A 72089-nucleotide genomic window follows, 5' to 3' on the forward strand; every position below is an offset into this window, starting at 1 on the left:
CTACCTTCATCACCACCAACTACCATAGCAACCGCCTTCATCCACCACCGTTCAAACACCACTCATCACTCTTTCCTCTCTATCATCTCCATATTCATCATCATTGAACCATCATTATCATTGAACCATCATTATGGTTTCAATCATCAATCATCATCATCATTAGTTCCATACAAAGAGGTCCAAGGTTCTAACTGGTTTGAGCTTCTTAGTCGCGCATGGAAATTCTTGGAACTGCCACATCCGAGCTATCAAGATCACACAAGAGCCGAGTTTGGTTCACAGCGGAGCGAGGGAGTCGTGAATCTAATCCTCATCGCCTTCAAACAAAGAAATCTGTAGTGTAGAGCCTTGCGAAGTTTTGCTCAAGATTCTAAAGGTAAGTTCTCTAAGATTCATTCATGAAGTCTCATGTGCTCAACTGTTTGCGTGCATTGGTGGGAAAATCATTGTGTTCTCGTATCGGATCCGCTTCACGCGAAGTGTTTGCAGTTTTGACGGCTAAGTATGGTTTATGAGTTCTGTGCATATTTGTGAATGTATCAGTATGTTTAGATTTCGTTTTCCATGGCGTTCTAGTCACGTTAGGGTTCGCAAAACGCTTTCAGTTAGGGCTTTAGAGGACGTATTAGAGAAAACGAAGCTCATTTTCGCACTCAGCATTGAAAATCGAGTGGGAAGGCACCGGTGTCATGAGTTTTTGGGCAGTTTTGGCGAAGCTCCGGCGGAGGTGAGTCGGAGAAGACGACCGGAACAATGTTCCGGCGTCTGGTTCAGGTTCATGGTTGTTATCATTCAGATGCCTGCGTGGCACGTCCCTATTCGATGATTTCCCAAGCTCTTGGTAATTTTGTTTTATTATAATCATTTGATGGTGAAGTGGCGTCGTGTGACTGGCCTATGCTAAGTTTTTGTCTTTTGCAACTTAAAAATATCCTTGACCAATTGATTGTATTTCTTACCACATTGCATGTCACGTTAAATATTCAACTATAGTCTAACTAATAATCACATGCTGAGATAAAAACAAATGCAATAATAAAGTGAAATAAAATGAGTAGAAGAGTGAGCGTTGGGCCTCACACATGGGTCTGGAATATTTTCTAAATTTGCGCCCTCCTCTTTACTGATACACCTATGGCCTTATGAACCTGGGCCTGAGCGCCCTCGCTCTTCACACCCCTGAACCAAGCCCAGTTTGCTGCTTTAACAGATTTTAGTTCATTAGAATTGCTATCACACCCCCCCTCAGTTTAGGTTTTATTCTCATTTTAATTTTGTTTTCTTTTAATTTTTGCTTCATAATTCCTTTTTAGCTCAAATATAAAATGTATAAAAAATGGTTTTAGGTACTTTAGAGTGTGTAAATAATAGTCACGTTTTTTTGTTAATTTTTCTTAATTGTTTTAGTCCTCTTAATGAAACTTTTTCTTTTCACTTCCTTGTAAATAATTCTCTAATAGACTTAGGAATTGATTTTTAGTCTCGATTTTTTGTATAGAATTAATGGATGTATGTGCGCTCGTGAATATCGTTTGTTTGCTATAGTTCTCAATTTTATTTGTCGCATATTGATTTCCCTTTGCTTATTCCATGTATAGTTTCTTTTAATAAATTGTATAGTTTATCATTTTAATTTCCTTGTATAGACAACTTAGACTAGAATTTAGGAATAGTTCTCTCATCATCTTCTTTTTCTTTTCAACTTTTAAAATACTTAATAAATATCGATGAAGATCATACCATTACTATATTCCATAGTAGGAAAGAAATGATTGGGGCGTAGGCCCCGATGTATGTTCTTTCCTACTTAGCGGAGAAGAAATGATTGAGGTGTGAAGCCTCGATGTATTTCTTAACCGTTATTCAGAGAAACGATTGTGGCGTAGGCCTCGATGTGCATTCTCTAAATATTCACAAAAGAACTCCTTTTGTATTTCCTTTACTTAGCGGAGAAGAAATGATTGAGGTGTGAAGCCTCGATGTATTTCTTAACCGTTATTTAGAGAAACGATTGTGGCGTAGGCCTCGATGTGCGTTCTCTAAATATTCAAAAAAAAAAACCCTTTTTGGTATGATCTAAGTCACAAACAAATCCCCTTTAAAAAACACCAACCAAAAACACTTAAAACACTAATAAATGGTCAGATTTAAAACAAAGTAAGGAAGTGGTGCGAAGCCTTGTAGTAGGTTCTTGTCACCATGGAATTACCCTAAAAGACACAAACCAATCTCTCTTTTTCTTCTTTCTAAGGGCATGTTATCTCCGCTCTATTGCATCCTAGGCGATCCCTTATGCAAGAGCGCGAGCGTTAACTCCGCCCAACTAAAAAACACAAAAACAAACTGAAAATCTTTAGCCGAGCTACGGTAACTCTGATTCCTGAAAAGGATACGTAGGCAGCGGGGTAGGGCCCGTGCGAGTACAATTCTTTATTTTCCCTACATTTTGCATTCATTTCGCATTTAGACATAGACATAGTACACACCCTTTAGATAGAAACAAACATAGGTGGATACCATCGAGTACGATGGGCGCGAGGGGTGCTAATACCTTCCCCTTGCGTAACCGACTCCCGTACCTTGATTCTCTGGTCGCAAGACCCTGTTCCTTCCTTTGTTAGGTTTCCTGATATTCCTTTCCCTTATGGGATAAATATATTGGTGGCGACTCTGTTCTTTTTTTCGCGAGCGTGCGACAGCTGGCGACTCTGCTGGGGATGACCTAAGCAAGTCGATCCTAGCCTTTGTTTGTTTTATTGGGTGTTTATTTGCTTTATGTCTATATCTTGTATATATGTTTGCATGTTTATTTTCTGCTTGCATATCATGTTTATTTCTGCTTGCACATCATGCATATGGATTATATTCTGTGTTCCTTGGGGTCTTCTGTTCTGTTTTGCAGGTGGGGGGTTTTGTGAGGTAAAAGGCCCACTACCCAGGCCAGTGACACATAGGATTAGCGTGGATGCTCATGTTGACTCCCGTGGCCCTTGCTACGATCGAGTTCAACATGGGGTACCACAACTGGGCGGGGTTCTTTCATGGAACACTGTGTCTGGCACCCTTGCTGCCTCAAACACTTTGTACCCCATGGGAACTGTAGACCCTAGTGACCATTAGGGACCACTTGTCCGTGTCTAGACTTCATACCCGTGAGATTGGGGTGGGACAGGAAACCTTGACTCCTACATACCATTGCTTCTTCATAGTTGAGGTCGGACCTTTATTTGGTCTATTCTCCTGGTGCTTGATATTCTGGTATTCAAAAAGGGCGTCGAACCTTTGATCCTGTGACATTTGACCTGTACAGAGGTTCCACATCAGTTATTCAGAGGATTGCACAGTGGTTACTCAGATTATGTGGACCCTTGATCCCATGCTTTGCATTGCATAACATCATTCCTTCATCCACTTCATTTGTGGGGGATCCTAAAGTCAATTTCCAAAAAAAAAGAGAAAAAGAAAAAGGAAATAGAAAATCAGAAAAAAGAAAAGAAAAGATATTCTATACAAAAAAAAAAGCTTTGATTCCAAAAGAGAACAAAAAAGTGTGAAAGGACTTTAGGATCCCTTGGAAATGAAACATTGCATTCATACAATCATGCATTTCATGGTTCTCTCAGATACTTATGGGACCCTTTCTCTTCAGATTTCAAGATCAACAACAAATTTGACTTCTCACCGCCACGACTCCAAAATCAACTATGGAACAACTCCGTGAGGAAATGGATGAGATGAGGGAACAAATGGGTCATCTTATGTTGGAGATGCAAGACTTGGTCCATAATCAGGATGCACTAAAAGAAGAGAATAGTCAGTTGAAGACTCAGTTAAGCTTGGTTATGGAAATTCTAAAAACAGTACTAAGAAAGGAAGGGGATGGTGTTCCTACTGCTGCAACAGAAGTTGTTGATCCTTTCTCTTCAGTAGGATCCCTTCCCACTCATGGAATACCTCAGGAAGTGCCTCCTCAACTCCATGTGCCATTACCTCCATGCCAATCTGTTCTTCAAGGAGGCCAAATGTGTGGGAAAAAGCCTAAGATACCTCAGAGAATTCTCAATCCTATCCCGATGCCTTACGCTCAGTTACTTCCCCGTTTGCTGGAGCTTCAGTTGGTTGAGCTACGAGAATTAGCTACGCCTGAAAAGCTTCCCCCCAACTTTGATGCCAATGCTCGATGTGAGTTCCATTCTGGGGCACCTGGTCATGATATTGAGAATTGTAGGGCGCTGAAGCAGCAAATTCAAGATCTCATTGATTCAAAAGTGATTTTGTTCACCCCCGAGGGTATGTTTGTTCGAGGAAATGGGGTTCCAACTGCGGTGGAAGAAAAGGTTGATTCATACTTCTATGTCAGATCTACTTCAAATCAGAAGCATAATGCCCCATCTTGGGTTCCAGGTTTCCCACCTCATCAGTCTCCATTTGTTTCACAGCCAGATCAAAAGAGGAAGACACCTGAACAGAATGGGTACTGGAATCATTGCCATCAGCAGGGTCCACAAATGCCAAGGAGACCACCAAGAAGGATTGACCCAATTCCTATGACCTATAGTCAGCTGCTTTCTCATTTGCTCGAGGATTCTTTGGTCCAACTAAGGGAGTTTAAGCCCCCTCCAATACCAATTCCTCAAGGATATGACTTAAATGCAAGGTGTGAGTACCATTCTGGGACATCTGGACATTCAACTGAGGATTGTAATATTTTGAAACACAAAGTCCAAGATCTCATTGACTCCAAAGTAATATCATTCACTCCAAATGGCCTGCGCATAAAACGTAGAGTTCATGCATAAGTGGATGCCCAAAAAAAAAAAAAAGAAGAATAAGCCCAAATGGAGTCAAGGCCCCTCAACATTGGCAATCATCATTTCATTTCCGTATTTTGTTGAAGACTACTTCCCTGTCTGAATTGGTTGGTATGATAATAATAAAAGCACCACAAATTCTCGAGCAACTTCGTCATAATCTTTTCCAAAAAAAAAAAGATCAAGATGTTATGAAGAAGCATCTCTCATTCTCAAGGTTCTTGTGCTCAGTTATATCTGCGGAGGTTGGTGTTTCAGTTGGTGTTTGAGCCCTCCTTGCAACAAGTAGCTTCTCTAAGTTTGGTGACCATGCAAGGTTCCTCCATGTTTGATGGCAAATAATTCTTCAATGACTATGCTTGGGGCTCCCGCACGAGGGATAAGCAAGACGTACTCTTATCTTGAGCATTGCGCCATTTGCATTGCTCGAATCCCTAAAAGCATTACAAATTCCTATGCGACTTCGTCAGAATCTTCTTCCGTGTGGTAATCAAGAGTGTTCTTCATAATGCTTCTCATCCTCAAGGTTCTACTTCATATCTCAGTTGCCTTTTCTCATGATTTCCTTCTCAGTGGCCCTTGCTTGTTAACAGAGAGAAAAATATAAGGAACAAACTGATGTGACTGCCTTGTGCCCATTTGCTTCCCCATTTGTCGGAATTTCAATTGGTTAAGATTCGTGTATTGGGTCTTCTTCACCACAAATAGATCTCCTCAATTTGATGACCATACAAGGTTCTTCCATTTACGATGGTGATTACTACTCCAACATCTATGCTTGGGGCTCCCGCACGAGGGATAAGCAAGACGTACTCTTATCTTGAGCATTGCATCACTCGCATTGCTCGAATCCCTAAAGCAAGGCAAAAGTTTACAACTCATGGGTGACTTTGTTGGAGTTCTCTTTTGAAGTAATCTGAAGTGTTTGGAAGGAACTGCAGAAAGTATTCAAGCTCAACAAGTCCAGACGGAGTCAAGTCTCCTCAACAACGACACCCATTTAGTTTCTTACTGCATTCTCATTGTAATTTTTCATTTGTGTGTTTAAGCATCAATAGCATGTAAAAACTTGTTAATTTCTGAATGAAAATCATAATACGTTGTCTATGTTTGTCTTGAAGTAATCCATTCGTTATCACTCATAAAATGTTTTTGGCATTACGATACCAACTTTACTAATTGCTTGCTTATGCAAAAAGCTGAGGGAGAATGATGAAAAATAAAAATGCAAAATCTCCAATTGTGTGCTTTTGAATAAAACCCTACTGAGGATGTACAGGCATTGTTTCAAATCCCCAAACACCGGAGATATAAGGGAGATAGACCCTCGTCAACCCCTTTGAGCCTTGAAGTAGGAGTTTCTTTTTCTAATCATAAAAAACCCTTATTTTAACCCTGGGGCAGGGTAGTGTTCATTTAACTTGATCGAGTGTTCAGAACTCACCAAAAAGGTATGAATCTAAGGATACAACAATGGTTATCCCTCCAAAGGTTGAGGAATGTCAAAACCGCAATGATTATCCTTATTCCATCAAGAGATCAAAAGATGACGATGCCACAATGGTTATCCCTCATCAATCAGAGAATGAGGCAGTCACAATATTTCAAACAAATCGAGAGCAACGCAAGGTCACACGACTTGTTCAAAAAGTGAATAAAAAAAGAAAGCCCGCTAAGTCAAAAACTTTAAACAATGACTTAGGCAAAAGTTAGGGCATCCCGCTGGACTCCAAAATAAAATTCAAGAGAATTTGTCCAGGCAAAAGTTAGGGAAAGCAGAAGCGAAAAAAAAGAATTACAAAATAAAAATCCTCATCAAAGGAACAAAGTCGTGTGATGATCAATCAAAAGAATAGGAAAGTGAGTGATTGCCATGTCCGAAAAACCTCATTGATTCCTCAACCATCCCAAATTCCTTGTGGGGAATGAACACTCATGTCGAGTTAATTGAACCTAGGAATGGAGAACATCACGAAGGGGGTGGGTACCAAATAATTTTGAGCCTAAAAACCCTTTGTTTCCAAAACCGTGAACCTGGCCAAGTTACAACCCTTAAAAGTCCTAATTGAAGTAGGGTTTATTTTGAAAGCGCACTCCGATGAGATAGTGTTTAACTGACTCCCATTGAAGCGTAACACATATCCATGTTGGTATCGTATGCTTGCTTTATCTTCCATATGCAAAAATCGAGGTTGTGTCAACTAGTGATCCATTCACAAGAGGTCGCAACCTCATTTCATAAATAGTTCTACAACTTCAAGACTAACATAGGCTTTGCATTAGAATCATCATTCTTAGAATTAACATTCTTTTGCATGCAAAATATATGCTTAACATCAAGGAAATTTTCAAGGATGAGAATCAATGAGCAACTTGATCATGTCAAAATACAAGAGACTTGAGAACTCCGAGGAGTAAAAGCCAATCATTTCAAATGCTGACCATCAAGGGGAAGATCCTCTAAGAACTCCGTTGGGCATGAACAGTTAATGCTTTTATTTGATTACCTTGAGGGGAAGAGTTTGAAGACTCCGTTGAGCGTGGTAAAGTTGTTTCCATGTTTGTTTGACTTCAAAACAAAGAAAGCTCGTGGACTCTAGTAAGATGTACCTAATCAGGGGCAGTTGAGTCGAGGTTTGACCTCTCAAATTCAACACATCTGGGGCAATCATGTCGATAAATCTCTTCAAGCTTTGATCAATCTGGGGCAATCATGTCGATAAATCTCTTCAAGCTTTGATCAATCTGGGGCAGTCATGTCGAGGAATATCTCTTGAGTTCGACCAATCTGGGGCAGTTACGTCGAGATTCGACAAATCTCTCCAAGGATTCTTTAGTGCAAATCCCTTCATGGGTCGTGAAGCTTGGGGCACAATCTCTTGAGTGATTTCGTTCTCTCCCCAATCATAGGAGTTCATTTCTCCTGGAAACTAGGTCTCTCCCCAAGCATAGGAATTTATTTCTCCTGAGAGTTTGATCCATTCCCTGACCATAGGAGTTTATTTCTCCTAGAATCTTGGTCTCTCCCCAAGCATAGGAATTTATTTCTCCTGAGAGTTTGATCCATTCCCTGACCATAGGAGTTTATTTCTCCTAGAATCTTGGTCTCTCCCCAAGCATGGAGTTTATTTCTCCCGAGAGTTTGTTCCATTCCTCAAGCATAGGAGTTTATTTCTCCTAGGAGTTGTCCTACTTCCCTAATCAAGGCTCCTTATCTGGATTTCTCATCCCCTACATGGTGAATCAAGGGAATCTCCTTAAGCTGAAAATCCTCCAAGCAGTGGCACATGGTGAGAAGTCAGAAATTATTCTTCAAGTCAAAGAAGGTGCATCTTACAAATCAAAGTCCAATATCTATTGGCACCTCCACATGGTCCTTAACACTAAGGGGATTCTTCCTGGTGTTTACCTCATTAATGCCTTTATTTGGCATTCTGCATATAGTGTTCACTGCATATAACATTGCATCCTCAAAAGCGTAGCATATCCGTCAAAGCGGATCATTACGCCATAGAAAAATTCAAACATGCATAACAAAGCATAAGCCAGATAATACAAATCCGCACCCAGTCAAGACAACAATACATCCCCACACAAAAAGTTGTCCTTACAAATTCCGATTGATATCTGCTACTACATTTCAAATCTCTTCCAACCACGGTGCCGATGCGAGGTATCTTCAATCTCTGATGAGTGTCTGACACAATGTCTTCTTTTGTCCCTCGATGTCGAGTCGATGTTGAGTCATAGATCGCCACGAGATCTTATTCCTTTCCAAAGTGTGGAAAATCGCACGAGATTTTCTTTCGATGTTGAGTCATAAGATCGCCACGAGATCTTATTCCCTTGTCTTCTGTTGACGAGTTGATCGCCACGAGATCTTCTTTCGATGTTGAGTCATAAGATCGCCACGAGATCTTATTCCCTTTTCTTCTGTTGACGAGTTGATCGCCACGAGATCTTCTTTCGATGTTGAGTCATAAGATCGCCACGAGATCTTATTCCCTTGTCTTCTATTGACGAGTTGATCGCCACGAGATCTTCTTTCGATGTTGAGTCATAAGATCGCCACGAGATCTTATTCCCTTTTCTTCTGTTGACGAGTTGATCGCCACGAGATCTTCTTTCGATGTTGAGTCATAGATCGCCACGAGATCTTATTCCTTTCAGTCTTGACGTTGAGTCGTAAATCGCACGAGGTCTTTTTCTTTCGATCATTGTTTCATACAACCATTCTCTTTGAAAACCCCGTGTCGGCACCGCTACCACGTTATAAGCTATCTCCATTCAAACCCATTACCCACTGTAAATTCTTCCACCAGGAAAAACAAAAATCTCTTTCCCCAGCAGATATCAAAACCAAAATAAAAATAAGGATAGCATTCATACCATCTTTTCAGGACAAATTTCTGGTACTGTGATATTTAATCTTCTTCCACCTTGAAGGTTCGAAAGACTAGCATCAATCTCACCTTCGGGTTTAAGACGATTAAATAGGGGCAGCTGTCATACCCCAAATTTGTCCTACCCCTAACTTCTAACTGGCTTAGGCTTTGCATTCATATACATACATCACTTAGGTCATAATCCATACACATGCATTCATATCATAGGTGTTATTCAAGGGCTAGCAAGAAAAAGCTCCGTTGCAAAGAATTTCTGATCAGGGAATAAGGAGACTGAGGCATAATCATGTGGTTCTATGTTCAAGGAAGTACTCCTAGATTGGGGTCTCTCTCTATCTCAAGTCGAGGCGTTGGTTGAAGGGTACTGGCTTGCAAATCATCCGGTTCTTTAAATCAGGGTCTCTTTGACGAAAGTCAACCAGTTGACTTTCTGGTCGACATTTAATCAGAAATGGTTTCTATGTGTGAAAAGCTTCTCAGGCTGGCCTTGTGGAGGGGTTTGTTTGACTGGATTTGACTGGAAGAGATTTAATCGGGAATTTCATCAATAGTCGGAAAAATCAGAACGGTTGACTTTTGGGGTCAAAATTAGAAGAATTATTCAAATATTGACTGTTGGTGGAAAATTAATCAAGGAAAGTCGAAGGATGGATAAAATCGGGAGTTCGGCAAAAGGTTGGGGAAAAATAGAAAAAATAACAAAAAGACAAAATTCCAACACTTAGAAATTTTTTTTGATGCTTTGAAGCTTGATGATCAGTCAACTTCACAGCATAATTACACGTGGCAAATGACATTTTTTGGAGGAATTCCCAACATCAAAGTTGTTCCTCTCATGGAGGAGAACAACTTTGTAGTTGGATATTTTTTCGTTTGAAGCTTGGTTAGAGAAGTATTGAAGCATGAAGTTGCTGAAAATTCATTTGATCTAGGCACAATTCAGGTCATAAGCCAAGTCATGCCCAAGCATTTTACCAAACACTTGGTATGCCAAATGTCAAGCTAGTTATTGAGCTATACAAAAAGGCTATGAGTTTAGACCTGGTACTCTTCCATTCTTTGCCATATCCTCTACACAATGAAACAAGAATCAGACCATTTGGACAAAGAATGAATCATTTGCAAAGCTCCAAAGTCACACGTTCACACTGGTCCAAGTTAGGCATCTGGCTGGGCTTGAATCCTAGTCACGCGTGAACCTTTCATCAAACACGTGGCGCGCTGAATTCGAAGCCAGTTTTAGGACTCTACAAATATCCATTTGGATCCATCTTGATATCAAATTGTTCCTTGCCATATGCTCTTCCCAACAAGTCATGGATGGAAATCATTGAATGTGTGTGGATCAAGATATGAAAGCCTAAAGTCATGACCTGACCAAGTCGTATCCTTGCAGTGAATCTAGGCCAAAGCTTGAGTCTGCGTGCGAGATAGGATCAGCCATGCCAAGTGATGTTTGGGTGCATTTTTTGAGCAAGTTCCAGACCTCATCTTTACAACTCTCAAACATCAAAACTCATCAATCATATGCCCTCTTCATGTTGCTTTCGAGTTTGAAATGAATGGGGTCTTATGGAGGAAGATATGAGCATACAAAGTGAGGCATACGCATAGTTTTATGGCTGCAACATACAAAGACTTTCCACACCATCATGTTACTACAAGGCCCATGCACAATACTATACTGCATTCACCCTCACCTTAATACCATACACACTCACGCATGCACTATATAAAGCCGTACCCTTCACAAACCCAGGGGAACTCACTTTCCTCAACCTTCACACTCACTCTCGTTCTCTTCACTCTCTCCTTCTCTCTCTCATCTCTCCCTCTCCATAACCGATTCCTAACTACCACCTCCAACCTCCACAACAACCTCTAACAAACCACCATACCTACCTTCATCACCACCAACTACCATAGCAACCGCCTTCATCCACCACCGTTCAAACACCACTCATCACTCTTTCCTCTCTATCATCTCCATATTCATCATCATTGAACCATCATTATCATTGAACCATCATTATGGTTTCAATCATCAATCATCATCATCATTAGTTCCATACAAAGAGGTCCAAGGTTCTAACTGGTCTGAGCTTCTTAGTCGCGCATGGAAATTCTTGGAACTGCCACATCCGAGCTATCAAGATCACACAAGAGCCGAGTTTGGTTCACAGCGGAGCGAGGGAGTCGTGAATCTAATCCTCATCGCCTTCAAACAAAGAAATCTGTAGTGTAGAGCCTTGCGAAGTTTTGCTCAAGATTCTAAAGGTAAGTTCTCTAAGATTCATTCATGAAGTCTCATGTGCTCAACTGTTTGCGTGCATTGGTGGGAAAATCATTGTGTTCTCGTATCGGATCCGCTTCACGCGAAGTGTTTGCAGTTTTGACGGCTAAGTATGGTTTATGAGTTCTGTGCATATTTGTGAATGTATCAGTATGTTTAGATTTCGTTTTCCATGGCGTTCTAGTCACGTTAGGGTTCGCAAAACGCTTTCAGTTAGGGCTTTAGAGGACGTATTAGAGAAAACGAAGCTCATTTTCGCACTCAGCATTGAAAACCGAGTAGGAAGGCACCGGTGTCATGAGTTTTTGGGCAGTTTTGGCGAAGCTCCGGCGGAGGTGAGTCGGAGAAGACGACCGGAACAATGTTCCGGCGTCTGGTTCAGGTTCATGGTTGTTATCATTCAGATGCCTGCGTGGCACGTCCCTATTCGATGATTTCCCAAGCTCTTGGTAATTTTGTTTTATTATAATCATTTGATGGTGAAGTGGTGTCGTGTGACTGGCCTATGCTAAGTTTTTGTCTTTTGCAACTTAAAAATATCCTTGACCAATTGATTGTATTTCTTACCACATTGCATGTCACGTTAAATATTCAACTATAGTCTAACTAATAATCACATGCTGAGATAAAAACAAATGCAATAATAAAGTGAAATAAAATGGGTAGAAGAGTGAGCGTTGGGCCTCACACATGGGTCTGGAATATTTTCTAAATTTGCGCCCTCCTCTTTACTGATACACCTATGGCCTTATGAACCTGGGCCTGAGCGCCCTCGCTCTTCACACCCCTGAACCAAGCCCAGTTTGCTGCTTTAACAGATTTTAGTTCATTAGAATTGCTATCACACCCCCCTCAGTTTAGGTTTTATTCTCATTTTAATTTTGTTTTCTTTTAATTTTTGCTTCATAATTCCTTTTTAGCTCAAATATAAAATGTATAAAAAATGGTTTTAGGTACTTTAGAGTGTGTAAATAATAGTCACGTTTTTTTGTTAATTTTTCTTAATTGTTTTAGTCCTCTTAATGAAACTTTTTCTTTTCACTTCCTTGTAAATAATTCTCTAATAGACTTAGGAATTGATTTTTAGTCTCGATTTTTTGTATAGAATTAATGGATGTATGTGCGCTCGTGAATATCGTTTGTTTGCTATAGTTCTCAATTTTATTTGTCGCATATTGATTTCCCTTTGCTTATTCCATGTATAGTTTCTTTTAATAAATTGTATAGTTTATCATTTTAATTCCCTTGTATAGACAACTTAGACTAGAATTTAGGAATAGTTCTCTCATCATCTTCTTTTTCTTTTCAACTTTTAAAATACTTAATAAATATCGATGAAGATCATACCATTACTATATTCCATAGTAGGAAAGAAATGATTGGGGCGTAGGCCCCGATGTATGTTCTTTCCTACTTAGCGGAGAAGAAATGATTGAGGTGTGAAGCCTCGATGTATTTCTTAACCGTTATTCAGAGAAACGATTGTGGCGTAGGCCTCGATGTGCATTCTCTAAATATTCACAAAAGAACTCCTTTTGTATTTCCTTTACTTAGCGGAGAAGAAATGATTGAGGTGTGAAGCCTCGATGTATTTCTTAACCGTTATTTAGAGAAACGATTGTGGCGTAGGCCTCGATGTGCGTTCTCTAAATATTCAAAAAAAAACCCTTTTTGGTATGATCTAAGTCACAAACAAATCCCCTTTAAAAAACACCAACCAAAAACACTTAAAACACTAATAAATGGTCAGATTTAAAACAAAGTAAGGAAGTGGTGCGAAGCCTTGTAGTAGGTTCTTGTCACCATGGAATTACCCTAAAAGACACAAACCAATCTCTCTTTTTCTTCTTTCTAAGGGCATGTTATCTCCGCTCTATTGCATCCTAGGCGATCCCTTATGCAAGAGCGCGAGCGTTAACTCCGCCCAACTAAAAAACACAAAAACAAACTGAAAATCTTTAGCCGAGCTACGGTAACTCTGATTCCTGAAAAGGATACGTAGGCAGCGGGGTAGGGCCCGTGCGAGTACAATTCTTTATTTTCCCTACATTTTGCATTCATTTCGCATTTAGACATAGACATAGTACACACCCTTTAGATAGAAACAAACATAGGTGGATACCATCGAGTACGATGGGCGCGAGGGGTGCTAATACCTTCCCCTTGCGTAACCGACTCCCGTACCTTGATTCTCTGGTCGCAAGACCCTGTTCCTTCCTTTGTTAGGTTTCCTGATATTCCTTTCCCTTATGGGATAAATATATTGGTGGTGACTCTGTTCTTTTTTTCGCGAGCGTGCGACACATATGCTTTCAACCTTAGCAATCACTTTCTTTGGGATCGGGAACACTTGCATCCAATAGTTTGATATAGCCATGAACACGCTATTTATCAGTTGTAGCCGCCCCGCATAACTGAGCAATCTAACTGACCAATGTTGTATCCTCAGCGTCATTTTATCAATTAACGGCTGACACTGTGCAATAGAAATCTTACGGCTTGAGAGGGGAACCCCCAAATATCTTACCGGAAGTTTCCCTTCCACAAATTGTGTTGACCTCAGAATTGCTTGTTGCTCTTGCATATTAATCCCACCGAAAAACACTTTACACTTCACCGAATTAGCTTTAAGCCCAGTAGCTTCAGAGAACAAGTTGAACGCTTGCATCATCACCTGTACTGAGAGTACCTCCCCTTTAGAAAACAACATTAAATCATCAGCGAAACATATATTTGTGATATTCAATTTAGCACATCTCGGATGATGTTTAAAGCCAGGTGTTTCTTTCAATCCAGCCAAGCATCTGTGTAAGTACTCCATTACAAGAACAAAAAGTAAAGGTGAGACAGGATCACCTTATCTCAACCCCCGTTTTGCCTTGACAATCTCACTAACTTGACCATTGATGATGTACCTGTAGGATACAGTTCAAACAGCAGTCATGATCCATTTAATAAACCTCAATGGAAAGCTCATCTCAATTATAATCATCTCCAAAGCATCCCAATTGACAGTGTCGTATGCTTTCTGCAAATCCATTTGAATAGTGCAGCTAGGGGTGATGTGCTTCCTGTTATAACCTCTTAGCAATTCATGAGTCATAATGATGTTGTCATGGATCGTTTTCCCCGGAATGAACGATGTCTGGCTGTCATGAACAACCTCTGTGATCACTCTACTAAGCCTGCTCGTCAAAATCCGTGAGATGATTTTGTATATTGTGGAACAACAAGCAATTGGCCTCATATCCTTCATACTGCTTGCATCTTTAATTTTTGGAATGAGGGTGACTAAGGCACAATTTACAGCTGCATACATTCTATCCTTTTGGAAAAAATCTTGAACAGCTTCAAGCACATCATGTTTTATAATGCTCCAGGCTGTTTTAAAAAATTTCGCATTAAAGCCATCATAACCTGGAGCTTTATCATCTCCCATCCCTTTCACAGCCTCTCAAACCTCTTGCTCAGTCACAGGTTGAATCAGCATATTTTGGTGAGTCCACCCCAATTGAGCCCCCTTTCTCAGAATTGAAATGTCAACATGTCTTCTGCTAGGTGCTTCTGTCCCAATAAGCTGTTCATAGAAAGTTAAAACCTTTTTTTTCCAATTCCTCAAAACTAGAGATCCTCTTTCCCTGCTGATCCTTCAGGTTTATGATGTTGGTTTGCTTATTTTTTGCTTTAAGGTTAGCATAAAAGTATGCATTATTCCCGTCACCCAGCTTGATCCAATCAATTTTGGATTTCTGTCTTAGGACCTTCTCTTCAATCTCTGCTTGTTTGAATACCTCTTCTGTCTAGTATGTCACCCCTTTAATATATTCCTCATTCATGAGATCATTGCTTAGTAGATCCTGAGCTTTAGCAAGGTTCTCTCTGCATTCCTGGATTTTCTTAATACCATCAGTAATCGGCCTAGTAAGTGTCTGCATCACAGGTTAGAGCCTAATCAACTTTCTCCAGAGTTTATACATTGGATTACCACCCATGGGTTGCTGCCAGCTATCACTCAACTTGTTCATGTAATCCTCTCTCACAGTTACACAATTCAAGAATTGAAATCTTCTCTTCTTCTTTACATACCCATGCTGATTAACCATATTAACTTTCAGAGGGGCATGGTCTGAGATATGAGACCTCATAACTTCAATTACACAATCAGGGAAAGTAGCAAACCAAAAACTATTGCATAGAGCTCTGTCAATTCTTGAGTAGATTGGTCCCTGACTTTGCTTATTAAACCAAGTAAAGTGATCTCCTTTAGTTTCATGTTCATATAGTCCAAGGTTCTCCATCATCTGCTCCAAGTCTCTGTATTCAGCTTCTTGGACCTCATTCCCACCAATCCTGTCAGTGATTTTCAGCACATTATTGTAATCGCCAATGATGATCCAAGGTCTATTAATTATGCTCCCCACATTCTGAATGTCCTCCCACAGTTTCTTTCTATGGATCAACTGGTTCTGGGCATATATGGATGTTAAGTAGTGAGAGAAGTCTCCATTCTCCTTGTAAGCCTCACAGTGCACAAACTGGTCAGTATTCTCTAGCATTTTAATGTCCCAAACTTGTTGGTTCCATCCTAACCATATCCTACCATTGATATGATGGTCATAATTATCAATAAACTTCCAATCTAACCCCAAGACTTTCCTAATGTGATCCCTATTGTTTATTTTGACTCTGGTCTCAAGTAGAGCTATACAGCTGACCTGGTTATTTTTGAGGTGGACTCCAACCTCTCTGCATCGAGCATGTTTATTGAGTCCTCTAACGTTCCAGCTCATCATGGGACAGGGAAGGATGTGGAACACTCACCTTGTACCAAGATGTCAAATCTATTTGTGCAATCTATTCTTGTTGGACTAGATCTAGTGCCCCTGTTTTTTCCTGCAGGTCTAGCTATAGTCCAAGTTTCCTCAACTGCTATTGCCTTTCCTTTCTCCACTTGTTGAATGTCTGGATCAGGTACAGGGTTCTCTACAACTGTAGGTACCTCTTTCTCCGCTGCAATTGTAGGTTCTTTCTGCACATAGACCTTCTTAGTTATCTCTTTCTTTGGATTGCATCGATGCCCCACTTTGTTGCATTGGTTGCAGTATGGAGGTTCCCATTCATACTCAACCTGTTGTGAAACTTTTTCTCCAGTAGGATCTCTAATTGTGATGTGCTGCTTCAACTCTTTGGTAACATCCACTTCTATTAGCACCCTAGCATACGATACTCGAAGTTTCTTGGCTGTGCATTCATCAGTCAACAACGACTTTCCAATTGCACTCGCAATCTTTCCTATACTCCTGTCTCCCCAATAGACCAAAGGCAATTGTGGGAACATTACCCAAATTGGGAGTATTCTCAGTATGTCATCTTGCAGTGTAAACCTGGGGTTCCATTCATGTAATAGAATAGGTTTCTTGTAGATCGTATAAGGCCCTCGCATTAGCACTGCTGTCTTATCTTCCTCATTCCTGAACCTAACCAAGAAATAACCTTCCTCGTTGTAATACAAGTCCGGGAGCGTCACAACGTTCCAGGTATTAAGCATGAACCTCTTGACTGCATTCATTGACAATTCCTCCCCTATTGCATACATGATAAGGGCATTTTTCCAGAATTCTTTCTCTGAACTCACATCTTGTTCCTCAATGTGAACTTCAATTTCTCCATTTATTATCATGGGAGTAGTGTATTCAATAGCATTTCCATTCACTGCAAGTCTATTTCCTTTTATCACATCCACCTAGAGTTTTGGTGCTTCGCCATCTCCAATTTTCTCTGTGTCATTCTCTTCTTCCACAATCGTAGTTAAAACCGGAACCGCTGCATCTCCCTTTTCACTCATGTTGCTTGTCCCCCTATTTGAGTTTGGTGTTGACGAGAAGACCCTGACACTCGCCGGAGGAGTTGTTGCCGCCTTCTTCTTTGGCCGACCACGCCCCATCCCATATCTCCAGCTAGCACTGTAACTCTAAAACCTCCCCGTATTGGTCCCTAACCCTAAGGCTAGGAGTTTAAACCTTCCATGAAGAGGCCTCAGAATCCAATACAAGCCGTAGTAATCCTGAAAAATGTTCGCCGGAAGTTGCTGCGCCGTCACCAGTCGTGAATCGCAAACCCTAGCAGAGCTCCAATATAATCATTTAATTTTATTATTTTATTATAATCAATGTTGTTGTTTAATTTTTTTATTTGAAGTTATATCAATGAAATAAATATTTTTAATATTATTTATTTATTAACCAAATAACTAATTTTTTAATAAAATATCAATCATCTTTTTTAATTAGAATACATTTATCTCTACCTTCCATACAATATCAACAAATATACCGTACCTTGACATAATTCGGAGAAATAATTGAAAATAAACGAAAAAGATTTTGTATAGAATTAAAAATTAAAAATTAAATGATATTCAAAATTGATTCAAAATTTATTATATGTTAATTGAGTATAGGACTAATAATAAATATTTATCAGTAACTAGATCGCCGACCCGTGCTTCGCACGGATATATTAAAAATAGGGTTAAATATGTTTTTAGTCCCTATTAATATGACAACTTTTAATTTTAGTCCCTGCAAAAATTTTCTTCAAACAATGGTCCTCGCAATATTTTCCGTCCTTATTTTTAGTCCCTCCCGTTAAATTTCACTAACGGAGGCTTACGTGGCACCCCACGTGTAACGCCACGTCAATTAAAGTCAATACTAATTAAAAATAGATAGATTGCGGGGGTTTTAAACCCCCTTTAAATAACTTAAAAAATGAACTGAGCAGGTGAAGCAAGGATCTGTTTAAAGAGTTGTTGTTGTTGGTGCTGGATAAGGTAGTGTGGTTGCTTCACTTCTTCGTATCTTTAATTATTGTTAAGTTAATCAGATTGATGCTTGGGATTATGTTTCGTTTGGATAGATTTAGAATTCATATCATTGTTATATGCACTTAACTTGAAATTTTTGTTCCTCACAAACTGATTAAATTATCTCGGTCTAAATTTGTTTTTCGGGTATAAAGCGGGCTTGCTGCGGCTTACAAATTGAAATCACATGGTTTGAATGTAACTGTAGAAGAGCGGGAGGGAGGCTAAGAACGGTTTCTCGAGATGGGGTAGTTTAGGATGAGGTTGCTAATACAATGGTCAGGTTACTAGTATAAGCATGCATAGTTATTTAAATTTACAGTGCATGTAAGTAAATGTTGATGAGAGATTCAGTTCTGAGTGTAGATTTGCCACCAATCCATAGATTTTTGGATCATATTACCTAATGGCCCATACTCAGTGAAGTTTCATTTCCAAACGAAACATAATCCAAGTTGTACCAAATGGAAATCTTAGTTCCTTTCTCACAATTCGATTACTACCATCTACCATCCAAGTTGTACTCTACTATATTATTATTATATTTCCCAACAACATAATATGGATTTTCCATAGTTTTCTGTAGATGAATGAGTTTCTTATAATTTTTTTCTATTTTCTATTTCACTTCAACATAGTTGTTGTATTTGATAATGGTTGAGTTTTATAGCATATTTTCCCATTAAATAGTAACCAAACAAGTTATTTTATCCTGACTGTTACATTACATCACGAAAAATGGAAAAAAATGGTGTTAAGGGAAATTCTGGGGTGTTATTGAATGTTAAGAAATATCTAAATATTTGAATTAATGATATTCCAAAAAAACTAATTAAAAAATTGAAATCTTTTACACCCAATTTTCTCATTAAATAAAACAGTATGTATTAAACATCATAATATTCCATCATCAATTCTAATATTATTTTTTTTACTAGCGAAATTTCTACCATGTAAACTTATCAAAATTTTGTATTACATTGACTTATTTCTCCCTCTGTTTCTCTCCTTTTTCTATCATATTATTATCCATTATTTTTTTCTGTTATCTTCCTCTCTTGCATACATATCACACACACCCACATTAAAAGTGTGATACAATGGAAAATTCAAATTCTAATGTTTTTTAAGTTATTTAAAGGGGGTTTAAAACCCCCGCAATCTTTCTCTTTTTTTTTCTATTATTTACCTTAACTGACGTGGCGTGACACGTGGCGGGCCACGTAAGCCTCCGTTAGTGGAATCTAACGGGAGGGACCAAAAATAGGGACGGAAAATATTACGAGGACCATTGTTTGAAGAAAAATTTTGTAGGGACTAAAATTGAAAGTTGACATATTTGTAGGGACCCCTAACATATTTAACCCTTAAAAATAAAATTATATTTTTTTAGTAGTTGATATTTTATATTTTATTTGCATATAAAATAAGGTCATTTAAATTATATTTGTAAGTATACTATTAATTTTTTAATGTGAAAAATAAGGTCATTTAAATTATGTTTGTAAGTATACTATTAATTTTTTTAATGTGAAAGCATATAAAATTATCTTATATGTCATTAAGATTATGTATGCAATTATACTATTAATTTGTTAATATGAAAGACAATAAATTAGAAAAAATTTACTATGATAATTTAAAATGTATAAATGTAAAGAAATAAATATTAATTAACTAAAAAATAATATTTAATACTTCTTTGTAAACTACATTTAATATTGTATTAGTATCTATCTTCACAATCATCATTAGCCACCAATATATTCAACCCTTCCATAGAAATAACCCTTGATATGACAACATATAGTTGTACATGAAATAATTCTTGATATGACAATATATATAGTTGATATACCCAGCATGTTTTAGTGATTGTCCTTGACTTTATTAATAATCGTACAAATGAAACAACCAAAAGAAATTTGTGTCTTTGAAATTTGAAAGGAATTCTTTTATCAGAAGGATAATATAAAATAATTAATTAAAAATATAAATTTTAAAGTTGTTACTCAAGTTTGTTTGTCTCTTGGAAGTCGTCATATTATCATATATGTAGATTCTTTTACATTTATGTAGACACAATGGATCCTCTCATTCTATCCATCCTCTCCTTCAACCGAACCACATGCAATTGTTTAGAGAATTAAAAAAAATGATAAATAGAATAAGAGAAATAAAATGTTAGAAAGAGATAAAGACATAAATGTGAAGGAGAGGGTTGGAGAGAAAATATTAAAGGAGAGGATCCAAACCCATATGTAGATGTATATTTGTATTTTTATTATTAAAACGATTGATTACACTTCAAGACATGTGATATGTATAAGATCATGAACCAAGACATACTAAAAAATTTATACACAAATATTAATTACACCGTTTATGTAAAACATCATAAAAGAATAAATTATACATCTTTTATATCTAACATAATAGTGTACATAATCTTCTGTCCAAATATACACTTATGTCCATAATCTTATGTCCAAATATAATACATGTTTCTTCAATATACACTTTATATGATTTGATCTATAAGATGAAAGAGGAAATAGACATAATGATATCACAAAAATTTGAGAAATCGTTATACTTATTCTATAATACTTAAATGTCTGCATAACTAAAACATTTCACCCATAAAATAATAAACTAACTAAATTATATTAATAAAATAGAACTTTTATTGATGCATATATTAGAGTTAAAGACCTTTACTTATGTGGCTACATGAACGATCATTTCATAGAACTCCCAAGCAAGCAACAATGATGCAACACAAATTTAAGATCTTCTCCCGATTCAGATCATCCAATAAAAGACAATTAGATAGAAAGTTCAATAGTAGACAAAATGAAGTTGTATCAATATAAAAGAGAATTGAAATATTTATAATATAATAATTTAAGTCTCTATTCTGCCACAAAAACTAATGGTAAGGAATATAAGTTAAGAGAAACTAAAATTTTTACAATACAAAATTGAAGAGCACAACCAACAATTTATATGTAGAACACTTTGATAATGCAATATCAAAAATATATATACACAATGATAATTGCCAGAATAATAACGAATAATGACTAATTAAATCATAAATTAAAATGTATATTAATAGAATAAGTAAGTAATTATAATCATATAATGAAAGAATATGCGTTATAAAATATTAAAAAATGTAATTCATAGGTTAAGAATATGAGTTACACAATATATTTATTTATTGTGTCAAAAGCTTGTAGTAATAATCTAATAAACTACAACAAAATAATAATAATAATAATAATAATAATAATAATAATAATAATAATAATAATAATAATAATATAATAGTTTGAGCTATGTATTCTTCCTCTATAAATTATAAAATTAACAATGTTTTAATAAATACATTTGTACTATGATAAATTATGAATATAATTTTTTATTTTAATAATAAACTATAAAATTAAATTTATTAAATTAAAAAAATATTCAAGTTGATAATTGAAATTAATAAAATTTTAAATTAATAGTTTAATAATATTTAAAAGTACAATGGTAGATTTTAATAAAATCTTGTACTAATAATCTAATAAATTTTAATAAAATTTAATTTAATATATTAGCATATGTAATTTTTCTTTATAAATTATAAAATTAAAAATGTTTTTATAAATGAATTTGTACTATGATAAACTATGAATTGAATTTTTGAAATATATATTTAAATATAAATTTATATTTATTAAATGATAAAAAGTTTCATATAAGTCATTATTAACTCATTTATTATGTAACGTTCAGGAAATTAATAATTTATTAATCTTTTTATTATATAACTTCCATGAATTAAAGGTATTGTAAAGTTTTTTAAATGAATTTATATTTAATATATTTTGTATATTTTTTTATTACTTCTCTATTATACATTATTTATATAAAGGATCGTATCACATAAATTTATGAGTATAAAAATGTGACTACTAAAACTATATTAACTTTAATATTTAATTTAATATTTTAATGTATTATTTAAATTTAAATTTGAAATGTAGAAGAGAGATATTTAATTAGATTTAACATTAATAATTTAATAATATTTAAAAATACAATCGTAGATTTTAATAAAATATTATACTAATAATCTAATAAATTTTAGTAAAAAATAATTTTATATCTTGGCATATATGATTTTTCTTTATAATTTATAATATTCAAAATGTTTTGAAATGGATTTGTATTTAATATATTTTGTGTGTGTGTGTCTATATATATATATATATATATATATATATATATATATATATATATATATATATATATATATATATATATATATATATATATATATATATATTACTTCTCTATTATAAATTATTTATATAAAAAATCTTAACACATAAATTTATGAGCCTAAAAATGTGACTACTGAAACTATATTAAATTTATAATTTAAAATTTTAATGTATTATTTAAATTTAAATATCATATTTGTGATTTTTATTTATTATTTAGAAAACTAAGTAATTTATAGTTTATATAAAAAATTATAATTTTATATTAAACAGAATAACTAAGAGAGAATAGTTAAAAAAATAATTAAAATAGAATTAGGAATATAAGATAAAATAAAGTTAGTTGAATATAATAGTGTTAATTAAAAATTTGTATTATAATAATTATTTTTTATTATTGAATTTTTTTTAATAAAAAAATGAGAATTAGGATAATATGATATAATAGTGTTAGATGAATATATTATTATTGTCATTATTATTATTATATTATTATTATTATTATTATTATTATTATTATTATTATTATTATTATTGTAGTAGTAGTTTGTTATTATATTATTATTATTATTATTATTATTATTATTATTATTATTATTATTATTATTTTTATTTTAATATTATTATTAGTTAGATATTATGTAGATTATTATTATTAACAACTAGTAACTAACCCGTGCGTGTGCACGGGTTCTGGTATGGGACGCGCATTTGTTTCAGATGTATATTTTTTAATATAAAAATGTCTGGTACCCGTTAAAAAATAATAATTGAATATATAAAAATATGTCTGGTACCCGTGAAAAAATAATAATTGAATGTATAGAAAAGTGTCTGGTATCCGTGAAAAAATAATAACTGAATGTATAGAAAAATGTCTGGTACCCGTAAAAAAAATTAATTAAATGTATAAAAAAATGTCTGGTACCCGTAAAAACATTTAGATCAATAAAAAAATTTTAATATAAAATATGTGAATAATAGAAGATAAAAAAATATAATAAAAAATAAAAGCTAAAAAAAATTATGATGGAAAAATAAAAAATATTAATAAAAGATTAAATTTGGGTTAAAATAAAAAAATTTATAAAATTACTAATATTAAAAAAAATTGAATATTGAAAATAAAAAGTAATTAAGAAATAAGGTTTATATGTTATTTTATTAGAATGCACTAAAATATGAAAATAATATCACATGGTGTCAAAATAGATCGATAGAGCTAGCTAAACATAAATAATTTTGTAAACTCATTTTATATTCAACAATGGTTTTGTAAACTCATTTTATATTCAACAATGGTTTTGTAAACTCATTTTAAACTAACAATATCTTACAATGCATGTTGAATGTTCAGTAACCCAAACTTAAAAGTTTTCAAAGAAAACCTCTTAATTTAGCATTATACAAAATGAGCACAATACATAGTCTCACATTTTAACAACAAAAGAACTGTATTATTCATAATCTCTTACAAAAACACCTGAATATTGCAGCAAAGTAAAAGACATTGTTTTATAGCGCATCATTTTCTCTGTTATTTTAAAATTTATGATAAATAAATACTGAATAGTGTTTGCTACTTTGTCTTGGAAATATGATTAGAAGTGCCTGTGGAAAATTTGCACAATTAGTGTCATAACCTTTTTTATATTGTTATTTTAAAATGTATTCTAAATAAACACTAAATACTACTACTTTGTTTGTGACTCACAGAGAGTGCTCCAATTTAATGCTTGATTTTCACGTGAAGGTTGTGACTCACAGAGAGTCCTCGTCATTTCAGCTGAAGCAAGTTAACAACTGGTGCAGCTAGTGTTCCTGGAGATAGATTGGGGTACTTGTAGTGTTGTAAATATTATCAAATTATCAGGCTTCAAAAATGAAATAAAAATTAAGTTTGACACTTTTTTAAAACAATCCTTTTTTGACATACATGAGTGTAGCAATGTTGTAGGCGGAAAAACCATCCGGAAACACCTAGACAACAGCCAAACACATCACCACAATAAGAAACCAAACCATACTACATCACTGTTTACTCTCAGTGCCACTGCCGCCATTCCTTTTCCACCTGCCGATGCAATCACAGTGTTCTGCAACCATCACACACAGAGTTAGCAATAGGAACCTAATCAATTGGAAAATCAAACTTCACTAATTAGTCATTCAAACTAAGCAAGTTAATAATTATATATCTCTTCCTTAATAATTATATATCTCTTCCTTAATGGATTAAACGACTTGCAAATTTTCCCATCAGTTTAAGCATAGGCCAATATAGCAACCACATATTTTTGGCTTTCCATTCCTGGCTATATAAACTAACGACCGTGAACATTTGCTTTTGTTATACTAAAAGCATTGGTGTTAAATAGAAGCTATAGCAGCACTATACTGCTATAGCATATCAGAATTTTGACAAACCGACATCGGGGAATTCTATCAATGAGCCAATCACTCCAACATGAACCTGCTTGCAACAAAAAATATTAGTACCAATATTCAAACAATTTATCAGTCCTCAACGAATACCAACACAATATCTGGTGAAGAATCGAAGCGTACAACAAATTCTTGACGTAAATGATCACACGGGAAAATGGTTTCATCTTGCTATCGTATTGGAAATTTTTAGACCATCGATTATACAAAGAGAGTGCTCAATGTCCATGCGGATTAACCTGCCAATGGAGAAAATTAAATTGTGGTGAGTTGACTCCACCTCCATTTCAAGAACTCTCTCCTACTGCTATTGCTATCTTTACCATTTCGGTATCCAATGATGATGATGGCGTGACCGTCGCCACTAACGATCATTGTCACACAGATGGAACCATAATAATATATTTGTTAATTATAAATGATTAGTAAACATCATAAAACTTCAATAAGTACTTACTCCTTAAATGATAAATTAAATCGAACATGTTGAGAACACTCCCAAAATCAATTTTCAGTCTCAAAATCTTAAAATAGACATGCTATGGAAAAGATAATTATATTAGTCAAGTAGATTTTACCTGGATGTCGGTGTGAATGCAGAGATAGTTGTTGCTATAATCCAAATGTGTTTATCAACAAATATAACGAACCTGCTCCACGAATCCAAATCGGTACCACAATTCTGCACCTGCAATCGATGTTCGAAAACAGAGTCAAAATAATAGTTCTTCAAGAAATAAAGTAAACTACTGAATGAGACAACAGACAGGGTCTAAATTTTCTAGAGTGATTACCTGCATTCTATCCATTGCTAAGCCAATCAATACACCACATACAAACTCATCGCTGCTAACCCATTTAAACCACCACCACCACACTCGTCGTCGCAAGCCCGTTTCCACCACCACCACCACCATACTGGTAACCCATTGTCTCCACTCATATGTTTCTTCTTCACCATCGAAACACATCTGAAACCAAAAATCGCACCCACACAAATCAAATATCACAAATCTGCAAATATAGTTTAAATTATGTCACTTTAAAACACAACTGAAAGATGGTTAAGTGAAAACAAACAAACATATGGTTAAGTGAAAGATGAAATAACTGTACATGATTAAGTAGTTTGTATACAAACCTTTAAGTACACCTTCACCAGAGACACATGTATTGCTCGATAATCATTGGAATAAGAAAATAACAACAATGTCCTTTCACCTTGTAATAATAATAGGTTGCATAAGAGTAAGAGAATGTGAGAACAACACCAAAAATAAATATCCCGTTTCAGAGAAACAAAGGCCAGAAATATCAAACCTAAAAAAATATGTCGACATGAGAAGGCACGCAACCACCACCACCACTACCACTTATTGCATCCTATATAGAAGAAACAGAAAGCGTTGAATCCGCAAACCCTAAGTCATGAAAGTGTTGGATCTGGAAACCCTAAGCCACGAAAGTGTTGGATCTAGAAAACCTAAGCCACGAAAGTGTTGGATCTGGAAAAAAGGATGAAGAGGAAAGCATAATATATCAGAAGCAACTTGGAGTGAAGGTAGAAAACATTACCTTCAAATTGCATAAACAGTGGCCGACCACCACATGTTCGTTACGAATCCGACATCGTCGCCAAATTAGCCTTTCTTCATCTTCTCCCCTGTTCGCACCACTGTAGCCTTTCGTTTCGAGGAAGAAGAGAAAGAGGGAGAAAAGAGTGAATGAAGAAGAAGAGAAAGAGGGGGAAGAAAAACATAGACGTGAGAGAGAGAAAGAGATAAAAAAATGAGAGAAAGAGGGAGAGATAGAAGCAAAGAAATGAGTTGGTGGAAGTCATGAGTTGTTGTGGCATAGAAAGAGCAGGTTTCAAAGAAATGCAAAGAACCCATCCACGTGGCTCACTATCTAAGCAGAGGAGCATTCTGGTACTTTCCAGAACATCAAACTTTCTTATATTGTAGATATTGATGGTTTAATTTTATTATTATTATTATATTATTTTTATTATTTATTTATTTATTTTAATATAGAGTTTGTATAATTAGGGTTTGTATTTAGAATTATCATCGAATGACATGTGGCGAGAATTGTTAGCAAGATGACATTTGGCAAGGATTATTATCAAGTTGACATGTGGCTAGCCATCATGACTTCTTTACATTTATATTAAGTAGAGTAGATTGAAAACGTTATGTTTACCAATATGCATCAATATCATTACCAAATAATTATATATTTGAATGAATTATTTATTGATCAACAAATCAAATAATTAATTTATTGTCAGAATTGATTCATTAATCTAAACTACTAACAATAATACTATATAATAATATAGTAATATTAAATATAGTTTTATCTATAAATATTATTTATTTTTTATGTTCCTTTTAAAAATGTATGTAATATATTAATTATAATTAAAGATACTATTAAAGTATAATAAAAGATATTAAAAACTTCAATTATCAAAAAATGTTAGTAATTTTTGTGATAAAATTTAACATTTATACTAAAAAAAATTGCTATTAATATTTTTTTTACAAAAAAAACATGATACAATTATGATGTATAAATACATAATTTTTTTATGAAAAACATACATTTTTCGACTGACCAAAACTACTTATAAAATTACATTTAACATGAGACAATTATGATTGATGAATACATAATTTCTTATAAAAAAAATTTGTTATTCTTTTTGTATTTTATATACATTTTTAACCATCACTATATTATATTAATTTACTATTTATAATGACATTGTATGAACCGTGCGAACCCACGGGTAAATGATTTCTTAATTATTTTCTTTATTTTTCTACTAAAATATACATTTTTCGCCGGGCAAAGCTACTTAATGTGTATATATTTTATTTACATTTTTAACCATCATTATATTATATTTATTTACTACTGATAGATAAATACTTAATTATTTCCTTTATTTTTTATATGTTCTTATTAACCTATAACTGATATTTTTGAAAAAATAAATCTATTAAATATATTAAAAAATTTATTTAAAATAAGTAAAAAGATTTCAAATGCTTATAATAAGATAGGGGTATGAGTGACGATAAACAAAATTTGGACAAAAAAGTTTGGTACCTGTTACCAAATCAAATAAATATAATCACATATATTATATTTATTTATTATTCATAATATTGTGCAATCCGTGCGAACGCACGGGTAGATGACTACTTACGATAGATTTATAACTATATTGTCTGATGTGTGCGAACGCACGGGTAAATGACTACTTAATTATTTCATTTATTTTTTCTACTAAAGTATATATTTCTAACTAGATTAAATTAATATTTATATGCCAATTATAATTTTAAATGTTTTTTTTTTTTAATTTGCGTATCTTTTATATATATATTTATTAACTATTGTTATATATTTATATATTATTTATATCGACTTTGCGTGACCCGTGCGAACGCACGGGTCCTTTACTAATTTATATAGCAACTCTGATTTGTTAACTTTAACTCTCTTAATATCCTTTTATTCAGATAATTGTATTTTTTTTAATTCAACATCATTCTTTCGTCAGTGTTTATTTTCTTTGGATGTCTTTTCCTTCATTTTTCACTTCTATCTCTATTTTTAATTTTCTAAGTAAATAGTAAAATTTTATTGATTTATTTTAATCTAATAAATTTATTATGCTTTAATACGGTGATCAAATCATTGTGAACATATATTGTTTCTTTGATAGTTTATTGAGATTAAATTTGTATTTATAATATAAAATGTTGTAATTTTTTAGGTTGATTTTTTTTTTAAAATGATCTTGGATTGAGGTCAAATTTTAAATTATCATCAAAGTGATAGAGATGAAACTATGAGATATCATTTTACTTTTGAAAATGAAACATTATAATCATATTTATCGAAGTCTTTGATAATTCAAATGCATTGTGAAAGTTTTAGAGACCACTTCGTAGAAAGCAACTTATTGGAAAAGCATTTCTGGAAGTCTGAAAATTCAAAGTTGCAAAGTGGAAATCGATTATCCTGTTTGGGGAAATCGATTTGCGGAAGCTTTTTCAGTTTTTTGGTTTAATATTCTGTTGTGGAAATCGATTATCCAGTTTGGGGAAATTGATTTCCTGCGCGATATTTTGGAATTCTAGTTGCTTTATGGGCCTATTTGGTTCCAAGTTGTATTGTTTTAGTATCCTATAAATACACTCATGTAATATGGTCAATGTTAATGCCATTTTTTATATTTTTCCTCAATTGCTCTCTACCTCAATATCTCAATATCTCATTTTCTCCATCTTCTCAAATTCTCTATTTTCTCCATTGATTCATCTATAAGTTTTGGACTTGTTCCAACAATATTTACTTATAATTATATATATAAATATATTGATCCCACTATACAAAACTTCAAGGTGCGTCCCCGAGGGTGTAGAAATTATGAAAAGAGTATGAATTTCAAATTTGAATAAATTTTTTAGTGAAAGGATCAATAAGTATTTAATTGATGTGATATACTCTAGTTAGACAAAAGTGGGATGCTCATATTACTTTTTTCTTCATAAAATATTGCTTTTCTAAGATATAATCACAAAATTTTAAAACTTGAAGGATTATATTTTTTAATTTAGAAATTAGAAGAAATAAATCATAAATGATTAAAAATAAAAGAAGCAAAAGTGTATTTATGATTAATATGTTACTTGAGAAATAACATTTTAGGAGTTATTTTAACTTAAAATAAATTAATTAGAGTGATTTAATTTAAATTAAATTAGAAAAAAATCAAATTTATAATCTATATTTCTTTATTAAATTTAATTAATTTTGACAATAATATAAAATTATTTATTGATGATAAATTAAAGGTTAATTTTACCCTTTAAATATAGTGATGTTTTATTTTTTATTTTTATTTTAACTATGTTAAATCAAGTTAAGAGTATATGAAAAATACATTTCACTCTCTTCTATTTGTATTATGTCAAACCATATACTAAATCAATTACTATTATTTATTATTTAATACTATATAATCATTTAAATTGTTACATTAATTGAAGTATTATTGAAATTAAAAAACTACTCCCTCCGTTTTTTATTATAAGTCGTTTTGGAAAAAAGTTTTGTATTTAAATATAAGTCGCTTTACAATTCCAATGAATAATTAATGCTATTTTTCCTATTATATCCTTAAATATTTATTATTCTCTCTTCTTTCAATTATATAAATTTATCTTCCACATGACATTAATGAAGGATAATTTTATAAAAACCTTCATAATTTCTCATTTTCATACAACAATTATTATTTTTTTTAATCTGTGTAAAAAGTCTAAAACGACTTATAATAAAAAACGGAGGGAGTAAATACTAGTAGATGAAAATGTTGTTTTTTGTTTTTTTGGTGTACTTGAAAATGTTGTCATAGTATCTTAAACTCACTAATTTAGTTTATGGTTATTATTACTATCACAATACGAGGTTAAGATTTTGAAGATGCTAAATTTATTTATTTACTTTTTATTAAGAACTTTTTTTAGGACGAAACACTCAACAAACCATAGCTTTTCAAAACAACTCTAACTAACCGAAGATGATTTTTACATATATATAATTATTTTCTTATACTTCTAGTTCTACAATATTAACCAACAAACATTTCATCAGCTCATATCTCTTTTTTTCAGTCATTTGAAGTTTGTCAAGAATATTTGTACTACATCATGGTATCTAGGGGTACGAAATTTGTCTTACAACATTTTCTTTTAGCCATTATGATTGCAATATTTTTTACTCCAAAGTATTGTTTTGCCAAAAAATCTAAGTTATTGGGATTGAAAATGAACGTCATTGATCAATGTTGGAGACCAAATCCTGAATGGAGAAAATATAGACAACGACTTGCAACTTGCTCTGTGGGTTATGTTGGAAAGATGACAAACAACATTGGTAAGGATCTCATCCATTATGAAGTTATCGATCCAAATGATGATCCCATAAATCCTAAACCTGGTACGTTGAGATATGGAGCTTCTGTAATTCAATGAAAAGTGTGGATCACCTTCCAAAAAGATATGGACATTATGCTAATGAAACCTCTTCTCATTAGTAGCTTCACCACCATTGATGGTCGTGGAGTCGACGTGCATATTGCTAATAATGCATGCTTGATGATATTCAAGGTAATCACTAAATGAAATGAATTAAAATTTAAAAGAACATTACTATAAAAAATTATAACTAGTGCAAAACATAAAATTTATGTATTTCCTCGCATTATTTTCCTCCTTTATTGTTGCCTTTTAAGTATGAGTTTTATTTTATTATTAGTAAACAATTTATTATATTTTCTAGGCCACCAACATAATCATTCATAGCATCAAAATACATCATTGTAAAGCTCAAGCCCCAGGGATGGTAATGGGTCCAAATGGAAAGGTAATTCATTTGGGTCAAGTAGATGGAGATGCAATTAGACTGGTCACTGCTTCAAAAATTTGGATTGATCATAATACACTTTATGATTGTGAAGATGGTCTTCTTGATGTCACACGAGGTTCTACCGATGTGACTATTTCAAATAATTGGTTTAGAGAACAAGATAAGGTTATGCTTCTTGGGCATGATGATGGATATGTCAGGGACTTAAACATGAAGGTTACCGTGGTGTACAATCATTTTGGACCTAATTGTAACCAACGAATGCCAAGGTAAAATGATCATTTGATTGTAATTTTTTGCAAAAGATTTTAAAGTTAAACAATATCCAAATGTAAATTTTTAGGAAATATTTATTATTTAATTGATAATATTAAATTGCAGGATTCGTCATGGATATGCACATGTAGCCAATAACCTTTATTTGGGTTGGATGCAATATGCCATCGGTGGAAGTATGGGGCCTAGCTTAAAAAGTGAAGCTAACCTCTTTATAGCACCAAAAGTTGGGAGTAAAGAGGTAATTAAATTTAATAAATTGAGTTCAAATATTAACATTTATAAAATAAAATTATTTCTTTTTCCTAAAATGTTTCTTACATATTTTTACTAAACATTTCACTAATTATATAATGTGTGTAGGTAACTTGGAGAAAAAACGGTCTTACAAATGAGGACAAATGGGAATTTCATTCAATAGGAGATGCATTTGAAAATGGAGCCTCCTTTAAAGTAACAAAAGGAGGACGTGTTCCAAAGCCGAATTATAACAAAGACCAAAGTTTTAAAGTTACTGACGTTAAATCAGTTAGATCATTGACACAATCGTCAGGTGCATTTCAATGTAGTAGGACGTCTATATGCTGAACAAAAAAATAGAATAGTAATTTTGAAGCTAAGTGTGCATCACTAGTATGGAATTTAAACAAAAAGGGAGGATTTTATTATTACAATGTGGAAACTCCGTTTTATCACAAATTTATATTATTGATTTTTGTAATTTAAATGCATTAATATGTATATTATTATTGTTGAATTGAAAAGTTACATGAGGTATCGAATAATAGGTCTTAGTAGCGATTCTATTATCGTAAAACACATAAAAGATGGAAGACTCCGAGCGATAGACACTAATACCATATTTAACCTAACATTTTCTTATAAATCCAACTTATATGATGATATTCTCTCTCACATATAAACTCATATTTAGATCATCTTTAATCCAATGTGGTAGGGGTGGAAAAAAGGGCGGTGGCCCGCCGGACCGGCCCGTGCACCCGCCATAAAATGGCGGGTTGGATTGGGATTTTGGACCCACAGCCCATTAAAGTCCTCCCCGCCAAAGTCCGCCGTCCGCTAAAGCCTGCCTCACCTATTCGTTAAGCTCATCTCGCCTTAAGCCCGTCCTTTTATACATTTATTTGTAAATGTATGCAATATTTTTTTAGGTAAAATTTGTTTAAACGATGCTTTATAAAAAATAAGTGAAAAATTTTAATCGAAAGGTAAAAAAAGACTATTAATCTATTAAAAAATGAAAGAAAAATAAATTAAAAAATAGGTGGGCAAGCTTGCCTCCGACCAACCCGCCATCTTGGCGGGGCGGGCATGATTTTTGTGCCCATTTTATTTGGCGGGCTTGCCCTCCCCGCTCGCTTTTTGGAGGGCTTAAGGCAGGGCGGGCGGCCCGCTTTGCAACCCCTACAATGTGGGACTCTTAACACATTTCATCACGCCAATGACTAAACATATGGAGTGGGATCCTACTACCCTAACATAAAATTGATAGAAAGTGGTCCAATGAATCTTGGATTGACTTTGATATCATCTTATAACTTCTAGTTAGACTGAACTCAATCTTACAAAACCTACTTGTAAAGTAGGAGTGTCTTACTTTATAAACTCTAATTAGGTATTATCTTTATTATATGAGACTTGATATTTTTCAGTAAACTCTCTCACGTACAACACTATTAGGATTGGTGGGTGTGATGTATCTCTATTCATAAACTCTTATAAGGCCTTTTTTATGTGGAGTTTAATTTAAATTTCCTCATTACACATAAATGATGGATGATCTCGATCTTTAGGCTCTGATACCATACTTAACCTATCTCATTCCTATAAAATCAATATGTTATGTGATTATTGTTGTCATTTATAAACTCATCTTCAAGTCATCTCCCATCTAATGCAGGATATTTAAGACAGGTAATCACGCTCATGAGTGAACTTCTATAATAGGATAAATGTAGCTCGATGGTAGAAACCTGATAACATGTGATCCAACAGATATTGGATTGACTCTGATATCATCTTAGAATTTTGAGTAGAGTCTAAGTCAAACTCTCAAAATAAAATTGCAAGGTGATGGGTGCATTTTTTCATAAACTTTAATCAAGTATTATCTTTAATCTATAAGAATTTTTTTCTCATCACACCTTCTCACATCCAGCACTATTAGACTTGGTGAATATCAAAATTTATAGACAAAGCTACCATATTAGATTATATATTGGGTTTAACTCAACCTTAAAAAATCGGCTTGAAAGTCAATTGGTGTCTTTCTTTTTATACTTTAATCACATGTTCTCTTTAATCTATGTGAACAAATATGAATCATCCCACAAATAACCTTTATCATCATTATATTTTGTTCTCTTTAATCTATGTGAACAAATAGGAATCATCCCACAAATAGCCTTTGGCATCATTATCTTCTAGTTCTATACTTTATCAACAAACTATGGTCTATTAAAAATCACTAACAACTTCTTATCTTGAAAGTTTTCTTCTATGTTTCTTTCTTTGTTTGTAACTTTGGAGTTTTCCAATACTGACCCGCAATCTGTTACTACATTTTCATCTCCCTTCTTATCTCGAATATCGGGATCAAATTCTTGTAATAACATGACACACCTTAGTAAATAGGACTTTGATTATTCGTTACTCAGAAAGTGCTTCAATGTTTCATGATCGATCAAAACAATGACTTTGGATTCAGTTAAATACGAGCAGAATTTTTTCAAGTGTGAATATTATTGCAATCAATTCTCTTTTAACAGTTGTATAATTGACTTTATTTTCATTAAGGAATTTACTTATATAATATATTGTATGGAAAAAGATTTCAATTTCATTTGACCAAGAACCGCTCCAACAACATAATCATTGGTATCACATTAAAAAGGTAATTCCTAATTTGGGGCTATGACCACATGTATAGTTACCAAATTCTTATTTATAAAAATGAATGAATTTAGACAATTTTTATCAAATTTAAACTCACTTTCCTTTACTAAAAGATTACATAAATGTTTACCCAATTTCGAAAAATACTTTATAAACGCTTATAAAATCTAACATGTTTTAAAAAACTTCTAATTTCCTTTACATTTACCGCGGAAGTGGAAAATTTTCTATTACCTTAATCTTAGAATGATCCATCTTAATATCTTTCGAAGAAATTAAGTGTCTGAAGACATTTCCTTCGGTTATCATAAAGTCACATTTTTTCCAATGTAAAATCAGGCTTGTCTAAATGCATTTTTCAATACATCATCAAAAAGTGGAAAACATTCACCTTTAAGATGTGGGAGGAATGTTGCAAAAGCCAAATGACATCCTTCTGTATGCAAGGACTCTAAACAAACATTTGAAAGTGGTTTTTTCTTAGCCATATTAGATCTACCACAATGTGATTATATCCTAAGTAGCCATCAAGGAAACACTAAAAAGCCTGACCTAATAACCTTTATAATAGCCAAATTAATCAGTACACATTTTCCATCCACTAACCATACAATTTGGGATCAAATTGTTGTTCTCGTTTCTTGTAACTTTTATTCCACCATTTTAGGCACTACATGAATTAGACTTACCTATGCACTATTAAAATAGGATAAATCATTTAGGCTTCAAGTAGTTTCAAGACTTACTTCTTCACTTCCTTATTCATTGTTGGATTTAGTCATCCTTGAGGTTGTACTAATGGTTTTTACTCGTATTCAATCTTAATGTTATGCACAATAAGCATCACTTATCCTTTTTAGATCATAAATATTCCACCAAAGTGCATCTCAATTATCTCTTAATAATTTTAGTAGTTCTTTCTCTTTGATGCTAGTCAATAAGTTACTTATAATGATTGGTTTAGTGGATTCCTCTCCCATAAACTTATACTTAAAGTGGGATGGGAGTTCCATTAGATTGATGTTTTCTCCTAAATCACATATAGCTCTTCCCACGTTTAACTCTCCAATAGTGCAAGGAATGGTAAAAATACTTGGCTATTTCAACTTGGGAGGTATATTTTGTTGAATAATTGCATTGCATTCTTCGTTTAGAGCTATGTGGTCATCACATGTAAGTTTCCTCATCTTGTTTAACAAACCCTTAATCAGTTTTGCATATACTGACATTTTCTCTAGATATTCTCCAAAGGAAATGCTTAATTGAAGTTTAGTAAATGTTTCTATGAATTTTTTAAATCGTTCTACTTTTTTCCTATTTCTTCTTCAGATGAGGGTATGATAGTCTCGTAACATATGTGATTTTCTTCTCTTGTTTTTCATCACATTTTTCTCTCTTTTTCAACCACTCCATCATATTTTTTTCAGCCATTTTTTAAAGACCCTCTTTATGATGATTCGCCTACTCCTTAACTCCATAGTTTGGAAGCTCTCATATATTCTTTCCTATTCTTTATAACCTTTAGGAGTGCTGAAAATTTCTAGTGAAAAGTTCAAAAATTTTAAGATTTACTGAAAGAGTGGTAAACTTCTCTATTTCATAAAGTTGGTGATTATGTTGTAAGTTATAAGATGTAGGAATGTAATAATTTGAAATTTGACTATTTCTCTGATATCCACCCACGAAATTTGTTTTTTCTTATAAGAATCCATCGGAACTCCACTGATTATTCTCATGGCCACCACCACAGTAGTCACACATAAGATCTGGCCATCCACGTTGTTCTTGGGTGTCTAACTAACCCATGATTATTGCATCCATTTGGGCATGCATACAATCAAAATTAGTTGACATATTTCTTTTATTATTCTCGAATCAAATTCTAATCTTCCAACTTCTGCTACACAAAATTCAAACAACATATACCTTCGGTAGTATCAAGGAAAATAAAAATAAAATAAAATTGTACTCGTGAAATACAATAAGGATAATCCTACTTACAATGATGATTGTAAAAGGGTAAATATGCTATGAATATGCGAGCATTGAATGTGCAAAGTTAGTGAATCCCCTCTCAATCCTATGGTTTGGAATATTAATGGCCAAGTTTATGGGTTGGGTCAAGGGATGGAGGAGGTTTTCCCTTAACTTCTCAGCGAGTATGTGGGGGAATACTTCTTTTTGTCTGCATCAACCAAATTATTTTTTTCAAAGACACCCATCTATCAAATATTGGAGAGGCAAACCAACAATGAACACAGATTCAGGTGAGGCAACCCAAGGCACAGTTGGGCTGCCCGAGGTATCACCTGTGCAATTTCTTGAATGGGATTTTAATGATGTGTTTAGGTTAATTGAATCACATTCTACTTTACTCTAGGACACAATGAAGTTATCCTAGTCTATAGTCCCTCAAACACGAGGTTGGGAAGGTAAAATGGTTAAATAGATGCAAAAAGGTCTCTTTGAATCTACAAAGGTGAGTCCAACAAGTATTACTTAGGGTGAGTCCCTCAAGCGTTAGTTGGGTCAAGTCCCTCAAGCATTTTTTGGTTCAGTTCCCTCAAGCGTTGATTGGGACAAGTCTGTCAAGTTTTGATTAGGGTGATTCCCTCAAGTGTTGCTAGGGGCCGCACATACATATTTAAATGCTATATCATGACGAGTCTGTATGTGGAAGGTGCAACTGTTGTGAACATTTAATATTAATATATACATAAAAAATCAGTTGTATATGGCTTTATTCCTTAATTGTTGGCATGTACCTATGGTAGGGCAATGGTGTCCTACACGACCTAGGTAACTGGATTTATAACAATAGGATTTTAACCCTTTTTTCTCCTTGCTATCTCCAAACTTTCTATATTCTCTTAATGCAAAGTTTTCTTATGTTCTTCCAATTCAACTTCATCCTCCATTTTTCGTCATCTCAAGTGTAGGTATTGAATTTCCCCTTCTCTTCATCTTTTCTTGTCTTGGAACTTAGAAATTTCTCCTACTATCAGTCTTCTTCTCTTTCTACGATACCAAGAATACTAGCAAAGGCGGATGGGTCACTCTGGACCCCTTCATGGGAGGGTTCTATTCAATATTCACTCTTTATTGGAACAATTATATGAACTATAAAGATAGGTTTCTAAGATTGAGGGGAAAAAATAATCGTTCTATGGTGATGTTTGAGGCGACTGGCGAAGGCTGGTTTCCATTTTACTAGACTAAGGACCCTATAGCAATAAATGGTTTCAACTAGGATTTTCTTATTGTAACAGAAAGAGAGGTCCTTGATAAACTTGGATGAAATTTTGCATTATGAGCTCTAAGGATATGGTAGAATTTGATAAGACTGGTGATGGTTTATTTGCGTAAGTTTAATGTCTATTTGGGTGTTCATAGTTTAGATGTTACTTTTGGCTAATATTTTCCTCCTTGTTTGCTGGATAGATAATTCCAATGACCATTTAGCATAAGAAGACCCTTCACACCAGGAAAAAGATTGATCGGGGTGAGAGATGGTGTGACAATCCACATAACTATCTTGGAGGCTTGTTAGGAAAATGAAAGAAAGAAGCGCAATGAGGGAAGCATTGTCCGCACTCTCCCTTTGAAGACAATAAATCATGTTTTGGCTAGACTGACGAGCTCTCCATTTTGAGGTCCCCTCTTAATGATGCACAACCAGAACACCCTGTTGACTTGGAGGCTATGAAAATCATTGATTTGGATGGGACTCCCAAAAATGGGACATCCTCTTCAGCCCCTTCACGAAGCAAGGTACTATCCCTATGGGACGAGGACTTTGATACCATGAATTTTGTGCAAACAAGTCTTAATTTCCCTATTGACTTTCCCAATAATCACAAAATTGTAACTCATTTGGGGTCTAGATATATGTCAAACTTATATGAGACACATATGCTGACGGGGGCTCTGGTTGGTGAGTGTGATGTTTGATTCATATACTCACTTGGGAAGATTATTTGCTGACCTTAAGATCAAAGCGAACACCCTTCGAGAGATAATTATTGAGGTCCTTAACCCCCTAAAGTTTATTTCTGAAGAACGTGGTCGGTTAAAAACAGTCAGAGAAAAACAAAATGAGGCCGCCAAGAAGCTCGAGGAGGAGCTAGCTCGGGTGAAGGCTGAATGAATGATATTGTTGATGTTGAAGACAAAGCCTTTGAAAAGGAAAAAGCTCAAGTGGCTAATCTTAACTCAACTTTGCATCTCAGTGACCTCGACTTGTTCAAGGTCGTAAAGAATGATCAGCTAGTGGTTGAGATTGATTGGGAAATGGGTGTCACTACTGAAGGGGGGATATCCACTCTTTGAAAGCTACACCTACTTAAGAGGAAGGGCGAGTTCAGGAAGATGGTGGACCACTTACACCCACCCAACCCCAACTCTAGACTTTTGCTTGATGCTTTTGTAGTTTTGTCTTGTGTTTTTGTAATCGTCTTTCTTTTATTTTTTGCGATATTGACTATTTGTAACCATGCCTTTTGGGGTTTATTTTATGGAAAAGTTTATGCCTTCTTGCATTTTTTTATGGAATTATTTTACTATTTGTAGCATATAGTTGTAATCCTGGGTCACTTTTCTCATTGGGCGTTGAATGGGCGGCCTACTAAAGCGGCAATGACTCCCTAGCGAGCTCGAGTAGTGATAATCTCTCTATGAAGTTCAAATGATTTATTATCTGATAAGGAGGCAAGGTTCCCTCTGTGAGAGTTTAAAGATTTATTACCTGATAAGGCGAAAAGGATCCATTTGTAAGGATCCATCAATTTATTGTCTGATAAGACGACATTCCCTTTGTAAATGTTCAATGATTTATTGTTTGATAAAGCGACAAGGATCCATTTGCAAGGACCACCAATTTATTTCCTGATAAAGCTGCAAGAATCCCTTTGTAAGGACCTAACATTTACTGCTAACAAAGCGACTATGATCCCTTTGTAACAATCTAGCAAGACTTACAACATCTAACAAACTCATGTTGCCAATAAATAAAAAATAAATAAAGTGTTTCATTAAAAGTCCATGCCCTTAAAAAAATAGTGTCACCATATAATTCATTAATTTTCCGCAGTCACCTGAAGTTTATGAGTAAAATTATAAATTTTGACTTGATAGTTAATGCACGAGTTTTTCCTTCAACCAGGTTTTAGTGATTAATGTGGCACATTATTTCTTAGGACTAGCCCAATATTGTATTGGCGTGACCCCATATTGGTACTCCCTATTGAAGAGTAATTCAATATTCAGAAGATGAATATCAGAAGTTCTGATCTGGGCTGATCTTCTGGTGGTTACTCAGAAGATAGTGTTGACCAGAAGATGTTACCTTCTGGGTCCAATTAGCTTAGCTGTTTAGTAGTAAGGGTACTTTAGTATTTCTTAGTATTGTACTGTTTGTACCTTAAGCTTGTTCACTAAGTTTAGTCTGTTAGGGCCTACGTGGCAAGAATTTTCTTTGTATAAATAGCCTTGTAGTAGCTATCATTTATTAACAACAACTTTATTCTCTCTCATTAATCTTTGCATCGTTATTCTCTTTGTCATCATCTTTATTCTTTGTGCACCAACAATTGGTATCTAGAGCTCCGGTTCCAAACACAGAGAAACACGAGTGAACGTGAGTTTGTGTGACTGTGTGATTGATTTTTTTCTGGGAAACAAAGTTGTGTTAAATCATATTTTTCTTGGTTGTTTGTGGGTTGGGAAACACTGTGTGAGTGTGAGTGAAATATGATTTTTCTGCACAAGTTTAAAGATGAGTGGAAGCAACTTGAATACCAAACTCCCAGTTCTTGATGGTAAAAACTGGAATAGATGGATGATTCAAATGCGTGTATTATTTGGTGCTCAAGATGTTCTAGATCTTGTCACTAGAGGATATGTTCCGGTTGCAGCGGATGCAACGGAAGAACAAAGAGAAGCACAGAGGGAAACGAACAAGAGAGATCAAAAGGCGTTGTTCTTCATCCATCAGTGTGTGGATGTGAATGTGTTTGAGAAGATTTCTGATGCTACGACGTCTAAGGAGGCGTGGGATATATTGGTTAGGTGTTCCGGTGGTGACGTATTAGTAAAGAAGGTGAAGCTTCAATCCCTGAGAAAGCAATATGAAAATCTCAACATGAAGAACAATGAGAAAGTTTCTGAGTATATCTCTAGAGTGATTGTGATCACTAATGAGATGAAGGCTTGTGGAGAAACTCTTTCTGAACAAGTAATCATAGAGAAGATATTGAGGTCTCTTACTCCTCAATTTGATTATATTGTTGTATCTATTGAATATTCTAAAGATCCGGAAACCATGAGAATAGAAGAGTTGCAAAGCAGTTTAGAAGCACAAGAGTTGCGTCTGACTGAGAGAAATTCTAAGAGAGAAGTTGAGCAAGCTCTGAAGGCTTCTTTTGTCAAGAAGGACCAGAAGCATAGACGTGGTGATAGATTCCAGAAGGAAGCCTCAACTTCTGATGAGAAGAGATATCAGAAGGGAAAGGATAAGAAGAAAGTTCAATGTTACTGTTGCAAACAGTTTGGCCATTTTGCTAGAGACTGTTTGGCAAACAAAGGAAGGAAATCAGAAGAAGCAAATATAGCCAGAGGTGATTCTGATGACGAACCTGTGCTATTGATGGCTTCAGAGTCTGACGGAAGATGTTTGTCAGAGTGGTGGTATATGGACACTGGGTGTTCAAATCACTTGACTGGAAACAAACAATGGCTGATAGACTTTGACTCTGAAAGGAGGACAAAGATCAGATGTGCTGATGATAAGTATCTTATTGCAGAAGGTATGGGAAATGTCAAAGTCAAAGTGAAGAATGGAAAGACTGTTCTGATCAAGGATGTTTGGTATGTTCCTGGAATCAGAAGCAATCTGATGAGTGTAGGTCAGCTCATTGAGAAAGGTTTCTCAGTTGTTATGAAGAACAATCTCTTGAAGTTGTATGATTCCAATCAGAAGTTGATTATGCAATCTGAACAGGGAAGCAACATAACATTCAAGGTGAATGTAGAAACAGCTGAAACAAAGTGTCTGAGTGCTGAAGGCTCGGAAGGTGATAGTAAGCTGTGGCACAAGAGGTTGGGGCACTTGAACTATAGAAACCTGGGGCATCTAAGTTCTAAGAAGCTTATACATGGCATTTCAAAGATTGTGAAGCCAGAGAAGTCATGTGAGGTATGCATGAAAGGCAAACAACCCAGATTGCCATTTGTATCAGAAGTTGCTCCAAGAGCAAAGCATGCTCTGGGAGTAGTGCACTCTGATGTGTGTGGACCATTTCCAGAACCTTCACTTGGAGGAAATAGGTATTTTGTGTCTTTTGTGGATGAGTTCACAAGAATGACGTGGGTAACACTTATCAAGTTTAAGACTGAGGTGTTCACAGAATTCCAGAAGTTCAAGGTGAAGGCTGAAAAGCAGAGTGGTCAAAAGATAAAGATTCTCAAAACGGATGGTGGAGGTGAATATAACTCTATAGAATTCCAGAAGTTCTGTGATGATAATGGAATTGAGCATGAGGTTACTGCTCCTTATACTCCTCAACACAATGGTCTTGCTGAACATAGAAATCGTACTTTGCTTGATATGACGAGAAGTATGCTAAAAGAGAAGAAGCTTCCTCATAATCTATGGGGAGAAGCTGTTGCTATTGCAGCATATGTTCTCAACAGGTGTCCAACGAAGAGGCTGAAGGAAATTTTTCCTTTAGAGAAGTGGACTAAAGAGAAGCAAAGCGTTAGTCATCTGAAGGTTTTTGGTTCTTTGTGTTATAAACACGTCCCAGAAGCTAGAACGAAGAAGTTGGATGATAGGAGCAAAGTGATGTTATTGGTGGGGTACCACAGTACATGTGCATACAAGATCTATTGTCCAGAAACTAACAAAGTTGAAGTCAGCAGAGACGTCATTGTGAAGGAATCAGAAGTTTGGGATTGGAGAGAGTATCAACCAACTTCTGAGGTAAAGATAACTTTTGAAGAAGAGTTAGAGTCAGAAGATGAAGCATCTTCTGAAGATGAGTCAGATGGTGAACCTGATTCTGATCCAGATTCTGATGATGACCCAAATCTGGTGGTAGTCATGATTCTGGAAGGGAAAACTCTGAAGACGTAGAGTCTGGAGGACAAGCTTCTGGAGATGATCATGAAGGTGGAGACTCTGGAGGTGGTGACTCTGGAGTAGTTGACTCTGAAGTAGCTCAACGGCCACAAAGAGTCAGAACAATACCTAGAAGGTTTGCAGATTTTGACATGTTGCAAGACACAGAAGTTGACTCAGAAGGAGATGTCATTCAGTGTGCCATGTTAGTAGATTCTGAACCAGTGAGTATTGAAGAAGCGCTCAAGAAGAAGGTCTGGCTGAATGCCATGAAAGAAGAACTTGAGGCTATAGAAAGAAACAAGACTTGGAAGCTGACAGAACTTCCAAAGAAGAAGCCATCAGCATCAGATGGGTTTTCAAGGTAAAGCTGAAGCCAGATGGATCAGTTGGTAAACACAAAGCGAGGCTAGTGGCTAGAGGTTTTCTTTGCAAACCTGGACTAGATTACTTTGAGGTGTTTGCTCCTGTAGCTAGACATGAAACAATCAGACTGGTGATTGCGTTAGCTGCGAACAGAAGTTGGTCCTTGATGCATCTGGATGTAAAGTCTGCATTTCTGAACGGTCCATTACAAGAGGAGGTATATGTGTCACAACCCCCTGGCTTTGTGAAAAAGAATAAGGAAGGGATGGTATTAAAATTACACAAAGCTCTGTATGGATTAAAGCAAGCACCCAGAGCTTGGAATTTGAAAATTGATTCATTTTTCAAGAAGCAAGGGTTTCAGAAGTGTGAGATGGAATATGAAGTCTATGTGCAACATTCTGGAAGCAATATGATTCTGTTGTGTCTGTATGTTGATGACATATTGCTTACGGGGAGTTGTCCAGAAGATCTGATGAAGTTCAAGAAGATGCTGATGAATGAGTTTGAGATTACAGACCTTGGAAAGATGTCATATTTTCTAGGGATGGAGATTCTGTACTCAGAAGATGGTATCATTCTGCATCAGCTGAAGTATGAGTTAGAACTTCTGAAGAAATTCAAGCTGGAGAATTGCAAAGCTATTGTTACACCGTCAGAAACGAATCAGAAGTTGGACTCTGATTCTGAAGGTGAAGATGTTAATGCTACAGTATTCAAACAGCTGGTTGGTTCTCTAAGGTATTTGTGTAATACCAGGCCTGATATATGCTATGCAGTTGGATTGGTTAGTAGGTTCATGAGTAAACCTAAGTGGTCCCATTACCAAGCTGCTGTCAGAGTCTTGAGATATGTCAAGGGAACTCTGAAGTATGGCATATTGTTTCCTTCTGGGAGAAAGGAAGAATCAGAGTTATTGAGTTATCCTGATTCTGATTGGTGTGGAGACAGAGTTGATAGAAGGAGTACTTCTGGCTATTTGTTCATGTTTCTGGGAGGTCCTATTTCTTGGAGTTCCAAGAAGCAACGTGTTATTGCTCTATCAACCTGTGAAGCTGAGTACATCGCAGGCGCTGTAGCTGCATGTCAAGCTGTGTGGATTCTGAACTTATTAGAAGATCTGAAGATTAAAGTGAAGAAGCCTCTGAAGCTGATGATTGATAACAAGTCTGCAATCAATCTTGCTAAGAATCCGGTGTTACACTGAAGAAGCAAGCATATTGAGACTAAGTATCATTTCTTGAGAAGCCAAGTCCAGAATGGAACATTAGAAGTTGTGCACTGTAGCACCCAGAAGCAGATGGCAGATGTTCTGACAAAGGCAATCAAGACGGATCAATTTCTGCTCTTGAGGGATGGAATTGGCGTTGTCAACTTTGATTGAAGAATATGAATTAAGGGATGGTATTGAAGAGTAATTCAATATTCAGAAGATGAACATCAAAAGTTCTGATGTGGGCTGATCTTCTGATGGTTACCCAGAAGATAGTGTTGACCAGAAGATGTTACCTTCTGGGTCCCATTAGCTTAGCTGTTTAGTAGTAAGGGTACTTTAGTATTTCTTAGTATTGTACTGTTTGTATCTTAAGCTTGTTCACTAAGTTTAGTCTGTTAGGGCCTACGTTGCAAGAATTTTCTTTGTATAAATAGCCTTGTAGTAGCTATCATTTATTAACAACAACTTTATTCTCTCTCATTAATCTTTGCGCCGTTATTCTCTTTGTCATCATCTTTATTCTTTGTGCACCAACACTCCCTCCGTCCCATAATGAGTGACCCATTTGGAATAAAATGATGTCCCAAAATGAATGATCCATTTCAATTTCTAATACAAATTTTCCAATTCTACCATCTAATTAATAAAAGTTTCATCATTTCCAATACATAATAAGGGTACTATAGTAAAAATATTATTCTCTTTCTTACTTTTAACCATTTTTATTAATCTGTGTGAAATGGTGGAATGAATCACTCATTGTGGGACGGAGGAAATATCAATGTTCAGAATCATCAAAGTGTTTCTGCAATGGATTGACTCTTCAGTTTTGCATTATCTTCTTCAAGCCGAACTGAATTAGTTGTTGCCTCCTATCCTATGCCTGCCTCCTTAAAGCAAAGTAATGTCAACGGCCACAAAGAGTCAGAACAATACCTAGAAGGTTTGCAGATTTTGACATGTTGCAAGACACAGAAGTTGACTCAGAAGGAGATGTCATTCAGTGTGCCATGTTAGTAGATTCTGAACCAGTGAGTATTGAAGAAGCGCTCAAGAAGAAGGTCTGGCTGAATGCCATGAAAGAAGAACTTGAGGCTATAGAAAGAAACAAGACTTGGAAGCTGACAGAACTTCCAAAGAAGAAGCCATCAGCATCAGATGGGTTTTCAAGGTAAAGCTGAAGCCAGATGGATCAGTTGGTAAACACAAAGCGAGGCTCTTTGCAAACCTGGACTAGATTACTTTGAGGTGTTTGCTCCTGTAGCTAGACATGAAACAATCAGACTGGTGATTGCGTTAGCTGCGAACAGAAGTTGGTCCTTGATGCATCTGGATGTAAAGTCTGCATTTCTGAACGGTCCATTACAAGAGGAGGTATATGTGTCACAACCCCCTGGCTTTGTGAAAAAGAATAAGGAAGGGATGGTATTAAAATTACACAAAGCTCTGTATGGATTAAAGCAAGCACCCAGAGCTTGGAATTTGAAAATTGATTCATTTTTCAAGAAGCAAGGGTTTCAGAAGTGTGAGATGGAATATGAAGTCTATGTGCAACATTCTGGAAGCAATATGATTCTGTTGTGTCTGTATGTTGATGACATATTGCTTACGGGGAGTTGTCCAGAAGATCTGATGAAGTTCAAGAAGATGCTGATGAATGAGTTTGAGATTACAGACCTTGGAAAGATGTCATATTTTCTAGGGATGGAGATTCTGTACTCAGAAGATGGTATCATTCTGCATCAGCTGAAGTATGAGTTAGAACTTCTGAAGAAATTCAAGCTGGAGAATTGCAAAGCTATTGTTACACCGTCAGAAACGAATCAGAAGTTGGACTCTGATTCTGAAGGTGAAGATGTTAATGCTACAGTATTCAAACAGCTGGTTGGTTCTCTAAGGTATTTGTGTAATACCAGGCCTGATATATGCTATGCAGTTGGATTGGTTAGTAGGTTCATGAGTAAACCTAAGTGGTCCCATTACCAAGCTGCTGTCAGAGTCTTGAGATATGTCAAGGGAACTCTGAAGTATGGCATATTGTTTCCTTCTGGGAGAAAGGAAGAATCAGAGTTATTGAGTTATCCTGATTCTGATTGGTGTGGAGACAGAGTTGATAGAAGGAGTACTTCTGGCTATTTGTTCATGTTTCTGGGAGGTCCTATTTCTTGGAGTTCCAAGAAGCAACGTGTTATTGCTCTATCAACCTGTGAAGCTGAGTACATCGCAGGCGCTGTAGCTGCATGTCAAGCTGTGTGGATTCTGAACTTATTAGAAGATCTGAAGATTAAAGTGAAGAAGCCTCTGAAGCTGATGATTGATAACAAGTCTGCAATCAATCTTGCTAAGAATCCGGTGTTACACTGAAGAAGCAAGCATATTGAGACTAAGTATCATTTCTTGAGAAGCCAAGTCCAGAATGGAACATTAGAAGTTGTGCACTGTAGCACCCAGAAGCAGATGGCAGATGTTCTGACAAAGGCAATCAAGACGGATCAATTTCTGCTCTTGAGGGATGGAATTGGCGTTGTCAACTTTGATTGAAGAATATGAATTAAGGGATGGTATTGAAGAGTAATTCAATATTCAGAAGATGAACATCAAAAGTTCTGATGTGGGCTGATCTTCTGATGGTTACCCAGAAGATAGTGTTGACCAGAAGATGTTACCTTCTGGGTCCCATTAGCTTAGCTGTTTAGTAGTAAGGGTACTTTAGTATTTCTTAGTATTGTACTGTTTGTATCTTAAGCTTGTTCACTAAGTTTAGTCTGTTAGGGCCTACGTTGCAAGAATTTTCTTTGTATAAATAGCCTTGTAGTAGCTATCATTTATTAACAACAACTTTATTCTCTCTCATTAATCTTTGCGCCGTTATTCTCTTTGTCATCATCTTTATTCTTTGTGCACCAACACTCCCTCCGTCCCATAATGAGTGACCCATTTGGAATAAAATGATGTCCCAAAATGAATGATCCATTTCAATTTCTAATACAAATTTTCCAATTCTACCATCTAATTAATAAAAGTTTCATCATTTCCAATACATAATAAGGGTACTATAGTAAAAATATTATTCTCTTTCTTACTTTTAACCATTTTTATTAATCTGTGTGAAATGGTGGAATGAATCACTCATTGTGGGACGGAGGAAATATCAATGTTCAGAATCATCAAAGTGTTTCTGCAATGGATTGACTCTTCAGTTTTGCATTATCTTCTTCAAGCCGAACTGAATTAGTTGTTGCCTCCTATCCTATGCCTGCCTCCTTAAAGCAAAGTAATGTCAACGGCCACAAAGAGTCAGAACAATACCTAGAAGGTTTGCAGATTTTGACATGTTGCAAGACACAGAAGTTGACTCAGAAGGAGATGTCATTCAGTGTGCCATGTTAGTAGATTCTGAACCAGTGAGTATTGAAGAAGCGCTCAAGAAGAAGGTCTGGCTGAATGCCATGAAAGAAGAACTTGAGGCTATAGAAAGAAACAAGACTTGGAAGCTGACAGAACTTCCAAAGAAGAAGCCATCAGCATCAGATGGGTTTTCAAGGTAAAGCTGAAGCCAGATGGATCAGTTGGTAAACACAAAGCGAGGCTCTTTGCAAACCTGGACTAGATTACTTTGAGGTGTTTGCTCCTGTAGCTAGACATGAAACAATCAGACTGGTGATTGCGTTAGCTGCGAACAGAAGTTGGTCCTTGATGCATCTGGATGTAAAGTCTGCATTTCTGAACGGTCCATTACAAGAGGAGGTATATGTGTCACAACCCCCTGGCTTTGTGAAAAAGAATAAGGAAGGGATGGTATTAAAATTACACAAAGCTCTGTATGGATTAAAGCAAGCACCCAGAGCTTGGAATTTGAAAATTGATTCATTTTTCAAGAAGCAAGGGTTTCAGAAGTGTGAGATGGAATATGAAGTCTATGTGCAACATTCTGGAAGCAATATGATTCTGTTGTGTCTGTATGTTGATGACATATTGCTTACGGGGAGTTGTCCAGAAGATCTGATGAAGTTCAAGAAGATGCTGATGAATGAGTTTGAGATTACAGACCTTGGAAAGATGTCATATTTTCTAGGGATGGAGATTCTGTACTCAGAAGATGGTATCATTCTGCATCAGCTGAAGTATGAGTTAGAACTTCTGAAGAAATTCAAGCTGGAGAATTGCAAAGCTATTGTTACACCGTCAGAAACGAATCAGAAGTTGGACTCTGATTCTGAAGGTGAAGATGTTAATGCTACAGTATTCAAACAGCTGGTTGGTTCTCTAAGGTATTTGTGTAATACCAGGCCTGATATATGCTATGCAGTTGGATTGGTTAGTAGGTTCATGAGTAAACCTAAGTGGTCCCATTACCAAGCTGCTGTCAGAGTCTTGAGATATGTCAAGGGAACTCTGAAGTATGGCATATTGTTTCCTTCTGGGAGAAAGGAAGAATCAGAGTTATTGAGTTATCCTGATTCTGATTGGTGTGGAGACAGAGTTGATAGAAGGAGTACTTCTGGCTATTTGTTCATGTTTCTGGGAGGTCCTATTTCTTGGAGTTCCAAGAAGCAACGTGTTATTGCTCTATCAACCTGTGAAGCTGAGTACATCGCAGGCGCTGTAGCTGCATGTCAAGCTGTGTGGATTCTGAACTTATTAGAAGATCTGAAGATTAAAGTGAAGAAGCCTCTGAAGCTGATGATTGATAACAAGTCTGCAATCAATCTTGCTAAGAATCCGGTGTTACACTGAAGAAGCAAGCATATTGAGACTAAGTATCATTTCTTGAGAAGCCAAGTCCAGAATGGAACATTAGAAGTTGTGCACTGTAGCACCCAGAAGCAGATGGCAGATGTTCTGACAAAGGCAATCAAGACGGATCAATTTCTGCTCTTGAGGGATGGAATTGGCGTTGTCAACTTTGATTGAAGAATATGAATTAAGGGATGGTATTGAAGAGTAATTCAATATTCAGAAGATGAACATCAAAAGTTCTGATGTGGGCTGATCTTCTGATGGTTACCCAGAAGATAGTGTTGACCAGAAGATGTTACCTTCTGGGTCCCATTAGCTTAGCTGTTTAGTAGTAAGGGTACTTTAGTATTTCTTAGTATTGTACTGTTTGTATCTTAAGCTTGTTCACTAAGTTTAGTCTGTTAGGGCCTACGTTGCAAGAATTTTCTTTGTATAAATAGCCTTGTAGTAGCTATCATTTATTAACAACAACTTTATTCTCTCTCATTAATCTTTGCGCCGTTATTCTCTTTGTCATCATCTTTATTCTTTGTGCACCAACACTCCCTCCGTCCCATAATGAGTGACCCATTTGGAATAAAATGATGTCCCAAAATGAATGATCCATTTCAATTTCTAATACAAATTTTCCAATTCTACCATCTAATTAATAAAAGTTTCATCATTTCCAATACATAATAAGGGTACTATAGTAAAAATATTATTCTCTTTCTTACTTTTAACCATTTTTATTAATCTGTGTGAAATGGTGGAATGAATCACTCATTGTGGGACGGAGGAAATATCAATGTTCAGAATCATCAAAGTGTTTCTGCAATGGATTGACTCTTCAGTTTTGCATTATCTTCTTCAAGCCGAACTGAATTAGTTGTTGCCTCCTATCCTATGCCTGCCTCCTTAAAGCAAAGTAATGTCATGTTATGTCACATTGCATTTTCCATAATATTGCGAATAATTTGGATTGGATTGGATTCTTCCACCAACCAAAGAAAGACAGCGTCATGTGAGAGATCATTATTAAAGTTCAATTATTTCATAACCATGTCTTTAGTTGTCCACTCACTCACTCACTCTCGATTTTATTTTACTAATTTGGTAAAAATATTTCATTCAAATTTCTTTCCTTTGGTGGCTATATAAAAAAAAATTGGCAATATATTTCACTCAACTTTAATTGTAGTATATCAGAATTCTCTAATCATGGTCAAATGTTCAAAATTTATAATACATTAGGTTCAACACTTTTTTATGGTACAAAGAACCTTAATATATAAATTTCCTAACAATCAAAACTCATTTGTAAGATGACTCTTTTAAAATAAATATTCAAATTTCTAAATTGTAAAATCACTATTTTAATTTGTAAAATATAAGTTCAAAACAATTTCTACAATATTTGAGCAAATTCACACACACACAACACACACATAAATATATATTTTGAAATCTATAGCAATAAATTATTTTACATATTTTATATTCTTACCTACATTATAGTTATATAGGTATATTTTAGTTTTTTTTCATTTTAATAAGATTCTAATTGACATTAAATTCCAATAATTTGTTTTTTTAATTATTTTTCTTTACTTTGATTAAAAAAAATAATATATAAATATTATTATTTAATTAAAATACGAAAGAAAAGAAAATATATGTATATGTGTGTGCTTGTGTGAGAGAGATGCATCCAATAAATAATCATACATTAGTAGTCACGAGAATTATAAAAACTTGTCTAGGATCGAAGGAATCAAATTTTTAACTTTTAGAGTCACAAGAATTTTATCAAAGGTCCCGCTCTAATACTAGTTGTTGGGTGAGAATATAGACAAAGAAATTTAGAAGAAGGGGTTGGATAGATCATTTCTCTTTAATGTACAACTTCAAAAATATTTTAGTTTCGATAAACAAAATGAGAAATTTTAAGAAGCACAAAATTAAAACACAAAAACAAGAGAGATTGAAGGCATCACAATAAATTAAACCAATTGAAATAATACATGATGCAACTACGTACTTGATTTCTTCTAATGAAATTCAATCACAAGACAGCCAAAGTTTTTTTAAACAAAGCAGTTTAAATACTCTTTACATAGACGTTCTATCAAAACATGATTGACTTCATGATGATTCAATAAAATTGATACGCCACAAAACTAAGTTTATTTATTAAATCTCTATAAGCACAATCTAACTTATGTGGCATACAAACAATGCAATAATGCACTAATGCAATAACAAAATTAATGAATACTATAAAATTAAAAGATGTAAGGGAAGAATAAAAAATACACAGAGATATATAGTAGTCCGGTGTTCATCCTCACTTTGCCGAATCCACTCTTCAATGGCGTTAAAAACTATTGGAAAATAATCACAACCTTCCACTATTTTGATAAGTTTGATACAAGCATTTTGTTGACAACAAACTATCATACGACGATTCTCTCTGTTAATGCAGACACTTAAACTGCTAACAAAGATTTATGGTGTCCTCTCTGTTAATACTTGGAGTAGGTTATTCTACAGAAGAATATAAAGATTTATGGTGATGGGTATAGATACACTAAGGAGAGAAGACAAATTGAAATCTTTGTTTCTATGGGTTTCACCCACATTTTTACACTTATTGCTTTCACCAAAGAAACAACTATTTAAATTAAGGATGAAAAATCAGTTTTGTTAAGCTTTGATTCGAATCAAGAATAAAATTTGATTCAAGTAAATTTCAGTAGAGCCCAAATGAGGCTTCATATAGGTATTTGATTCAAATCAGATTTTTCACTTGATTCAAATCATATGAGGTTGTGATTTGAATCATGTGCATTTTGTGATTCGAATCAAATTGTCCAAAGGCAATTCCCAACAATGGATTGAATTCGTTACAAATAAACAATAAAACAACGAGGTAAATAACCTTCAAGGGCGACTCTGGCATGGATGGACGATATATGGGATTTATGGCCGTTGTCCTTCCCTAGGACACCGGTTAGAGTGTGCTTCACGCATCAAAGTGCCTCCTTTGATGTGACGTGGCTCCGAGATGTTCTGCCTTGCATTTGCCTCCTGATATGTAGTTGAGTGATCGATTTCTCTAGGAAGGTAACTTTAGGTCGATTATTGAAACTTTGGGTCTGTCAAATTGCTCCATCTAATGCTTCAACGAGATATTTTTCGATCGGTGCCCCCCAAACTTCTTTCCCCTTTTTTGAAGTGGGTGTCTACCTTAAGTACCATGTAGGAGGTCAAGGGCATGCCCATTTTTATTTTGGGACAATGTTATCGATCATACGCTTGGAATTATGGCTACCTAATACACTCACAACCAGAATTTGAGATCTCTTCTCCCTGATTGGATGGTCAGTCATTTCCATTTGTTTTAGTTAGAATGGCTATGGAGAATTAATAGTCAACTTATCCAAGTTAGGAGGAGTTACTTGAGAGATGCTGCTTGGATGCCCCTTCTCTCTATCTAATGCCCTTAGGTTGGCCTTCCCTGATAGGTCTGAGCAAAGCTATAAGTAGAACACTGGATTTAATATGGAGAAACCCTTTTCCAATCGGAGTTCCTTTGGTACCCATAAAGGGTGTCTAGAAAAGTGACCCATGTTCTACGTTATCTATAAAATTGTTGTATTTTCTAGGTTGCCATATTATTATTAAGTACTTCGGTTGAGATCAGAAATATGGGTAGTGTTAGACCGATGGATGAACCGCGAATTCCCGGGGTGATCTTCATGTACATAGCCTTCGCACCTGGGAGCAACCCTAAATTCGATTCTCAGATCCTTCCTTTTTCCACTTTGCTGAATTTTTGAGAGAATCGAAGATCTGGATCTCATAGAATCGTGGTTGAGAAGATGATTAGTCAAATCGGTTACGATGTATCTCTGATTTCGCTTCTAAGAGCTTCTTGATTCTGAGATTTGAAACGGCTATGAACCATGAAACTTTTGAAAATAGTTTGCCAAAAAAGTAAAGATCGAAGGCCCTTCAAAATCGTTATTTGTCCATCACATTGGACTCTCCATATGGTGAATTATGATAGTACCAAAATATGCTTATCACATTCTCTTTGGTGACATGTCTTCTCAAGAAACTATTTGTTCCAATTTTAAATATAAGGATCATCCAACACATATTGATCGGTGTGTCATAAAAACTTTTTACTTGGTGCCCAATTGAAATCGCCATGGATCATACCCATCTACTTTCTAGTTAACCATGTTAGTAAGACATGGCCTCTCTTGTAACATCAATTATTTCTCATTGGAAAATGAAAATTTCTTTGGCCACCTCCTTATGGGGGTCACCCCCAGCGAAAATTCTAAAATACCCCTGTTTCGGAAGTTCATTTCCGAAAGCGTCTTTTTTTGAAAAAATTGACTTATTTCGGAAGTTCATTTCCGAAATACTGCGATTTCTGCAGATTTATCAAAACACTCCCCCTCCCCCAATAATTTACCCTAAATCAAAACAAAAAGTGGCAAAGGCGAAAATTTGTGCAAACAGAATTCCAAAGCTGCATCAAGGCTCCAATCACACTGCTAAACAACATTCAAAAGCCCTCAATCCTAACACTTTGTAAGTTTTGAAATTTTTAGATCTATTATTGAAATGCATGTTATTTAGGGTTTTAATTGCATAAATGATATATGGTTAGGTTGTTAGTAGTATTTAAGTTGTTTAGAAGCATTTTGATTTGGTTTGAAGTTTGGTTTAGGGGCCTGTCATGGAAGTTGCAGAAAACTCCATCGCAGGGGTGTTTCGGAAGTTCATTTCCGAAAACACCTCCATCCTAGTTTTCGGAAATGAACTTCCGAAATGTATCAGAAGTTCAAATTTTTTTGTTTTTTATTTTGTCTATGCATATTAATCGTTTTCAATTGCTTACAGGAACATGTCAGGCAACCAACCAGCACGCAGGACTGCGTCTTCTAAAGAGGGTGCTAAGGGAAGAAAGGGTTCTTCAAAGAAGGAGGTGAAAGAGGTGAAGGAGGTGAAGGAGGTGAAGGAGGTGAAGGAGAAGAAGAAGCTTTTGACTGGTTCTGCTTCTCGTCCCCTGGGGGTCCATGGCTCGGACGTGCAGGCTCAGCCTTCAGGCGTGATCAACGCTGATGGTTCTGATACTGAGTGGGATGAGGATTGGTATAATTATCTTCATTCGGAGGAGTTCGCTCGTCGGGAAGAATAACGTGTTTTTATTTTGTTTGATGTGTATTTTGTAACGCTCGTCGGGCAGAATAACATGTTTTTGTTTTGTTTGACGTGTTTTGTTTTGTTTTGTTCTGATTTCGGATTGTATCACACAGTGTTTTTGTATTGGATTTATCATGTTAGTTTTTGGAAGTGGTAACCGGGGTCGGAACATATGACGGAGGAGGTGGATGTTCGGAGGAAGAAGAACCGGAGGTACGTCCACCGCGAGACAAAGGAGCCAATCAATGTAAGCTATAGTTTATCATTATCATCTGGGGACGTCATTTCTAAAAAATCAAGATTAAAAATAATAAGATTTTTTTCCCAATTTTTTGTAATGACGTCCCCTGATGATAATGATAAACTATAGCTTACATTGAGTGGCTCCTTTGTCTCGCGGTGGACGTACCTCCGGTTCTTCTTCCTCCGGACATCCACCTCCTCCGTCATATGTTCCGGCCCCGGTTACAACTCCTCCGTCATTTGTTACTTACAGTAGTACGTATTTTTATTAAAAGAATAAAAAAACCTTTTGAAATTTGGAAGCCTTTTTTTCTCCCCACCACTCTCTCATCCCCACATACCCGTGTTCAACAATATGTAACTTTAATTTTATGTAATATTATCGTTGTAATCTTCACCCGATTAAATAAAGCGAATTGTTGTTGTTTTTCATTTTATTCTGTCCAGACATACTTTCGGAAGTTCATTTCCGAATTCCTCCAAGGGGGGTGCGTTCGGAGATGAACTTCCGAAACACCACATTTTCTGAAAAGTAACTTTATTTCGGAGATGCATCTCCGAAATCAATATTTTATATTAAAAAAAACACGTTTTCGGAGATACATTTCCGAAAACACCTTTTTTAAGAAAAAAAGTACAGTTTCGGAAATGAACTTCCGAAACAAGGGGTATTGTGGTAAATTCACCAGGGGTGGGCAAAAAGGTTAGGAGGTGGGTGAAAAAATTTTCTTGGAAAATTTCTCCAAGACCTCGACTATTTCGTGGTCACCTCATCGTTCATTAGTCTGATTAAGTGATCAAGTACCAAGTTTTTGTTTCATTAGTGTCTTTTGCTGAAAATGTTTTCTACCCTTGTTTCCACGGTGGCTAATGCAATAAAGCCATAGACTAATAAAGCAAGTGCTTGCAGTGAATTTAATACATAGTTGTGGCTCATTCCTGAATGCATAAGAAGTAACTGAGGAATTACCTAGAACACTTGACATGCAACAAATTTAGTCTGAAGAATTCACAATAACACCATGTGATGTGATGAGTTTGAGAAGTAAAACAACAAAGTAATAAAATCAAAAACACAAGCAAAGTTATTGTTGTCATTGCATTTATATTTTTAATTGTTAACAACTTGATGAATTGTTTAAGTTATCAGAAAAAGAAATTCAACCTGAGCAAGATGGAGACTCATTTGCAAAGTGGTGGAAGAGAAAGAAGATGTTTATATTGAATCACACATTATTTTGTTTACAAACAACTATAGTGTTTATAAAGCTAACATAAGCATGAGTTAATGAATAGAAATATGCAGTTAGAATATGGGCCTAAAAGCCCACAATATTTTTTTTTGAAAATTTTAATTGATTAATTTCTTAAAATTAATATTAATTATTAATTAAAATTTATATTAAATAATTTTCAAATAAATTTTTAAATAAAATTGTTGATTTATTCTATAAAAATTATTTAAGAATAAATTATCTTAGTCATTATTACCATGATAGTAAAACTATTATTTTTTTGTCTTAATCATCACTGTCATGTTGACAAAAGTGAAGAGAAACAACAAAATTCTAAAAGAAGTAAAGTCGAGGACAAAAAATTGATTTTTAAAATGGGAGACTAAAATTTGGAACTCATCAAATTAGAAGACCAAAAGTATATTGTTTAAGAAACTTGTGTAATGATATGGACACAAGCTGTGGCAGAACCAGAACTAGACTATAAAGTTTGAGGTGGCCACCAAATTAAACTATGATTTATAAATAAAATATTCATACCATAATGTAGATAAAATATCTAAATTGTAATTAACACAAATTTAAACATGAAATGATTAAAGAGTATTACATAAAAATACCTTAAAGTAATGCTCTACGATTTTTGAGTAGCTTGAAATCACCAGTCATAGTCTCAGAATCAATACTTGTAGAAATTTCTCTTTCAATGTTAACCATCATGCTATCTCCTAGAAAATCAGCTTCCATTTTGTTTCTCAACCTTGTCTTGATAATTTTCATTGCCGAAAAAGATCTTTCTGTAGTAGTTGTAGATATAGGGAGAGTCATGATAAGGCGGAGCAGTCTATCAATCAAATAATAAATTTCCTTCTTTTCAGTTGCAACCAAAGATGAACATAATTTTTTAATAGTTGACAAATTATTCAAACTTAATGCTTGTCGAGTATCAATAATAAAATGTCAAAGTTGAAATTTCAAATTAGTCTTCTCTTGCTCATTGAAGTCCATAGGATAATATTTTTCAACTAGAGTGTAAATGGTATCAAGATTAAAAGCATTGTAATTATCCGTTGGAGCCAAAGCGCAACTTAGAGTTAACAAATCAATCGTTTGCTTACTAAATATGTTATTCAACTCTTGCAATTGTTTGTCAATGGTAGTGAAAAATATTTCAACTCTAAAATAATGCTCAATGGTTACCTGATTTTCTTCAAGATGAGAACGACCAAATCTTGTTGTTGAATGGACATCATTAAGATCAGGAATCTCAATATCATATTTTTCTCAAAAAGACTTCACACTCGCAAACAATTCATCCCAACCAATTGAAGGATAGAAAAACACTTAGAAAGGGGGGGTTTGAATAAGTGTAGCTTTAAAAACTTGACAGATAAAAATAAATTGCACAGTTATTTTTATCCTGGTTCGTTGTTAACTAAACTACTCCAGTCCACCCCCGCAGAGATGATTTACCTCAACTGAGGATTTAATCCACTAATCGCACGGATTACAATGGTTTTCCACTTAGTCCGCAACTAAGTCTTCCAGAGTCTTCTGATCACACACTGATCACTCCAGGAACAACTGCTTAGATACCCTCTAAGACTTTTCTAGAGTCTACTGATCAACACGATCACTCTAGTTACAATCTGCTTAGTTCACTCCTAAGACTTCCTAGAGTATTCTGATCAACACGATCACTCTAGTTCCTTACACCTTAATGTAATTCTAAGAGTATTACAAATGCTTCTTAAAAGCGATAATCACAACTGTGATATTTCTCTTAATCGTTTAAGCTTAATCTCACTAATATATTACAACAGCAATGTAGTGAGCTTTGATGAAGATGAAGATTCTGAGTTTAGATTTGAACAGAGTTTCAGCAAGTTGATATAAGTTGTTTTGGTGCAGAATCGTTAAAATCGTCAACCTTGCTTCTCATCAGAACTTCATATTTATGGGCGTTGGAGAAGATGACCGTTGAATGCATTTAATGCTTTGCGTGTTCCGTACAACATCGCATTTAATGTTATACGCTTTTGTCAACTACCTCGAGCCTTGTTCACGCTGTGTCTACTGACGTAGCCTTTAATAGCTTTTAACGTTCCTTTTGTCAGTCAGCGTAGCTTGCCACTTGTACTTTCTTCTGATCTGATGTTTGTGAATACAACGTTTGAATATCATCAGAGTCAAACAGCTTGGTGCATAGCATCTTCTGATCTTCTGACCTTGAAGTGCTTCTGAGCGTGATACCATCTTCTGAGCTTCAGTGCTTCTGATCTCTTGTTCTTCTGATGCTTCCATAGACCCATGTTCTGATTCTGCTTCGACCATCTTCTGATGTCTTGCCAGACCATGTTCTGATGTTGCATGCTGAACCCTTTGAGACAAAGCTTCTGAGCGCTGAATTATGCGTACTCTTTATATATATTTCCTGAAAAGGAAATTGCATTGGATTAGAGTACCATATAATCTTAAGCAAAATTCATATTATTGTTATCATCAAAACTAAGATAATTGATCAGAACAAATCTTGTTCTAACAATCTCCCCCTTTTTGATGATGACAAAAACATATATAAATGATATGAATTTGCGATCAGAAAGAATAGACGGCAAAAGACAAATCACACAGCTATAGCATAAGCATATGAATATGTCTCCCCCTGAGATTAACAATCTCCCCCTGAGATAAATAATCTCCCCCTGAAATAAATACTCGAAGAACTTTAATAAAAGACTTCCCTGATTATTTCGGTAGAGACGATCATATAAGCTTCTTGTCTTCAGAGAATTCATAGCTTCTGACTTCTGCTTCCATTGGACAGCTTCAGAACTAGAATTTCCTTAGATCCCTAGAACACTCACAGCTTCTGATTCCTGCTTCCATCTAGGACAGCTTCAGAACTTGAATTTCTTTGATCTTCTGAACATTCACAGCTTCTGATTTATGCTTCCATTCAGGACAGCTTCAGAACTTGAATTTCTTTGATCTTCTGAACATTCACAGCTTCTGATTTCTGCTTCCATTCAGGACAGCTTCAGAACTTGAGTTTTCTGGATCTTTAGAACATTCGCAGCTTCTGATTTCTGCTTCCCTCGGATAGCTTCAGAGCTTTGAATTTCTACCAATATCACTTCATGCTAGATTTGTATCAGAACATTGTTGAATGTACCAGAGCATCATCTGAGCATCTCTACATCCTGAAATGTTACAGAACAAAAACTAAACGACAAAAAGTCAGCATGAACGAGTTAGAACATAAAATGTATGTTTGAACACATTATATGAATCAGAGCCATATAGGCTGAAATAATGTATCAGAGCAAATAATGTATCAGAGCCATAACATTATATGTATCAGAGCAAATAGAATTTTGTCAGAATAAATAGACAAATATAGATCAAATTCTATTATCAGTGCTTCTGATTCATTCTTCTTTCTTGCTTCTGATTTCTGAAGCTTGACAGCACTCAGCTTGCTTCAGTTTCCATGGTTTTGCTTCTTGTGTTTGCTTTGAAGATTTTCTTCACTTCTTTATACCTGCAAAACACTTAAACCATATAGAACTTGCAGTTCTTGTTAGTGAATATGTGGGAGCTTTACCCAGCAACTGATAGATTAATCAAATCATTTATCATTTATCTTCTCCCCCTTTTTGTCATAACATCAAAAAGAATATTTCAAAATGATTCAGATGTATAAAACGACAAATAATTCAAAAGAATGTAAAAGCAAAGAAACTTTTCATTGATAATAAAACAAGGATTACAAGAACGGAATGCAGGAAAACAGATGCAACAAGGAGAGGAAACTACAAAGAACAAAAGACTAAGATCCTAGCCTACGCAAAATCCGCGCCAGAACATCATGAATCCCGTCAGTGCTTGTAGCTTGCCTTGTCATGAAGGAACGAAACTCAGCATTGGCTGCTTCTTGCGCGTCCAAACGAGAAGCCAGCATAGCTTGATTCTGATGAAGAGTTTCCATGGTCTCCATCAGAGCTGAGGTTTCACCAGAAGAAGAAGCACCAGTATTTCTGCCCAGAGGGACAGCAATCTCAGCAGGGTGATCTTCTGGAAGATCTTCAGCTTGTGCATCTTCCATTTCCTCGTCTGAGTTTGACTCAGAAGTAGCCTTAGCATATTCTGGTTCAGGCAGCTCAGAAGTTCCATCTTCCAATGCTTGAAGAATAGCTGCTAGGTTTGTTGGAGGAGTAGGACCAGCAACTTCAGCACGATAAACCACTACTGGAAAGACCATGTGAGGTGCTTTTTCAGAAGGGTTCATTCTGAACCAGTTGAACAGCCACTGAAAATCTCCAGTCAGCACAGGAAACCATGGTCTCCACACCACGATGTCTCTGCAGAGATTTTCTTCTTCCAACTCATCTGCTGGTATCTTCCTTTCAAGAACATTTCTGTTCCTGATGAGATGGTGATGGCTGCTCTCACCAACTTCCAACCGGAGACCACGAACACCAGGAGCTTCAGACATAATCCTTCTCTGAGTGTCTGTAGCCTTATCCAGAAAATCCTGACGAAAGGTATTCCAAAGGTTGTTTGTAGCATACTCATCCAGATGATTAAGGTGAGCAGCACCTAGAATCTCCAACCAGCCATTTACATCAGCATGTAAAAGCTCCAGATATGTTTGAGTGGTAGGGGTTGGAGGGTTGACAGTGAACCTTGAGTCGGGAAGAACAACACTATAGGGATTAGGTGTTCTGGTGGGAAAAGGGTATGAGAGAGATGAAGAAATATCTGATGGAAGGGTTGAAGGAGAGGAGATATCAGATGGTGAAGAAGGTGGTTCCGAGAGGATGAATGAGGAGGAAGAGGTGGTGGAGGTCTTTGAAGAGGGGGATGATTGAGGGGAACCGTCAAGGGGTTGATACACTTTGAGAGGGTCATAGGAGATCCTAACTCTTTTAGGTTTGGTTTCTGGTTCAGCAGATGCCTTTCTCTTTTGTTTCCTATCATTGTCTTGATTCCCAGAGCTTGACGATGGATTCATGATGAATTTTCAGATATTGGAAACTGCTAGGGTTTATGATATGAAAAGAGAGAGAGACGAAAAAGAAACCGAATGCAGAGAGAGAGAAATATGAGAGGGAAAAGAAACGTTTGAAGAGTATAAAAAGAAAACTGAAAGAGAGTAAATGATGAAAAGCATTTAATGTTACGTGACATGAGGAGAGATAATAATGACAAAAGACGTGATTTGCACAGTTACCTAAGTAGACGTCCCCTCAACTGCACGCACGCTTGTCCAGGAATAGTGAACACGTGTTTACCATCTGAATAGCCAGTTACAGCTGTTTTGCTTTTATAGAGATTCTGAATCAACTTAGACACTGAAACGTTAGTAATAACTGAATCACAATTTCTAATTGATTTCTATCAGAACTTAAAAAAAATTTCATATCAAAGGATACTCATACGTAAGAATTTCTCATCTTCTCATTCTGAGCTTGTTTCTGAAGACCCAATTTGTGCCGATTATATTGAATCCATCTGGTCTAGGAACAAGATCCCAAACATCATTCCTTGTAAACTGATTCAGTTCTTCTTGCATAGCAATTATCCAGTCTGGATCTTCTAGAGCATGATCAACAGAAGTTGGCTCGATCAAAGATACAAGACCTAATTGACAGTCTGCATTGTTCTTAAGGAATGCTCTTGTTCTGATTGGATCATCCTTCTTTCCAAGAATGACATCTTCTGAATGACCAGAGATGAGTCTGGATGATCTTCTGACAGATGGTTCTTCAGAAATACTTAGATCCTCCAGAGAAGCTGATACTTGATCTTCAGATTCTTTGCTTCTGAGAAGCTCTGCTTCTGATGCGTTGCTTCTTGGCTCAACAACTTCTGATATATCAATATCACAATCTGCAAAATTATCAAACTGCTTTGGTTTTTCAGAACCAAGCTTATCATCAAACCTGATATTGATTGATTCTTCTACAATCAATGTTTCAGTATTGTATACTCTGTAGCCTTTTGAGCGTTCAGAATATCCAAGAAGGAAACATTTTTGTGCTTTGGAATCAAACTTACCAAGATGATCTTTAGTGTTCAGAATAAAGCATACACATCCAAAAGGATGGAAATATGAAATGTTGGGCTTTCTATTCTTCCACAATTCATAGGGAGTCTTATTTAGAATAGGTCTGATAGAGATTCTATTCTGAATATAGCATGCAGTGTTTATTGCTTCTGCCCAGAAATGCTTAGCCATATTGGTTTCATTGATCATGGTTCTGGCCATTTCTTGCAGAGTCCTATTCTTTCGTTCTACAAACCCATTTTGCTGTGGAGTTCTAGGACAAGAGAAATCATGGGCAATACCATTTTCTTTGAAGAACTCTTCAAAGGATCTGTTCTCAAATTCACCACCATGATCACTTCTGACCTTTATGATTTTACACTCTTTTTCAGATTGAATCTGAATGCAGAAATCAAAGAACACTGAATGAGTCTCATCCTTGTGTTTCAAGAATTTTACCCATGTCCAGCGGCTATAATCATCTACGATGACTAATCCATATTTCTTCCCTCTGACAGATGCTGTTTTGACTGGGCCAAACAGATGAATGTGCAAGAGTTCTAATGGCCTTGAGGTAGAAACAACATTCTTGGACTTGAATGCAGGTTTGGAGAACTTGCCCTTCTGACATGCTTCACAAAGAGCATCTGATTTGAATTTCAGATTAGGGAGTCCTCTGACCAGATTCAGTTTGTTAATCTGAGAAATCTTTCTCAAACTAGCATGACCTAATCTTCTGTGCCAGACCCACTGCTCTTCAGAAACAGACATAAGACAAGTCACCTTCTGACTCATAAGATCTTGCAGATCTGTCTTATAAATGTTGTTCTTCCTCTTGCCTGTAAATAGGATTGAGCCATCCTTCTGATTTACAGCCTTGCAAGATTCTTGATTAAAGATTATATCATAACCATTGTCACTCAATTGACTGATAGATAAGAGGTTATGTGTTAATCCTTCTACAAGAAGTACATTAGAAATGGAAGGAGAGTTACCAGACTTTATAGTTCCAGAGCCAATTATCTTGCCCTTCTGATCTCCTCCAAACTTGACTTCTCCTCCAGACTTAAACACCAGGTCTTGGAACATAGACCTTCTTCCTGTCATGTGTCGCGAGCATCCAGAGTCCAGGTACCATGACATGTTGTGCTTTGTCCTTTTTGCAGTCAAGGATATCTGCAATAGGAATAATCTTATCCTTAGGTACCCACATTTTCTTGGGTCCTTTCTTGTTAGATTTTCTCAAGTTCTGATTGAACTTGGGTTTAACATTGTAAGCAATAGGAGGAACAGCATGATAATTTTTAATGTGAGTTTCATGATATTTCCTAGGTTGTGTCACATGCTTTTTGGTGTGTGTTATGTGAAAACTTTGAGCATGTGAAGTGTGCCTAATATCATGGGAGTGGCCATACTTGAACTGATCATACAATGGCTTGTATGTGATTTTCATTTCATCAACAGGTTCAAGTTTGTATGGGGTTTCACCCTCAAAACCAATGCCGACTCTTTTGTTTCCAGACACAGCATATATCATAGAAGCTAGCTGACTTCTGCCAATACTTCTAGATAAGAACTTCCTGAAACTTAAATCATATTCTTTCAGAATATGGTTTAGACTAGGAGTGGATTTTTCTGAATCAGAAGGGGATCCAACATTATTGGATAATTTTAAAAGTTTTTCTTTTAATTCAGAATTTTCCAACTCAAGCTTCTTTGTTTCAAATTCAAATAGCTTTTTCAGCTTTTTGTATTTGAGACTAATCTGAGACTTGAGTTCCAGTAGTTCAGTTAGACCGGAAACTAACTCATCTCTAGTAAGTTCAGAAAATACCTCTTCAGAATCTGATTCTGATGTAGATTCTGATCCGTCATCTTCTGTCGCCTTCAGCGCACAGTTGGCCTGCTCATCTTCTGATTCTGAATCATCTTCTGACTCATCCCAGGTTGCCATAAGACTTTTCTTCTTATGAAACTTCTTCTTGGGATTTTCCTTCTGAAGATTTGGACATTCATTCTTGTAGTGTCCAGGCTCATTGCATTCATAGCACATGACTTTCTTCTTGTCAAATCTTCTGTCATCGGAAGATTCTCCACGTTCAAATTTCTTTGAACTTCTGAAGCCTCTGAACTTCCTTTGCTTGGTCTTCCAGAGTTGATTTAGCCTTCTGGAGATCAGGGACAGTTCATCTTCTTCTTCAGATTCTGATTCTTCAGGATCTTCTTCTCTAGCCTGAAAAGCGTTAGTGCATTTCTTGATATTGGATTTTAATGCAATAGACTTACCTTTCTTTTGAGGCTCATTTGCGTCCAGCTCTATTTCATGACTCCTCAAGGCACTGATAAGCTCTTCCAGAGAAACTTCATTCAGATTCTTTGCAATCTTGAATGCAGTCACCATAGGACCCCATCTTCTGGGTAAGCTTCTGATGATCTTCTTTACGTGATCAGCCTTGGTGTATCCCTTGTCAAGAACTCTCAATCCAGCAGTAAGAGTTTGAAATCTTGAAAACATCTTTTCAATGTCTTCATCATCCTCCATCTTGAAGGCTTCATACTTCTGGATTAAAGCTAGAGCTTTAGTCTCCTTGACTTGAGCATTTCCTTCATGAGTCATTTTCAAGGACTCATATATGTCATAGGCCGTTTCCCTGTTAGATATCTTCTCATACTCAGCATGAGAGATAGCATTCAGCAAAACAGTTCTGCATTTATGATGATTCCTGAAAAGCTTCTTCTGATCATCATTCATTTCTTGCCTTGACAGCTTTACGCCACTGGCATTTACTGGATGTTTGTAACCATCCATCAGAAGATCCCATAGATCACCATCTAGACCCAGAAAGTAACTTTCCAGTTTATCTTTCCAGTATTCAAAGTTTTCACCATCAAATACCGGCGGTCTAGTATAACCATTGTTACCGTTGTATTGCTCAGCAGAGCCAGATGTAGATGCAGGTGTAGGTGTAGACTTTTCACTTTCATCAACCATCTTTTACTGAAGCGTTTTTCTCTTCCTGAATCTTTTCTAAACACGGTTAAGTGCTTGCACCTTAGAACCGGCGCTCTGATACCAATTGAAGGATAGAAAAACACTTAGAAAGGGGGGGTTTGAATAAGTGTAGCTTTAAAAACTTGACAGATAAAAATAAATTGCACAGTTATTTTTATCCTGGTTCGTTGTTAACTAAACTACTCCAGTCCACCCCCGCAGAGATGATTTACCTCAACTGAGGATTTAATCCACTAATCGCACGGATTACAATGGTTTTCCACTTAGTCCGCAACTAAGTCTTCCAGAGTCTTCTGATCACACACTGATCACTCCAGGAACAACTGCTTAGATACCCTCTAAGACTTTTCTAGAGTCTACTGATCAACACGATCACTCTAGTTACAATCTGCTTAGTTCACTCCTAAGACTTCCTAGAGTATTCTGATCAACACGATCACTCTAGTTCCTTACACCTTAATGTAATTCTAAGAGTATTACAAATGCTTCTTAAAAGCGATAATCACAACTGTGATATTTCTCTTAATCGTTTAAGCTTAATCTCACTAATATATTACAACAGCAATGTAGTGAGCTTTGATGAAGATGAAGATTCTGAGTTTAGATTTGAACAGAGTTTCAGCAAGTTGATATAAGTTGTTTTGGTGCAGAATCGTTAAAATCGTCAACCTTGCTTCTCATCAGAACTTCATATTTATGGGCGTTGGAGAAGATGACCGTTGAATGCATTTAATGCTTTGCGTGTTCCGTACAACATCGCATTTAATGTTATACGCTTTTGTCAACTACCTCGAGCCTTGTTCACGCTGTGTCTACTGACGTAGCCTTTAATAGCTTTTAACGTTCCTTTTGTCAGTCAGCGTAGCTTGCCACTTGTACTTTCTTCTGATCTGATGTTTGTGAATACAACGTTTGAATATCATCAGAGTCAAACAGCTTGGTGCATAGCATCTTCTGATCTTCTGACCTTGAAGTGCTTCTGAGCGTGATACCATCTTCTGAGCTTCAGTGCTTCTGATCTCTTGTTCTTCTGATGCTTCCATAGACCCATGTTCTGATTCTGCTTCGACCATCTTCTGATGTCTTGCCAGACCATGTTCTGATGTTGCATGCTGAACCCTTTGAGACAAAGCTTCTGAGCGCTGAATTATGCGTACTCTTTATATATATTTCCTGAAAAGGAAATTGCATTGGATTAGAGTACCATATAATCTTAAGCAAAATTCATATTATTGTTATCATCAAAACTAAGATAATTGATCAGAACAAATCTTGTTCTAACACCAATTTCTCTTAATTCTTGAATAAGATTTTTTTGTTGAACAAACCAAATGCATAACATCAACTACATCCTAAGAATGTTGTTGTAAAGCTTGACAAAGAACATTTGTAATCTCCATAATTTCTTTCATCAAATGCAATATGAATATGAAATCAAATGACTTCAAATAATTGTAAGCACTATCACCATCTCCACGTGAAGCATAACTTAATCCTTCATTTGCAAATTTTCTTGAATAGAACAAGTTGCTTCATACATATTTATCAAGCTAGAAATAGAAGAGAAATGTGATCCCCAATGAGTATCCCCTGCTCGCTTCAAAATATCAATTTGATTTTCACCTTTACCCGTTACAATCTCACCAATCTCTAATAAATGCTCAATTTCATCTAATTGGGAAGCTTGTAACTCGTCATGGCGCTTTGTAGAAGAACAAACAACATTGACAATTAAAGTCAACTTCTCAAAGAATTGATGAATTGGTTTAACTTCTCTTGATGAAGTAACCAAAGCAAGTTGCAATCAATGAGCAAAACAATGAACATAATATGCATAAGGACAATCCTTCATAAAAAGTGCTTGTAAACCGTTCCGTTCTCCTCTCATATGGCTAGCACCATCATACCCTTGACCATGAATATTTGAGACATCAAGATTATGCAGAGAAAATATATCACAAACTTTTTGCTTAAGAGTTAAAGATGTAGTGTCATTAACACGTGCAAGGCCAAAAAATCTCTCTTGTATAAAACCATCTTTATCAACAAATCTCAAAACAAGAGACATTTGCTCTTTTTTGGATTCATGATGCGCTTCATCTACAATTATACAAAATTTGGAATCACCAATTTCTTTACGGATATACTTTTTCACCCTACTTGAAAGAATATGCAAGATCTCTTTTTGAATTATATGTGAAGTATACTCGCTGTTACATGGAGCATTTTCCAACACAACTTTTGCAACTTCATCATTACAACATGCTAAGAGTTTTATCAACTCAAGAAAATTACCTTGGTTTGATGATGTTGTACTTTCATCGTGACCTCTAAAAGCACACACTTAAAAGGTTAACCAATAAGCAATGTCAATTGAAGTCTTGAGACATAGTCGATTCTTCATTATATTAATTGAACTTTGAGCTTGAACAATATTCCTAATGTGACCATCTTGATTCAATAAGTCTTGACAAACTTTCATAGCATTATTATGTGGTGAACAAGGATCTTTCCCTATGTGTTTAAGAAATGCACAATTCTTTCCATTTCTAACTTTCTTCCAACCTCTAAAACCTGTAGAAATGAAGACATCGGAACCAGGGCGTCCACTTGGTCTTTTGCTAAAAAGATAACATGGTAAGCAATAAGCAACATCTTCTAAGGGTGAATATTCTAATCATAAAGGAAAAAGGCTAAACCAAGCGTGTTGAAAGTGTCTTTGATGATCTTCTTTACCAGATAATGGATATTGCTCTAAATTCATTTGATATGGACCCCATTTTAAATAAGCTAGCTCTTCGTATTTCATTCATTTGATTTACATTATATTCCCACATTGAAGGTCGTTTTCTAGGACCGCATTCTAAAGAATTCTCAATGTCATCCGAACAAACTCTATTAATATTTTCTTCAATTCTTGGATTCCCAAGAACTATTTGAGGTTCGGGAATAGGTGTGAAATCCTCTTCATCTCTTTCTTTCCTCTTGAAAAAAGAATCAATTTTTCTACTCTTCATTATCACTTTTGTGTGCTGCATAATCAATTAAATAAATTAACACAACACAACAAAATTCAAAATCAATCTTAGCGAGAATCAATCCCAAATTAAATTCCAAATCAAAATCATAACCCAACAAAATCTTACTGAGAAAATTAGTGAAAATCAATCCCAATTCTCAAATCAATTATAACACAACAAAATCCCAAATCAATCCCAACTCAAAATCATAACACAACAAAATCCCAAATCAAAATCATAACAATAAAATCACAATTCAAACTCTAAATTTACAATCCAATCTTACACAACTTAGTAAGTTAGTAATAAAACAAATCAAATGAATATTAGTTTATCACAATCAAAAGTCAAACCTAGAGGATACATTTATTTTTTCAAGGGTTAATAGTAGTTTACCCCCCTGTAATATGAAAGTGTTTCGGTTTACCCCCCACCGTTGCCAAAGGCAGGTTTTGACAACGTTTTTTTTTTGAAAAAACCGTTGCCTAAAGGTAGGGAGTGGGAAAAGTAAAATTCGCTAACATTACAGAGGGTGAATTACTATTAACCCTTTTTTCAAAAACAACAAACAAATAAATTAAATCTTACTCAATCAAGAGGTAGCAAGTTGTTAGATGAAGAACGACTACTATTGAAGCAAATGGTGGAATGGAAAAAGGCAGGTGATGGTGGGTTGAGCTTCACCGTAAACAAATTTAGAAAAAGAGAGTATTTTGATTGTTGGAAAAATATTAGGGTTGTTGGGTAAGTAAAGAATAAAAGTGATTATTGATAAAATTGTTAATATTCATTTTAAATAAGGATAGTTTAGTATTTTCACATTATGAAAAAAATAAAAAATAAAAAACTTGGGGTCGCTGTGGCACCCCCTTGTCCTAACTATGTTCTGCCATTGAACACAAGGGACTAATTTAAATAAGGTTTTGATCAAGTACTAAAAAAAACCAATATTATTCATATCTAATTACTTAACTCAACTTAAATACGACCAAATATGATGCATTAGTATAAGGAATGATATGGTACGAGAACAACTCCTAACATCATACCGAAAAATAAACACATTACTAGATAAAGGCTATGGAAACACTATCACGCTTCTGCCGTTTCAGACATCAAAAAGCTTATTCGATTCAAATACACCCGCAATTACATATCTCATCATTATGTTAAGCTGCCGTTTCACAATTATTTTGATATGATCTCAACGATCTACTATGTAAATGTAGTAAGAAACTAAATCGCTCATCAAATGTTTATAACCTAGGGATTCACCACTCAAATATGATTATTCGATCTACAACTTACTTATTTATAATATGCTCACGTCTCACATGAATTTGACATCCAAGTGTATTTGTAAATACATTCCCCTCATTTGAAATCAAAGCATTTTTTTTTATCAATACACTAAAAACGCACACACACAATTTTAGTAGAATTCAAATCTTAGTATTAACGTTTAACAATATTGAATTTTGTCATTTAATTAGAGTTAGTAGTGTAAAAAAAACAATAGAGAAGTCAATTGTCTTATTATCTTAAACCTTAGCCGAAGTGAACGTTGTAATTGTAACAAAATCTTAGTCACATTTTAGATAGAATCAAACAAAAAGTGTTACATATGCTTTTGCTGGTAAATATCAATGACGGTGAAAGAACACAACTCAAATCCCAATCCAAATCCAAACTCACTCTGATTTCAATTCCAATTTAATTCTCGTTGAATCCCAATCTCTGCTCCTTCACTCTCTCTCGTAAGTTCATCTTCCTTTTCTAGGTCTTCTTTCTCAGATCCACCTCACTTTTCGATTCCAAATTCCTCATTCATGTTGATAATTTTGCAGATTTATGCATTGGGAGTGAAGATGATGAGGCTGTGATTCATAATTGGACAGAAAGTTTCCACCATAATGCGGTGGTTTCAACTGAGTACTAGCTCGGAAAGGGAGCGGAACAGTGGGAATAAATCTCGTGCTATGGTGTATCTCAATGTATATGATCTTACTCCTATCAATAATTATCTTTACCTCTTTGGCCTTGGAATCTTTCACTCCGGTATTGAAGGTTTGTCTCTTTGTTTGATATACTTCCTTTGCTTCAATTTTGTTTTGAACTTGTTTCTGTTGTGTTTTCTTGTCTCTATTATTGTGGGACTAGGTTTGATTTCATATGATATGATATGATATGATATCGAGATCATTAACTAGGTTGAAGGTTAAATGTGTGTGTTTGGTTGTGATGACAATTTTTGTTTATGATAGAGTTGATTCTATAAAATCGATTCCGTATTAAAGTAATTTGAGTTAAAATAGTCTTTTGGATCATCTTGAATTGATTTTGACATGTTTGGTTTCTCTCAAGTAGAATTGATTTTAACTCTAGAATTGATTATAGCTTGAAGTTAGGATTTGTAGCTTTTGAATTTTAAACTTGGTTTTTACACTGAAATTTATTGTTGGCTTATGAGTCGTACATCCGACAATATATGACTTGGGAATATGTTTGTAAGCGGGGGCAATCCTCAACTTACTAACTTATTTTGTAAGGTTGAGTTAGGTCAACCCACAATTACTTTACTTTCAACTCAATCACTTTTAGTCAAAATCAATTTTACATAAACAATTCACTTAAAATCAATTATTTGCTGACCAAAATTGATTCAACTCAATATCCAATCATACACTTAACTGACCATAGAACTCAACTATTTGTTGTTTACCATTTCTAGTGGATATCATGGTGCTATATGTGATAAACCAAAAGAAGATAAATAGGGTAGTTCAAAATCAAAACAAAGCTGTTATGATCTATGGTATGACATGGATACGGATGGAGATGAATTTTCTATTGTATAAGTAAGGAGACAACATGTATAATAATGCTTCATCGGACAGTATCATACATTTCTTCATTCTCTTACATGGATTTTTTGGTGATACAATGGTTTGGGCTTTCAGCTTCTCTTTTTTTAACTTACCAACTGAACTATTATGACATTGCCCTCATGTTCTTTCCATTTTGTTTTGTTTTGTTTTGTTCTTCTCGGTTAAAGGCTTAACACATGTAAATATATAGCTGTTGCTGGTTTCTTAAATGTGTAGCTGTTATAGTATAGTTTAATAGAACTTGTTCTTTTTTCTGTCAGTGTTCGGTTATCACTGTTTAGAGGCTACTTACAGCTGCATATAAAATCTGAGAATACAGTGACTGAAGCTTGTAACAAGTTTTATTCTGAATATATAATGAACACACTGGACAGAATTATTTCCTTCGAACAAATTCTTGAGAAGGAGCTGGCATGTACTTTAATGCTATTTTACTAATAACATCTTGCAGTAACTTATTGCTTAATTATTATTTTTTATTCAAAAGTGCATGGTATGGAATATGGCTTTGGAGCACACGAATACCCTTCAAGTGGTGTGTTTGAGGTGGAACCTAAAAATTGCCCTGGCTTCATCTTCAGACGATCAGTATTGTTGGGAAGCACTGATATGTCTCTTGCAGAATTCCGTTCTTTTATGGAGCGTCTCTCTGCAAAATATCATGGAGACACTTACCATCTGATTGCCAAAAATTGCAACCATTTTACAGATGAAGTTTGTCAACAACTAACTGGAAATCCTATTCCTGGATGGGTTAATCGACTCGCTCGTGTAGGTGAGAATCACTCTGCTCGCTAATTCTTTTTTGCATGATTGTGTCTCAGTTACATTAGTTTGCTGCCTACCACTCTTTTCTAGTTTTTGGTTTCATAAGATGCGGTCCTACTTGCATCAAATATAATAGGATTGATTATGCACAAGTTTGATATTGACGTGACTAGTGATGCAAACATGCTTACAATTGAGCTTCATTTTGTGAACCCGGTGATTGCACATACTAGTTTTGTTATCATCTGATCATGTGTGGTGACTTTTTAGGTTCTTTTTGCAATTGTCTACTACCAGAAAACATCCAGGTTTCTGCAGTTGGACATGTACCTGAACGTCTTACATTTGCAGGTAAGATACAGACACTAAAAGTATCTGCCAATTTGTTCACAGATTTACATGTTTTGTTTTGGGTTATTTTCATTGGCTATCCAAGAAAAACAATATCTAATACGAATGGCCTCATAGAATATGATAAACCTGTT

The 72089-nt window shown here is 35.2% G+C and overlaps 3 protein-coding genes and 1 pseudogene across 3 annotated transcripts in view; 2 read left to right on the forward strand and 2 right to left on the reverse strand.

Annotated features, from left to right (window-relative positions):
- Nucleotides 1-15454: 15454 nt before the first annotated feature.
- On the reverse strand, nucleotides 15455-17193 carry LOC131650248 (uncharacterized). The gene is made up of 2 exons (XM_058919969.1): nucleotides 16335-17193; nucleotides 15455-16098 (listed from the first exon to the last, which is right to left on the reverse strand). The coding sequence occupies exons 1-2, from the start codon at nucleotides 17191-17193 to the stop codon at nucleotides 15455-15457; spliced, it is 1503 nt and encodes a 500-aa protein (XP_058775952.1).
- Nucleotides 17194-30835: 13642 nt separating this feature from the next.
- Nucleotides 30836-32417, forward strand: LOC131646982 (probable pectate lyase 4; annotated as a pseudogene).
- A 34315-nt stretch (nucleotides 32418-66732) lies between these two features.
- LOC131650249 (uncharacterized) lies at nucleotides 66733-67945 on the reverse strand. Its single transcript, XM_058919970.1, has 3 exons — nucleotides 67665-67945; nucleotides 67377-67549; nucleotides 66733-67271 (listed from the first exon to the last, which is right to left on the reverse strand). The coding sequence occupies exons 1-3, from the start codon at nucleotides 67943-67945 to the stop codon at nucleotides 66733-66735; spliced, it is 993 nt and encodes a 330-aa protein (XP_058775953.1).
- Nucleotides 67946-69535: 1590 nt separating this feature from the next.
- The window catches only part of LOC131652353 (deSI-like protein At4g17486), a 3403-nt gene continuing 849 nt past the window's right edge, over nucleotides 69536-72089 (forward strand). The window contains exons 1-4 of the mRNA XM_058922195.1: nucleotides 69536-69705; nucleotides 69796-70015; nucleotides 71324-71611; nucleotides 71875-71955. Of these exons, the coding sequence (XP_058778178.1) occupies nucleotides 69862-70015; nucleotides 71324-71611; nucleotides 71875-71955 (523 nt within the window). The 5' untranslated portion in view covers nucleotides 69536-69705; nucleotides 69796-69861. The remainder of the gene's footprint in view (nucleotides 69706-69795; nucleotides 70016-71323; nucleotides 71612-71874; nucleotides 71956-72089) is intronic.

This window comes from Vicia villosa, linkage group LG2 (genome assembly GCF_029867415.1).
Source record: "Vicia villosa cultivar HV-30 ecotype Madison, WI linkage group LG2, Vvil1.0, whole genome shotgun sequence".
Classification (NCBI taxonomy): domain Eukaryota; kingdom Viridiplantae; phylum Streptophyta; class Magnoliopsida; order Fabales; family Fabaceae; genus Vicia; species Vicia villosa.

Bases quoted from the DNA above. Each gene is read 5' to 3' on its own strand.
- LOC131650248 (XM_058919969.1), bottom strand. From the start codon at position 17,193: ATGATAATAAATGGAGAAATTGAAGTTCACATTGAGGAACAAGATGTG. The intron at 16,099-16,334 runs GTGAGTGTTCCA...GGATATGGTTAG, and splicing joins ATTTGACATCTTGGTACAAG to GATGGAACCAACAAGTTTGG.
- LOC131650249 (XM_058919970.1), bottom strand. From the start codon at position 67,945: ATGAAGAGTAGAAAAATTGATTCTTTTTTCAAGAGGAAAGAAAGAGAT. The intron at 67,550-67,664 runs GTAAAGAAGATC...TTATCTTTTTAG, and splicing joins AGAGCAATATCCATTATCTG to CAAAAGACCAAGTGGACGCC. The intron at 67,272-67,376 runs GTCACATTAGGA...TAACCTTTTAAG, and splicing joins AGACTTATTGAATCAAGATG to TGTGTGCTTTTAGAGGTCAC.